General features: G+C 46.9%; 1 protein-coding gene across 3 annotated transcripts; it reads right to left on the bottom strand.

Annotated features, from left to right (window-relative positions):
• Nucleotides 1-10,343: 10,343 nt before the first annotated feature.
• LOC119455902 (proteoglycan 4-like) lies at nucleotides 10,344-46,120 on the bottom strand. 3 transcript variants are annotated; one of them, XM_049669407.1, is made up of 4 exons: nucleotides 46,099-46,120; nucleotides 19,554-19,747; nucleotides 14,068-14,126; nucleotides 10,344-12,882 (listed from the first exon to the last, which is right to left on the bottom strand). In XM_049669407.1, exons 2-4 carry the CDS (start codon nucleotides 19,738-19,740, stop codon nucleotides 12,226-12,228), a joined length of 903 nt encoding a protein of 300 aa, XP_049525364.1. In that variant the 5' UTR covers nucleotides 19,741-19,747; nucleotides 46,099-46,120; the 3' UTR covers nucleotides 10,344-12,225. The 3 variants fall into 3 exon arrangements, with proteins under 3 accessions (XP_049525364.1, XP_037573365.1, XP_049525363.1); XM_037717437.2 differs by lacking the exon at nucleotides 46,099-46,120 and adding an exon at nucleotides 38,419-38,841; XM_049669406.1 differs by lacking the exon at nucleotides 46,099-46,120 and adding an exon at nucleotides 30,327-30,554.
• Nucleotides 46,121-64,148: the final 18,028 nt, after the last annotated feature.

The following is a 64,148-nucleotide window of genomic DNA, read 5'->3' as shown; positions in this document are numbered from 1 at the left end:
CGCTAGTTCGTCACATACATCACTCTCCATGCTAATACAAGCGTTACTGCCTATTTACGCGATGAATAAATGAATTGCGCAAATCGGCTTTTGCAAGAAAAAAAGGTAAGCCTATAGCCCAGTAAAATGTCGGCGCAACCATAGTGCACTGAATTCTCTGGAATGCGCTAGTTCGTCACATACATCACTCTCCATGCTAATACAAGTGTTACTGCCTATTTACGCGATGAATAAATGAATTGCGCAAATCGGCTTTTGCAAGAAAAAAAGGTAAGCCTATAGCCCAGTAAAATGTCGGCGCAACCATAGTGCACTGAATTCTCTGGAATGCGCTAGTTCGTCACATACATCACTCTCCATGCTAATACAAGCGTTACTGCCTATTTACGCGATGAATAAATGAATTGCGCAAATCGGCTTTTGCAAGAAAAAAAGGTAAGCCTATAGCCCAGTAAAATGTCGGCGCAACCATAGTGCACTGAATTCTCCGGAATGCGCTAGTTCGTCACATACATCACTCTCCATGCTAATACAAGCGTTACTGCCTATTTACGCGATGAATAAATGAATTGCGCAAATCGGCTTTTGCAAGAAAAAAAGGTAAGCCTATAGCCCAGTAAAATGTCGGCGCAACCATAGTGCACTGAATTCTCTGGAATGCGCTAGTTCGTCACATACATCACTCTCCATGCTAATACAAGCGTTGCTGCCTATTTACGCGATGAATAAATGGATTGCGCAAATCGGCTTTTGCAAGAAAAAAAGGTAAGCCTATAGCCCAGTAAAATGTCGGCGCAACCATAGTGCACTGAATTCTCTGGAATGCGCTAGTTCGTCAGATACATCACTCTCCATGCTAATACAAGCGTTGCTGCCTATTTACGCGATGAATAAATGGATTGCGCAAATCGGCTTTTGCAAGAAAAAAAGGTAAGCCTATAGCCCAGTAAAATGTCGGCGCAACCATAGTGCACTGAATTCTCTGGAATGCGCTAGTTCGTCAGATACATCACTCTCCATGCTAATACAAGCGTTGCTGCCTATTTACGCGATGAATAAATGAATTGCGCAAATCGGCTTTTGCAAGAAAAAAAGGTAAGCCTATAGCCCAGTAAAATGTCGGCGCAACCATAGTGCACTGAATTCTCTGGAATGCGCTAGTTCGTCACATACATCACTCTCCATGCTAATACAAGCGTTGCTGCCTATTTACGCGATGAATAAATGAATTGCGCAAATCGGCTTTTGCAAGAAAAAAAGGTAAGCCTATAGCCCAGTCAAATGTCGGCGCAACCATAGTGCACTGAATTCTCTGGAATGCGCTAGTTCGTCACATACATCACTCTCCATGCTAATACAAGCGTTGCTGCCTATTTACGCGATGAATAAATGGATTGCGCAAATCGGCTTTTGCAAGAAAAAAGGTAAGCCTATAGCCCAGTAAAATGTCGGCGCAACCATAGTGCACTGAATTCTCTGGAATGCGCTAGTTCGTCAGATACATCACTCTCCATGCTAATACAAGCGTTGCTGCCTATTTACGCGATGAATAAATGGATTGCGCAAATCGGCTTTTGCAAGAAAAAATGGTAAGCCTATAGCCCAGTAAAATGTCGGCGCAACCATAGTGCACTGAATTCTCCGGAATGCGCTAGTTCGTCACATACATCACTCTCCATGCTAATACAAGCGTTGCTGCCTATTTACACGATGAAAAAAGTTGTCGCAGTTTCACCTGAAAGGCGGAGAATCAATTGCGATAGCAAATTTGTAGAGAGCTATACGGAGTAATGATATTAGCTTTATCAGCTGTATAAACTTGGACATGCAGCAGCACCGGCAACACGCAGAACTATTGTCGACGCCGTCGGCCTTTTGCCCGCGTTCGCTCAAAATGCGTGCGGCGTTGGCGACTCTTGCCGGAGCCTCTGATATAAATAGGCACTTGGTGCCGCAGCTGAACGTTGCCTCCCTTCCCCCCCTCCCCCCCCCTCCCCCACGGCCTCTCGCGCGTCGGAAGAAGGCGCGTTTGCTCTACATATATGGTGATTGTAAAGGAGGAAAGAGACGCTTACTTCTGCAGCCGTTAAACGAGCACGGCGCAGAACGCGCGTTTGTTCTCCGCCGTGCGTTCACTCCCCGTGAAAGCGCGCGCCCCTCGCGCCCTTTCACTCGCACATACAGCGTTCGGCGCGCGGCGACGATTTCATCTCCATTGACGTCATACGGAACCTCACGGCGACGGCGACGGCTACGGCGACGGCGACGCCGACGGCAGAAATCTGCTTTTGAGTGTCCATATAATTGCTATCGCAATAATAAACGAATTGCCCAAATCGGCTTTTGCAAGAAAAAAGGTAAGCCTATAGCCCAGTCAAATCTCAGCACAACCATAGTGCACTGAATTCTCTGGAATGAGCTAGTTCGTCAGATACATCACTCTCCATGCTAATACAAGCGTTGCTGCCTATTTACGCGATGAATAAATGGATTGCGCAAATCGGCTTTTGCAAGAAAAAAAGGTAAGCCTATAGCCCAGTAAAATGTCGGTGCAACCATAGTGCACTGAATTCTCTGGAATGCGCTAGTTCGTCAGATACATCACACTCCATGATAATACAAGCGTTGCTGCCTATTTACGCGATGAATAAATGAATTGCGCAAATCGGCTTTTGCAAGAAAAAAAGGTAAGCCTATAGCCCAGTAAAATGTCGGCGCAACCATTGTGCACTGAATTCACTGGAAAGCGCTAGTTCGTCACATACATCAATCTCCATGCTAATACAAGCGTTGCTGCCTATTTACGCGATGAATAAATGAATTGCGCAAATCGGCTTTTGCAAGAAAAAAAGGTAAGCCTATAGCCCAGTAAAATGTCGCCGCAACCATAGTGCACTGAATTCTCTGGAATGCGCTAGTTCGTCACATACATCACTCTCCATGCTAATACAAGCGTTGCTGCCTATTTACGCGATGAATAAATGGATTGCGCAAATCGGCTTTTGCAAGAAAAAAAATGTCACAGTTTCGCCCTAAGGGCGAAGCAATGAATGCGATAGCAACACAGCAATGTCATACGAAGTAAGGTGAGCGGCTTTGGTAGCAACAACATGCAGAACTGTTGTCGACGCCATCGGCGTTTTGCCCGCGTTAGCTCAAAATGCGTGCGGCGTTGGTGACTGTTGCTGGAGCCTCTGATATAAATAGGCACTTGGTGCCGCAGCTAAACGTCGCCTCCCTTCCCTCCCCCTCCCCCACGGCCTCTCACGCGTCTGAAGAAGGCGCGTTTGCTCTACATATATGGTGATTGTAAAGGAGAAAAGAGACGCCTACTTCTGCAGCCCTTAAGCGAGCACGGCGCAGAACGCGCGTTTGTTCTCCGCCGTGCGTTCACTCCTCGTGAAAGACGCGCCCCTCGCGCCCTTTCACTCGCACATACAGCGTTCGGCGCGCGGCGACGATTTCTTCTCCAAATGACGTCATACGGAACCTCACGGCGACGGCGACGGCGATGGCGACGGCAACGGCGACGGCGACGGCGACGGCGACGCCGACGGCAGAAATCTGCTTTTGAGTGTCCATATAATTGCTATCGCAATAAAAAGGTAAGCCTATAGCCCAGTAAAATGTCGGCGCAACCATAGTGCACTGAATTCTCTGGAATGCGCTAGTTCGTCAGATACATCACTCTCCATGCTAATACAAGCGTTGCTGCCTATTTACGCGATGAATAAATGGATTGCGCAAATCGGCTTTTGCAAGAAAAAATGGTAAGCCTATAGCCCAGTAAAATGTCGGCGCAACCATAGTGCACTGAATTCTCCGGAATGCGCTAGTTCGTCACATACATCACTCTCCATGCTAATACAAGCGTTACTGCCTATTTACACGATGAAAAAAGTTGTCGCAGTTTCACCTGAAAGGCGGAGAATCAATTGCGATAGCAAATTTGTAGAGAGCTATACGGAGTAATGATATTAGCTTTATCAGCTGTATAAACTTGGACATGCAGCAGCACCGGCAACACGCAGAACTATTGTCGACGCCGTCGGCCTTTTGCCCGCGTTCGCTCAAAATGCGTGCGGCGTTGGCGACTCTTGCCGGAGCCTCTGATATAAATAGGCACTTGGTGCCGCAGCTAAACGTTGCCTCCCTTCCCCCCCCCTCCCCCACGGCCTCTCGCGCGTTGGAAGAAGGCGCGTTTGCTCTACATATATGGTGATTGTAAAGGAGGAAAGAGACGCTTACTTCTGCAGCCCTTAAACGAGCACGGCGCAGAACGCGCGTTTGTTCTCCGCCGTGCGTTCACTCCCCGTGAAAGCGCGCGCCCCTCGCGCCCTTTCACTCGCACATACAGCGTTCGGCGCGCGGCGACGATTTCATCTCCATTGACGTCATACGGAACCTCACGGCGACGGCGACGGCTACGGCGACGGCGACGCCGACGGCAGAAATCTGCTTTTGAGTGTCCATATAATTGCTATCGCAATAATAAACGAATTGCCCAAATCGGCTTTTGCAAGAAAAAAGGTAAGCCTATAGCCCAGTCAAATCTCAGCAGCAACCATAGTGCACTGAATTCTCTGGAATGTGCTAGTTCGTCAGATACATCACTCTCCATGCTAATACAAGCGTTGCTGCCTATTTACGCGATGAATAAATGGATTGCGCAAATCGGCTTTTGCAAGAAAAAAGGTAAGCCTATAGCCCAGTAAAATGTCGGCGCAACCATAGTGCACTGAATTCTCTGGAATGCGCTAGTTCGTCACATACATCACTCTCCATGCTAATACAAGCGTTACTGCCTATTTACGCGATGAATAAATGAATTGCACAAATCGGCTTTTGCAAGAAAAAAAGGTAAGCCTATAGCCCAGTAAAATGTCGGCGCAACCATAGTGCACTGAATTCTCTGGAATGCGCTAGTTCGTCACATACATCACTCTCCATGCTAATACAAGTGTTACTGCCTATTTACGCGATGAATAAATGAATTGCGCAAATCGGCTTTTGCAAGAAAAAAAGGTAAGCCTATAGCCCAGTAAAATGTCGGCGCAACCATTGTGCACTGAATTCTCCGGAATGTGCTAGTTCGACACATACATCACTCTCCATGCTAATACAAGCGTTACTGCCTATTTACGCGATGAATAAATGAATTGCGCAAATCGGCTTTTGCAAGAAAAAAAGGTAAGCCTATAGCCCAGTAAAATGTCGGCGCAACCATTGTGCACTGAATTCTCTGGAATGCGCTAGTTCGTCACATACATCACTCTCCATGCTAATACAAGTGTTACTGCCTATTTACGCGATGAATAAATGAATTGCGCAAATCGGCTTTTGCAAGAAAAAAAGGTAAGCCTATAGCCCAGTAAAATGTCGGCGCAACCATTGTGCACTGAATTCTCCGGAATGTGCTAGTTCGACACATACATCACTCTCCATGCTAATACAAGCGTTACTGCCTATTTACGCGATGAATAAATGAATTGCGCAAATCGGCTTTTGCAAGAAAAAAAGGTAAGCCTATAGCCCAGTAAAATGTCGGCGCAACCATTGTGCACTGAATTCTCTGGAATGCGCTAGTTCGTCACATACATCACTCTCCATGCTAATACAAGTGTTACTGCCTATTTACGCGATGAATAAATGAATTGCGCAAATCGGCTTTTGCAAGAAAAAAAGGTAAGCCTATAGCCCAGTAAAATGTCGGCGCAACCATTGTGCACTGAATTCTTCGGAATGCGCTAGTTCGTCACATACATCACTCTCCATGCTAATACAAGCGTTGCTGCCTATTTACGCGATGAATAAATGAATTGCGCAAATCGGCTTTTGCAAGAAAAAAAGGTAAGCCTATAGCCCAGTAAAATGTCGGCGCAACCATAGTGCACTGAATTCTCTGGAATGCGCTAGTTTGTCACATACATCACTCTCCATGCTAATACAAGCGTTGCTGCCTATTTACGCGATGAATAAATGGATTGCGCAAAGCGGCTTTTGCAAGAAAAAAAGGTAAGTCAAATGTCTAAAGTCAAAAGGTAAGCGAGCCAACCATGGCTCGCTCAATTCTCTGGAATGCGGTTGTTTGTCTCATACATCGCTCTGTATGGTAATGCAAGTGTTGCGGCCTATTTACGCGTGATGGATTAACGGATTGCACAAATTGGCATTTGCGGGGATGGTAAGCATACAGCCTTGTAAAATATCGGCGCAACCATGGTGCACTGCATTCTCTGGAATGCGGTAGTTCGTCACATACATCACTGCATGGTAATGCAAGTGTTGCCTCTTATGGATTAACGGATTGCACAAATTGGCATTTGTGGTGAACAATGGTAAGCCCATAGCGCTATGAAGTGTCTGTGCAGCAGTTGAAATCATTTCTCGCGAAAGTGCTGCTTAAGGCAATAGGTCACTCACTCCCCATGCTAATACAAGTGCTGACGTCTATTTCTGCGATGGATAAATGTATATGCGTAGATTGACTTTCGCGAAAAAAAAAGGTAAGCCTATAGCTCATGAAATGTCGGCGCAACCATGGCGCACATCAGTTCTCTGGAAAGCGCTGGTTCGTCACATACATCACTCTCCATGCTAATGTAAGTGTTGTCGCCTGTGTACGCGATGATTAAACGGAATGAATAAATTCGCTTTTGCGGGAAGGAAGGGTCAGCCTGCACCCGATTGGAATGTCGGCGTGATGTCGGTCCAATCACTTCTCTCGAAATTGTTGGTTCAGCGAATACATCAATAACCCTTCTAATACCTGTGCTGACGCCTGTATATATATACGCGTTGAATAAACGGATAGGCCGAGACTGACTTTCCCTAAGAATGCAGGACATCCAGCGTGCCCTGTTGGAATCTTTATACAGCGAAGCTTTCCGTAAAACCATAAGTAGGGCTTAAACATGTGTGTTTTTAGTGTAAAGTGTAACTGAACGCTTTATTCATGTTGGCAAGGAATGTAATGCAGCTTTGAACGCAACCAGTGTTTAAGGCGTTTGAAAAGGTAACCTGGCTCTCTGCGCGATTTTTTGGGGGTAACCGACCTGACCTTGGAGGCGCAAATGCGACCGTCCACGTGGTTGTCAAGTGGCGCAACCCATGCGCAAAGTGAGGCCATATCCTCCGGTGCCCTCTCTCCCGTCTCATCGCGGTTCTTACCTTTTAACCCCGCTGCTGTTTTGATGTACATGGTAAGGATGGAAAAGGCGCTAGACAGAATAAATATCGGGTTTGATCTCTCATACAAACAGGCGGGCACGATAGTAGAGCAGCAGCTTCCAAGTTTGTTTTATGCGGACGACACTGTGTTGCTTGCTAAAAGGCAAAGTGATATGCAACGTCTGGCTAATATCTGGGGACAGGAAGTTAGAATTTAGGATTGAAATGTAGCGTTAAAAATAAGGGGTTTTTTTGTATTAAATTAAAACAGTGTACAGACAGTGTCAATACAGGGCGTGGAAGTACCTCCGGTAAAAGAATGCAAATATTTTGATGTATGGATAAACGAAGTCAATAGATATATGGACACACAGGGAAAAAAACAATAATAACAAAGGGGAAGAGAAATGCTGCTATAATGAAACACAGAGCGCTAAGCGGATAAAATAGGTACGAGGTGCGCCGGGGTATGTGGAAGCGTGTAATGTTTCCTGGCCTTACATTTGTAAATTCGTTTGTCTGCTTGAGGTCAGGGTATTATCAGGACTCGGTGACAAACCAAAGGTCAGTGGGACGCTTCGCATTGGGCAATCATGGGAAGACTACAAATGAAGCTGTATTGGCTGGGCAAGTTTTGATTGAGGGAAACTCAGTAGAATTGATTTCGATGAATGACTGGGGAATATTAAAGTGAAAAGATGCGTTGCGAGAGTATTCAAGTATTTGTACAGGAAGAATATTGACTCACAGTATAGTCAAAGAACTAGAAAGCCTAAGAGCAAATATATGGCCGGTATAGTAAGTAACATGGCAGCAAAAAACATCAAACGCAAAGTCAAAGAGGCTGAGAGAATCCCCTGGGTGGCGGCAACGGAAAGGAAGCCTTCTATGAGTAAGTACCTATATAGAAATAAAAACGAAATCAGGAAAGAAACAATTTATGATAGCCCAAAGGGAAGCTTTTTTTCTAAGCGAGCTGAGGATGCCTTAGATCGTGCAGTTATAAAGCAATGTACACCAAGGGAGAAGAAGGATGTGCTTGCTGCTGTAAAGCTGAAGAAACGATGGACCATGTTTTGTTAGAATTTGAAGATTTCTACTCAGCTGTTGGTTTAGGCACTGCTGGCCTCCTTGAAGCAGGTGGGTTCAGGGATAGCAGGGGGGAAGTAAACATGTCCGCACTCGAGATTAGTAAAAGGCGTTTGGAGGTTTCGTGGCAGAAAAATAGGGATACCACAAAGAACGGAGGCGTAGAAAAACGAAGTTCACAACAATGGTTCAAACATTTTGAGGCTGGGAAGTCTTTGTGTGTTATTTTTTTAACAAAGGTAGGACATTAAGCAAAATATTACAAGAGCTTGCTGGCGCAACCCACCGCCCCTTTTCAAAGGGGACGCTCACAGTATCCATTCATTCGAGTGTGGGCTATTCGGCGAGAACGGACAAGCAGCAGCAGCAGCAGCAGCAGGCGGCCATGGTTAGCAAGTGAGGCGCAGGGGTGTTTGCTAAGAAAGTATCGCTTTAAAAATGTTATACCCCATTAAAATGGCGGTGCAGGTAGGTCAAATCATCTCCATCAAAAGCGCCGGTTCAGCGAGAATATCACTCTTCATGCTGTCGCCGATTTACGTGATGAATAAACGGATATGCTCAGATGGACTTTCCCGAAAAATAAAGCTACGCCTACAGCCAATTAAAATGTCAGCCCAAAACCGGGCCAAGTTCGTAATTATTTCAAGAATTTAGAATTTCTTCGGCATACTGGTAACAAGCGCCCGATGGCGGACGAGCCGGAATAAAACCAGATCATTTTAGCAAGCCTAAACCCTGTGTAAATCACGAACAACGTGTCATGGCAGTTTCACCGGAAGCTGAGGGAAATGGCTTATGATTCAAAATCGATGTACAGAGCGTAAAAGGAACGATGGAAGACTACACCAGCGCAAACTCATAACTGAACTGCTCTGGGGGTCCCTAGTGAACATAGCTGACTATAAATGACAGTGATAGCTTTTGTTTAAGCAGGGTAATCTTCTAATGGGCATATTATATTACATGATTTCCCGAATAATGTTTCAGTTGTGAGTGAGTCCTCCTCTATCCTTCTATCTTGCCCGCATCCATGTTTTCCACTATGTAGATTTATTATGTGCATCATGGCATGTTCGCTGCAGTATTCGATTTTCGATTCCCCCCGTTTTTGTGTCACAGCTAATTAAGTCGAGCGATCAGAGTGTCGATTGATAGAAGGGTTCTCGATTCTCCGTGATCTCGATCACATGTTGGGCTACCACTGCTGGCTACTCGGAGTGTTCGCTTGCAAAGGGTGGCTGCGTGACGTAGTGCTCCATCCTATATTTTTCCTTCCTCCATGGAGTCAACCCTTGCTTTTCAGGCGGCTTGACTGAACTCGGCTCGGCCCAACCTGCTAGCGTTTACAGGAACCCCACAACCGGTTTTCATCCCAAGAAGCCGCCCGACGCCAACTTTGTCTGTATGGTTAATGTGAACTTAGTGATGCGCAACTTACCTTTATTGGGGCACACTTAAGTCATCATATCGACGTGTGAGTCGATACCCCTTTTCTCGATACATATAGGCAAAAATGAACGAGACCATAGATTTCCATATTGCACAAGTGCTGCCGGAATTTATTTAGATGTTTCTAAGTTCATGAAATCGGTCACTGGGGCCCGTTTTCACAGAAAGATTGCTCATTGTTCGAAAAGGCGCTGCCTTACCCTCTTTATCTATCTCCCCAATTTCCCTTTTCCTCCACAACGCAAGCAGAAATACCTGTGTATCGCGTTGCCCGTGCACTTATATACATATGTAATATAAGCCCTCGAGCGTAAATTGAAATGAAAAAAACGCAGGGCTGGATCGAAAGACGCGTTGCACGTACGGAGCTCTGTGCGGGATCTCCCGTACGTGTCACTTTCACAGCCTCAGATAGTCCCTGTTGGAGGGGATCTGAGGGGTATTGCTTTCACCGGTTCACAAGAGTGAGCATACCGGAATCGGGCAATGTTTAGAAAAGCAGCGCCTGTCGCACGTTGGTATAGTACAAGCCTCTAGGGTACATCCCATGTGACGCATATGACCTGACACCTCACCTTGTAATCATGAAACAAAGCGTACACCGCGCAGTGATCGCGTTTCATTTTTGTCCGTACCACGTCAGGTTGTGACACAAGAAAGGCACACGATTTTCTTGAACAAGCGAACAGCGCATACGATAAAGCGCTACGACAATAAAATACCAAAAGGCTAATGGCAATGGCTGTTTTTGTGGAGTTGGAAGGAACGTGAACATTTTATTTTTCAAGCATCCCCGACGGGTTTTCTTGTCGAAATGTCGGTGTAGACAGGGACTCGGCAAACAAATAAAATAACGCTCAGCTGAGCCACTTTTGCAGGCGCTACTTACCTGGACACTATCGCCAAAGGGCCAACGATACTGTTCCTACAGCGACAGTCGCTCCATAGATAAATTTCTATAGTCAATGACAGGTCAATAATGCCGAGGAGAGAGCATTTCAGGGAATTGGTATAGGCACCAGTCAATCCTTGTCGGTCACTTGGTCTCGCCTACTTGTGCCTGTGTGCGCCAGTGTTTCCATTTCAAATGCAAGCCAACCATCGTCACTCATTGGACATCCCGTCTGCTCACGTGCGCCTGCTATTCCTATAATCTTACATCGCGCTTTGGCGCAGGTACCCGCAGCGTGCTTCTATTATAGGCCAAGGCCGCGCCATTTCAAAACTCGCAGATGGGTGGCCACCTCATGTCTCGACGTTTGTTTGCGTGTGTACGCGTGTAGCCTGCTCAATGCCCATGCATCTCTTAGGCGGCTTTCCTCGAGCTGTGACGGGGCGTGCGTTTGTTAACCATCATCTGCGCCGCCTGTTCCTGCCCTTCCTGGCCATCCACGGGACGCAAAATTCCCGTACCGACAGCAACGCCTGGTCACACAGCCTAGCGAGCGGTGGAATCACACCCTGTATACGTAGGGGTTGCGCATTCACGATCACCGCTAGCTAGTGTTTATCTCGATGCAATTGTATCCACGTTCTACATAGATAGTATAGTACAACTGTGCCTACGCACTCCGATCCATGTCGTCATGCTACCTGGCCCACTGCCATAGAATCTAGTGGAGTTGATTCCGCGTAAGCAACAGTGATTTTGACGTCACCGCTTTCGTCACGCCAGCATTGGCCATGGAAATTTCGGACCAGGATAGCATGACGTCATAGATCGGAGTGCGTAGGCCTGGGCATCATGGTTAATCTCAAGCGCGCGTCTAGCGTCTGAGCAAGCACACGCTCCAGACCGGCCGTGGCCGTATGCGTGTGCGTTCTGTTGCTGACGTGAATCGGGCAATGATTTGCTTATCAGGTTTGAGCAAGCATAGAGTTAAAGCAAGACATTAAACAGGTGTGCGTATCTTGCAGTTCAGAAGATCGTCTCCTTTCCAGCGTAGCCCAAGTGGCCCAAGCGGCTAGCGTCGGCAGATCTTGTATAGGAAGGTGACAGCCGCAACGCCATCGGGCCAGTGGGCTATGCCTAACCGGGCCGGGTTTATCATACAATGCTGATGCAAGGAGGCCCGTTGTGTCCAGTATCCGCGCGAGACGTAAGGGAGCTCAATTTCCAACGCAAAATTACGGGCGCAACAGACCTAGAACACCTTTTTGGCTACTCCTGCATTCTTGAATTGTCACTGGCTGTAGACATATGTGCGGATAGAAACATACCAAGGTACAAATACATGCTGCCACAAGCGGGAACTGTGGGTAAACGTCAATCAAAAGCACTTTTTTTGCCTTGGAGCCTGCCAACGCAAACTGACGTGTCCAACAAAGGAGGCGCAGTTCATCCATGTAATGTCGTATGCGGCCGCACACGATGTGGCCTTCTCGGACGGAAAGCCCGTTCAGCGGTGCTGCACTGCAGAGCGAACGATCGTGGCTTGTCAAAACACTTTTGGCATGGCGACGCGGGGGTGCTGGATAAGACCGTGGACCGCGCAGTCATGACAAGTGTTACGATTAGCGTCCATCGGAGATTACGAAGCCCGGTTCATTTCCCCTTCGTCGCGACGGCGGAGGTTCCTTGGACGATGGCTCAGCGTCGATGTCATTCTCGAAGGGGTCTTCTTCCGGCGGCAGCGTCGGGCTGCTTGTCGAGTCGATGGACGGTGCCGGCGCCTTGTCCGTGGCCGTGGGCGCAGCGAAGTCCCGAGTCGCCGACACGCTCACCGTCTCGCTCGTCGTTGTCTCTGACGTTGTTTGCGGAGCGTCCGTGCTCTCTTGCGCCGCCTCGGTTATCCGAGGCGCCCCCAAATCTCCTCCGGCAATACGTGGCCCGACGGTTTCTGCAGCAGCCGGGGCTTCGGTTGTCTCTAAGCTGGGGGCTCGCGTAGAAGTCACCACCGAAGCGGGCGGAGCTGCTGACGATGACGGCTCGTTCACTCTGGTCTCGGCTTCCTCGTCAGCTACATCGGTCGCTGTGCTAGCAGGTCCCGTCGACTTTGAGAGCGTGCCGCTTTCCGTGCTGCTCTGCGTGGTCGGCTCGGCGGTGGGGTGCGCCTTGGAGTCGGGGCACGGCTCGGCGTGGTGCGGGTGCTCGAAGCCGAACCCAGTCTCTGGTTCACCGTCGTACGGCTTTTCGGATGCTGGTGGAGCAGGAGGTCGGAAAACTTCATCCTGCATGAGAGAGAAAGAGAGAGGTGGGGGGGGGGGGGGGGGCATATTTAAACAACCGTTCTCATTTTAGGGACTGTTTTTTCGTTTTGACAAAATTAAAGGGTTTTTCCCTCGCTAAGTGTACAGGTTATTGTTGCAGTGACGCTCAAATGTCAAAGCGATAGTGATTTATAAATATAGGGAATAGTAATATAGTGAATAATAAGTGAAGTGATAGCGAATTCTAAAGTGATAGAGCACTGACGCAGGAATTGGTTGCGACATTCAGGCTCGCTTGCGGTGTTGCAGGACGGAACAGGCGCGAGTGTTCACAATAGTGACAAGCTTATACCGATGTATCCGATGTGGTCGCTGTCCTGTCATATCGAAGACAAGGTCTTCGTCTTCTTAGCCGTCTTCAGACGGATTTGGCGTATCAGGGACCTGGGTATCTTGCAGCCACTTTTGGAAAGAAACGTTCGGCTAGGTGAATTGTAGATGTCGTATGCGCAAGACAATGCTGTTAAATTATATATCGTCCTGCCGATAATACGTAACAATAGTAAACAATTATGGGTATAATAAAAAACGAGTGTAAGTAGCCGTAAACGGAGTAGGATGTAAGTCTGTGTCGCTGTCGCCGTCTGCCGTGCCGTCGCCAAGTGCCGTATAACTTAACTGCCCCGCCCTCCGCCAGATGGCGTGGAGTGGCCGAGTTCGATGGAAACAAAAAATATCATGGAGATTTACAACAAACGGCAAGTAAAGAAATCAGGAGGGGAAATCTGTATGATAACTCAAAGGGGAGTGTCTTCCTATTTGAGGACTGAGCTGGCTACTTGAGGACAAAAACATACCGGAGCAAATATGCACCACAGGATGAGGTACATGTGTGTGATGAAAAAAAAAATGATAATAAGGTTCCGTTAAATATGTTGGAGCCGGCTTATTAGTCTCGTCTACGAAGTTCTTTTGCTGTATCGCACAGCATTTTGATGCTATAGCGCTGCCAGGGCGCTGTAAAACGACCACCTTCAAGGTGCCATTAAACATTGGCGAGTGTCATGTGATGAGCCTCGCTAGCTGATTACGCTTGCTGTGTCGGATGAAACTTCGTAAACCGGTGGCTGTGTGCTTTTGTTTCAAACATGAACTAGCGTTACTCGAAACGTATGTACGAGACGTGAGGAGTCACGTGATACTCACGGGCGATGGCACTCCCCGCAGCCAGTTCATGAAATCCGTGAAGGCCGCCTTGATGCCGGCTGCGAACAGTATAGAACGAAACACGTTTGGACGGTCCCCTTCAGACAAGTTCGTTAGTACTCACGACAAACTATTTGCAGAACACCATAGCCTCACGAGAAAAGGAAAGAATTAAAGGCCGCACTATAGACGCACACAACAGCAGCTGTTTATTCTTGTATCAACGCTTTAGTTTACAAAACTGAAATGCTTATAGAGGCGTCATTGAAGAAACTGGCGGCAGCAAAGCAACGGATAGCGGGCGTTCCTGCAAATCAGCCTTCTGAAAATGTAATCTAATACCGCCCCCGAACATGCACACCTATATGAAGGATCCTTTTTCGCCCTTATCGGTAAACATTTAAAGAATAGAATCTGTGCCTTCAACACAACATTGGCTAATCCTGAACCATGATTTTATGCCATTCACTGTTGACATCGAGCGCGCGGCTTTATAGGAAACGATGTCCTGTTTGCAGTTAATCTGGTGCAGCGGACGCTTATATAGAGCGAGCACTCATCAAGCGCCCATTATGAGACCGGCGGTACACGTACAGATCTGACGATCTGTCTCCATGACCTGAAAGGTCCTGGACTGTGTATGTATTCCTTTAAAAGAGACGCGCTATGACACAATTTCCTTACACTTAGTGACGTAACTTATTTCGGGTATAGTTCATGCGATCCCCATCTTTCATGCTCCAATCTGTGCAAGCTTAATTTGGCCAGCACGTGTATCGGATGTCTTGAGTGCAGTCACGTTTACTTCCGATGCCATCTTCACCTCCGATGTCTACGCTGTTCCCTAGTGTTCACTGTATCGCTCATAGCAGAGAGTCCACTGGGGTAGTCCAGTGGCTATATGGCCTTCTGCTGACGGGGTCGCGCGTTCGATTCCCGGCCATGACAGCAGCATTCCGATTGTGGTGGAACGAAAAATCACATCTTTACTGAGGTTGGAGCTGCCCATTATAGCGTCCAATATAGTTCGGGTGAAAGCTTTGTAACGCTCGGCGTTATACCAATCAGTTCACTAATGTTTCAAGAAGATTTTATGTATGTGCAAAGCTGTCCGTACCCAAAGCGAAAACCCCATTAATCAGTAGCGCACCCAGGATCTCTGCCAGGGGGGGGGTTGACAGTTTGCCAATACCATCTAAACAGCACTAATTTAGATTTCTTCACGGGAACTTGTCCAAAAATTCGCTTTTTGCGAGTGTGCAGACGATTGCGCGTCTTACATCTTAGTTGCAGTACTCAAATGCGTAAGGAAAGAAAAGGGGTTAAACAAAAGGGGGATTACGTCGGCCTCAGAGGGGGGGGGGGGGGGGGTTACAACCCCCGAATCCCCCCCCCCCCGTCGGTGCGCCACTGCCATTAATATTAGGGCTCATAAAAACTATAGTTTCGATATTAGGGTAGGAGCTTCGGCGAGTTCGTCGTAGTTCATAACATATATGTGCTATGAATCGCTCTTTACTCTTCTCTGTCCTTATTTTTTTTCCTACATTCGCGCTCTTTACTCTTCTCTGTCCTCATTTTTTTCCCTACATTCCTACATCCGCCCGCGCCTTCTCCACTTCCACCCCCAGCAGTCGTTGCTGACGAGATTACTAACGCGGAGGTTCCTATGGATACCAAGACACTAGAGCCACTAAAAAGAGGGCACTTGACAAGCAGGCAAGGAGCGAGGAAGCTGATTTTTGCGCTCAGTTCAAGGACAGTCTAGCCGAAGTCAAAGACGTCCTCAAGCAATTAACTAAAGCGGTAGCGTCTCTTAACACTAGGATGGCCAAATTGAAGAAGGACGTGGTAAAGATCCAGACGGACAATGCAAAACCACAGATTAGGAGGTTAGTTAAGAGCAAGGCGACCTCCATGGCGACGCCTGGTAATAAATCGCAGGTTAAGGTAGTTGCCATTTCCGACGATGGCTGCGAAACGTAACGTTGAAAATTTCTCGATCTGGCAGTGGAACTGCTGGGGTTTCCTTCAGAAAAGGGTGGTCCTTCAGCAGTTTCTCAGATCACAGGTCGATAAGCCACAGGTTATTTTATTGCAAGAGACACTCACGGATAGAGTCACCCTTCCACGGTACACATCTCACGTTGTCAAGGGTGCGGAAGGCAGGGGGAAGTTTCGTGGGTTAATCTCGGCATTGATTTGGGCAGTGATCACTGCATACTCAGCACGACTATGCAATTACAAGACAAACCCCCCAGAACGTTCACTTTCACGGATCGGGATCTCTTTCGTAAAATCAGATCGGAGAGAGTTGGTGACGAAGGCCTGTCCGACTTTGACGGATGGCTATCCCAGACCACCTGCGACGTCGAAACGGCCACCAAGTCCATCCAAACGAACCTTGTGGTAGACAAAATGGATAGCAAGTTAGCTCATCTCATAGAGGCCAAAGAATCTCTACTTTCCAGGTGGAAAACCCAAAAACTTAATCGGAGGCTTAGCAAACGCATCGCGGAATTGAACCGAGAGATTGCCGAATACTGCCAAACGCTAGAGAAACAGCATTGGGACGAGGTTTGCAACATGGTGGACGGACAGATGAGAATTGGAGGGAAATGGAACCTCCTCAGGCATTTACTTCATGGGGACAAGTCCAAGTCAAATCACAGTCGTGCGGTGGACAAGATTCTCCACGCAGAAAGAAATAAAGGTTCCACGACGGAGATTGCGGACTCGTTGGCCAGGAGGTATTTGCCCTTGGCCGGAGAGCCCGCTACTCCTGCCAGAGATTATCCAAACTATGAGGGAATACCGGCAGCCGAGCTGGACAAACCCTTTCAAGAAGCAGAAGTACGAAATGCGTTGTTCAACCTGAACGGAAGGTCAACTCCAGGACCCGACGGAATAACGAACAAAATGCTTCGGAATCTCGATGATAATTCGATAAAGATTATCACTGAGGAGGTGAACCGCATTTGGGAGTCTGGGGTCTTCCCTGATAAATGGAAGATAGTCTCAGTAATTCTCATCCCGAAACCAGGCCGCAGTCCAGGGATAGAAAACTTACGACCCATATCCCTCACATCATGTCTAGGGAAGGTAGTTGAGCACGTGATCAATGACAGAATCTCTAAACACATCGAGGACGAGGGGTTGTTCCCCAGTGACATGTTCGGCTTTAGACCACACCTGTCTACGCAGGACGTCATGCTGCTCATTAGGCACACCGTAATAGAACGGATCGATACTAGAGACATCAGGGCCGTGTTGGGGCTTGACCTCGAAAAAACCTTTGACAACGTAACCCACCATCACATTCTGGACTCTATCTCACGCCTCAACCTCGGAGAGAAGTTTCACAGCTTTGTTAGCTCCTTCCTCAAAGATAGGAAGGCCACCATCAAACTCGGCGATCTCAAATCAGAGCTTTACGAGCTTGGCCCCGTTGGCACGCCACAGGGGTCGGTTGTTTCACCGCTTCTTTTCAATATTGCCATGTGCGAGCTCGCGACCGAGCTAGAACATCTAGGCGGTATCCGAAGCGCCATTTACGCTGACGACATCACCGTATGGTGCACTGGAGGTTCGGACGGACAAGTCGAATGATCTCTACAGGAGTCAGTCGACTGCGTTGTTAGTCACATACAGAAAATGGGACTCAAACTCTCGAGGTCCAAATCTGAACTTCTTCTGTATCGCCCAACTAAAAGGGGTTCAAAACCGAAAAATTGGAAGCCCTTAGACGAGATGAATATCAGACTACACACGGCAACTGGGCAAACGATCCCAAGAGTTGACTCTATCCGGGTTTCAGGCATGATTACCAAGGCCAACGGGCACAACGGTCGCACAATCAACATACTAACCTCGCACGCGGAGGGCGTAATTAGACTAATCTCCAGGGTGTCCAACAATAGAGGAGGGCTCAAAGAAGACAACCTTCTCAGGATTTACCATGCGTTCCTAATGAGTCATGTAAACTACGTTGCACCTATGCACAAATGGCAAGTTCAGAGAGAACCAAACTAAACACGTTAATTCGCAAGAGTATAAAGAGGGTCCTTGGCCTCCCGATGCGTACTAACACCGAGAGCCTCATGAGCCTAGGTATTCACAACACCCTAGAGGAAATCATTGAAGCGCAGCAGACGGCGCAGCTTGCTAGACTTTCGTCCACCATTGCGGGGCCAAAAATCCTTGAAGGCGTCAACATCAATCCCATTTTTGCGATGGAACGCAACACGCAGCTGCCAAGTCACACGAGATCCTACATTAAGGTTTCTCCGCTGCCGAGGAACGTACACCCACAACACAATACAGGCAGAAGGTTGGCTAGGGCCTCTGCACTCCTGACACACGCACACGCACACGCGTCGGACGCATGTTTCATCGATGCCGCTCAATACAAGCGTTCCGCTAGCAGCAGCTCCCGCTTTGCGGCCGTCTCCGTTGGCAGCAAGGGCCGGGTACTTTCGGCCGCATCAATCATTACCTCGTCGCCTGGTAAGGCAGAACAGCTAGCCCTAGCATTAGCCCTGTTAGATCCAAGCAAAACGGAAGTCTACACAGACTCGAGATCGGCAGCCAGAGCATTCGCATCTGGGGCCGTCTGTAAGGAAGTCGCCAAGATACTCGAAGGAAAAGTACTTGTTCATCACACCATCACCTGGTTCCCGGCCCATGTAGGGTCGAAAGTAGGGGGGCTTGTCAACGCCAACGAATTGGCCCATGCTCAGGCGTGAGGTCTCGCTTGCCGCGCCGGGCTATCTGGGGCCGGTGCACCGGGCGGGGCCCGCGACGGGTCTGGTCCGATCGTGGCGGAGACGGAACCCCCCCCCCCCCCCCCCCGCTTTAGGGACATACTCTCCACCTTTAACGAAGTCACAAAGCATTATCAACTTGCTCGCAGGGCATTTCCGTCGCCCCACCGAAATCTATCACGGCCTCAATCGGTTACGCTTAGGTTATTACAAACGCACTCGTATCCCAGCCTCTCGATCTATAGTCGTTTCGCGGAGGTCTCCCCTTCGTGTCCCGACTGCGGCGGATACAGCGATTTTAGCCATATTCTCTGGGAGTGCCCCTCTTTAGAGCACCACACGGATCAAGGGATCTCGCAAGACACATTTTATTTACTGATCAAGAGTCGATCATGACTGGTTCCATCAATTCAAGGCAGTCCAGAAGGCCCACGATGCGGCGGTGAGGCTTGGCCTTCCCGTCCCGACGTGGGAGCGGCCCGTGGTCCTCCCTCCATGAAAACGAGGGTTGACTACTTCAGGACGTCAATAAAGTTTGCTACCTATCTACCTACCTACATTCGCGGGCTACGCAATACCACCGTTATGAACTATAGTTTGGAATGGAACCTGCAGGACAACTTTCTTTTCATATACCTGCTCCGCGGGCGCCATATCGATGTTTGTTTCTTCACATTCAACATGCCATCGAATTAGATAATTCCAAATCTCGGAGATACTCACACCATGAGCGTTCGAAGAGATCGGAGGCCCCGTCACGAAGGCTCCTGGCCCCGCTGGCGATGCTCTCTAGAATGCCCCTCTTCTTCACGCTGTGTCTCGCTGGCTCGCCGCCATCTTGAGCTGCGCACGACGCCAGCATCGCTGCGGACGCCAGGAACGCCAGGAGAAGCAAGGTGCGAGCGGCCATGTTGTCCCTGTGCGGGGAACAGAAGTGGATTTTAATTACAACACTAAATCAAATTAGACGGCAAAGTTCTCGAAATTTTATTTTAAATAACTCGGCGAGAAACCGTTGGTTACAAGCGGAGAAAATGAAAGCCGAGCTTTCTGTCTTGAATTGCGCTCCTAAGCCTTCTCGCTGGTGTGTGACGTGCGTCGCGTGTTTCGAAGTATGTTCGCGTGTTTTCACCGTTATGCCTACATTGAGTAGTTAGTACGTTTATGATGGGATTAATGAAATCATTTCTGTTACATACAAACGACTTATTAGCCCCCCCCCCCCACCCTCCTCTATATAACGCTATCAAAATCCATGACCTCATGGCAGGAACCTCAAAGCACCATCGCCACCTGTCTTGGCTTTCATTTCTGTGGTTTTTCTGGCTTGCCAAGCATCCTTTGATAGTAAGTGTAACCATTTTGCTAAGGCAATAGCGTAATGTTCTAATACTGCTTACGTCAATATTGCTCGACAGCTCGAAATTGGTCAAGTTGATTTGTGACTACCATGGTCAACAGCGCAGACGACAGTACAATTAACAAAGACGGAACACAATGCAGTGACGACATGACGAGTAAGAAAGACGGAACATGGGCCCTTTTTCACGTCTGGTTTACAAAGCAGCGCGTGTGTTTGATATTTGATTCGATTCGCTTCAGGTACTATTCGATTCGTGTTCTATTCGGTCTAAAAAAGTACTATTCACATATTCCTAATAAAACGCACAAATGGAGCATTGGAAGCAAATAAGCAGTTTATTTGCACACTCAGTGCTCGTTGGCGAGTGCGCATGATGGCGGTTGAGCCGGAAAAAACTGGCTCCCTGACCGTAGCTTGCAACACTATACGTAACTTCTCGTGTTTTATGTTTGCGATGGCCACCGGAAGCAAATGAATTGCAAATTTCCCCAATGTTCTGCTTGATCGCGCCCAGTTAGTTTTGGAATAATTCAAATCGCTATTAGAGAAATATTAGCATTTCGATTCGAACTGTTCGATTCAAAGACAAAGTCGAATACGGGAATATCTGATTCGTAACTAGAAATTTTGCATTCTTCGCACACGCCTAGTACTCAATGTTGCTCTTTGTGTTAAGGTCGGGCAGGGTTAACTGGGGTTCAGACAGAGCGTTTGGAAGTATCGTGCTTCCGGCGGCTCTATTTCACCTGTGCAAGAAAAAGAAGTATGTGCTATCGCCAGCAAAAGTCATGATACCGCGGCGGTCGCGAAAAATTTAGGGCGTACTGCATGGAACTGCGATATTTGTGTGTATCGACTGCGAAGTTTCAATTTACAGCTTCCGTATATAGTCTCACGAGTGCACAAAATGTATCAATGTCAAAACAACAACCACGACAATCAATCAATCAATCAATCGTTTATTTATCTGCCCAGGAACAACCATGCGGTCTGATTGCTGGCGCACGCATACTTAAAATAACGGGAGCGGAATATTAGTAAAAGAACACAATGAATAAGAGTAACAATCATTAAAAAAAACGCTTAACCTTGCACTCGGCCTCGCAATGCTTCGAACAGCGAAGCTGGACAATCGTAGCCCAGTATTTTCCTCAAGTGCGCGCGAACTTTTCATCTTATTACTCATGACGATTATAATTTATTTTCGCATGTCTCGGACTTATGGCCCTCACTGCACGTTGCATAGCGCAGCTTGCAACACCGACACCGCGTTCCAATGCCGACACCGCGTTCCAGGAGACCCGCTCCGTGAATGCTTCTCTCTCTCTCTCTCTCTCGCTCTCATAGCGCGCAAAACCTCTTGACCTCGCAGAGCACGAGCATACGAACGCGCCAGCTGTGGAGGAAGACGACGACACCCGAACGCAATCATATGGTTCGCATAAATGCATGTTCTGCAAGCGTGGCAGCCCTTGATGGGCTGGTATGATTGTACACCGTATTTCTGCGTGAATTGAATAAAGGCAATAAAGAAAGAAAAAGGCTGTATAGCCTAGTGGTTACGACGCTCGCCTTGGGAGCCCCGGTACGCGGGTTCGAATCCCGCCTCGGCAAGAACGTTCATATTATTTTCTTTCTTGGTAGTTTCTTGATACGCACCACAAATTACGGCTGGCAAAAAGAATAGTGTACATAGAGGTTGTGAAGAGGAAGAGGCGCTATCTTCTGCAGCCCTTCAGGGAGCACGACTCAGCTACATGCAACAAGGCGCAAGATGAGCACCTAAGAGAAAGGAGGAGAAGGGCAGTTGAACAATATCTGAAACTATGACAGACCAACGCAAAGCTCGCTTTTAAAAGAACAAAGACAGTGAAAAAATTGGAGGACAAAGGCATCTTACAGACAAAGCTTACAAGGAGCCCTTAAAGTGGGCTTCACTTTTAAACAGAAATGCATTGCTGGAAAGACGTTTATCCAGGGGCGATATAGGTGGTCTTATATTAATATCTGAAGGCCCTAGCACCTTTTTTTAATATTTTATTAATTGTTTGCTATTGCTCCGACGCGCGCAGGTCTGATAGAAATGCTGGAAAAGGGGTTTGTGTTTGAGTTTCCTCGTAGCAGAATTAGGTTTTCTCGTATATTCAAATTACAATCCGACGGCGAATCCGACGCCGAATCCGACGCCGAATGGTAAAGTCGTACTTTACCATTTTTCTGACGAATTTCACTGCGAGAAATTAAATTTTTGTTCACCAAAACCTTGCACCACGTTGAGGGCCTGCGCGGTCGATGTGGTTGGATGATTTTCTCCGCCACCCGCGATCACACGCCGGTTGCCGACGCCGGATTTTCTGCGACAAAACATCCAGGTCATGAAAGTGGGCGTTACGAAGACTCTGTGGACGGTTGAGAGTTGGTGATGACAGGTAGGAATGTGGGAAGAATAATAACATTAATACAGCTAGGTTAACACGTGCGAGCACTGATTCATATCTATAAATGAATAACAAAGTGTAGTTGTGTGCGCGTTCGTGTGAGGAGGGAGGGGAGTTGAAGAAGGAATTAAACAAAGAAGCAACAACGTGAGTCGCTGCACGTATCGTCCGGCTGGGTGGGTACTTAGAACACACGCCCATAGTGATAAAGGGGCATTTCACACCGATGAATGCTCTCCTTTCAAAGCCTTCCATAGGTCATGGTTGGCCTATAGTCGGTGCCCACTTGAGGACACGGCGAAGAGCACGAAACGACGTGTACAAAGAACCAGCCCACACAACGCAGGCGCCATGCACAATGAGCACGCTCTAACGACAATTTGAGTAGCCCGAGACGCCATTCAACTTTGTGTCTCTTAGGCTCGGCATTCGTTAGCCTCCCTCCTTTTCATTTACATTTCCCTCTCTCTCTCTCTCTCACGTAGCCGACAGACCATGAAACCAAGGAAGGCATAGCTAGGGGAAGTTAATGGTACATTCGACTGGCTCCTACAGCGCCCCAACTCGGTTTGCAGCGATGCGATGCCAATTCGACTTCAGAGCCACATAAAGGCTGCTTCATAACGTGCTAGCTGCTCCCACAGCAATCGGAGCAGCCACGCGATCGAGCTTCTGTCGGATCAGAGTCGTGCTCCCATGCAGTTGAAAGCGGAAGCGGCTGGAGCATTCCGAGCATGAACCACGCGAATGTGTTCCGAGCGCTCGATCTCGACCGGCTTAATGTGAAGCGCGCCGCGAGAGCGCTCGATAAAGCGCTCGACAGCAGCCAGTCGAATGCAAAAATAGTAAGGAAAACAGAAACGGACTAGCCGACGAAAAGGCAATTTGCACACAGTGGGAGCCGAACACATGTGCACATCTACCGCGTTACATGAGCGATGCTCTATACCAGTTCAGTAACAGCGACGGCAGTACCCCTGTCCACTTTCTTGAGTATTTGTGTGCACTAGAGCTAGCCCATGGCATGAAAATGTTATCTAGCGCAACTCATGGTCATGGCGGCGAATGTGGAACGGCGTCACGTGAACTTAGGAGCAGGCAACTGGCATATGCTACCCTTTGGCATCAAGCGACGAAGGGACTACTTAGGTTTTTAAAGGAAACGGGTTTGGACAAGCGGCTGTGACAGTGATGTCACGTACTACGCAACAGTGACGGACTGTGACTGACGATGAGTGTGCTGTGTTATGTGCTCTTTCTCTCTCTCCTCCCCATCTTTCATTCCCCCTCATCCCGCTCCCATGTGTAAGGTAGCAAACCGGTTGTGCTGAACTGGTTAACCTTCCTTCCTTTCCGCACGGCAGTGGGAGATGGTGCTGACCAGCTCGGCACTGGAGGATCAGCGAAAGCTTATCGCCAGAGCCGAAAGTGCTGCCACCGCCGCTGGGGCCCTGGACTGAAGGCTCCACCCACCACGGAGATCGACGCTTCTCCGTGCCTCATCAAAATAAAGTTTTGTCTCTCTCTCTCTCTCTCTTCCTTCCTTTCCTTCTCCACTCTTTCCTTCCTTCCTTGGCATCAAGGCTGCCATAGTCGCGAGCCCCGCGATGATAATGATGATGATGGTATATGGATTTTATTGGCGCAAGGGCCAGGGATTGCCAAAGAAAAATAATATGAAGCAGTCTATGAAGTGGTAAATGGCAGATGGCGCGAGCCCCGCGATGCACTGAACGAGAAAAATGTGGGCAACTAATAAGAAGCCAACTTCATTGAAACGTATAGAAACATGAAAAGGAGAACGTAAGTGGGCGAAAAGGCAACTTGCCGTAACTCGTAACTACCCACCACATATTTTTAGAACTGTAGCCACATCACTTTTTTATTTCCTTCGGGACCTGAGAGAAACAGGAATTTCGCGACATCAAAAGGGCGCCTCGGAAACTTTTCCTCCTGAAGAATTGCTGCGCCCTCAAAATTGAAATTGATTTATTTGCCCCGGCAATTCAGTCAGCAAAACACATTTCTCTCACCAAAGTTAAAGACGATCACGGGTATATTTTACTCCAAATTCACCTTCCTCTTCTGCATTTCTCCTGCTAGTTATAAGGTTATATGCGTCTATGCGCACAAAACGTTAGACGCCTAAATAACAGGCATCGGTGTATTAACGCGACAGCGTTTAGGGCCCCGCGTCGCAGAAACTCCGGCGTCGGCAACCGGCATGTGATCGCGGGTGCCGGAGAAAATCATCCAACCACATCGATCGCGCAGGCTCTCCACGTGGTGCAAGGTTTTAGTGAACAAAAATTGAATTTCTCACAGTGAAATTCGTCAGAAAAATGGTAAAGTATGACTTACCATTCGGCGTCGGATTCGCCGTCGGATTGTTTACCAATCGGCGTCGGATTGTAATTTTAATGTACGAGAAAACCTAATTCTGCTACGAGGAAACTCAAACATTTCTACCAGACCTGCACGCGTCGGGGCAATAGCAAACAATTAATAAAATAAAAAAAAGGTGCTAGGACCTTCACATTTTAATATAAGACCACTTACATTGCCCCTGGAAAAACATCTTTCCAGCAACGCATTTCAGTTCAAAAGTGAAGCCGACTTTAAAGGGATCGGTGTAAGCTTGGTCTTTGTAAGCTGGCTTTGCCACGTTCAGTGTTGCAGTGTATGAAGCCTACTTGCCGTATGCGAACTATGCGATGCGAACGGGTCCCGATAACGCTATCGCGTTCTACTCTTAAAGGCGAAGCTTAAGCGTCCTCCATTTTTTTTTTTTTTTGCACCTGATGCGCAAGTACCATCTTTGTCAAACTTTTCACACGCGCTCCGCCAGCTCCGCCATCTATAGTGCAGCGGCCCGAGGAAACGATCGTTCAAGCGCGCAGTGTCTTTGGAACTTTTGGCAAACACCTGTCTACTGCACAGCGTCGATCATCATGATACGAAGACAGAGATTTAGCCGCGCCGTCCAGTTTTGTACCGGCCGTATACCGCATACAGCAATACGGTAATCCTCTTCCGAGTGCCTGCACCGCTTTACCGTACAGTATAACGCGGCTTGGCTAAGATTCTGCGTGTGACCACTGCGGCGACGAGGAAACTATCGAGCACGTACTTTGTCATTGTCCCCGATACAGCGCACACATGCAGTCACTCGCGACCGCGCTGGCGCATCTTGACGACCGGCCGCTTTCGGAGCAGAAAGTCGTGGAACGCCGGCCTATACAGTCGTCACTCAGCAATTCAGTCAAGGCACTCTTGTGACTATCTGACCGACTTTAGTTCTCACGGACGTTTCCAACCTCCTCTATTTCTTTTTTTTTTCTCCTTTTTTTTTTTTTGGCGACTGCCTTTTGTCTCCCCTATTCTTTCCGCCTTTCATTTCCCCTTCTCTTTCCCCCAGTGCAGGGTAGCAAACTATAATATTTTCGGGTTAACCTCCCTGCCTTTCCCACCCCGTTTCTCTCTGTCTCTCTCTATACGTCCATTGAATATAATGCTTTGTCCGCGAGCGAATACGCATAATCGCTTATACATTGCACTTTGCGCGTGAGGATCAATTCACGGTCGACACACTAAGCGCCGTGAACGATGAGCAGGCATGCATGGTCGAGCGATCTCCCATCGATCGCGTGGGAAGGCTACACATACAGCGCAGGTATACAGTGTACGTATACACAGCTCCCGCATACATCAGCGACTGCGCCAGCTTCTCCGCTCACACAAGGTAAACACATTATGAGCGCGCCGCGAAGACCCGAAGGAAACACACACACACGAAGAAAAGTGGTAACGTGTAGAAGCTGTAGGGGCAAAACAGGAAGGAGACAAATGCAGAAAGCGGCCCGCCTCGGAAGCAAGGCTAGCGCAGCCACGCGTTAATAGTACGCGCCTTTTTAGCTTCGCTGTATAGTCGTGCCGAACAGTTCTATACGGCTGTCCTTAGGAGCTCGCCGACAACTCTTGGCGCTTTAGGCGATCGTATAAGGTTAGCGGACACGCTCCCTGCGAACAAGGACGCGCTGGGGCGAACGGAAACAAGACTGCGCGCGGAGCGCACGGAGAAGTAAGAACAATCACAAAGTAGCAAGAACAATGCATCTATACGGGCGCCAACCGGTTTGTCTCTAACACGGGCGCCGTGCCGTGCCGGCCGCTCGTTCCCAATAGACGCGAAACGAAGCGGACGCGCGTCCGTGACTGCGATGAGCTAGTAGGGGTCCTGATTTCATCCCGCGGTTGCCCCTTTTCTCACGCATCTCGAAACGAAGTTGCGTGTTGTGTGTGTTCGTGGGGGGCAGGAGGATGTGTTCTTGCAACAAATGAGATCTGCGCTGGCAATCGCAACACGCGATGACGTGATAGCGTACACTTAGGCAATCGATAACCGATAGGCAACCCGCGCCATTGAACTTGGCGTCCCGAGTGGGACATGCAGCTATCGTGAGACCTATGCGCGCGGGCGAAGTGCTTGCCGCGACATGCAGTCGGCTCAACGAAGCGAGAGAAGCTTAGGTATACAGTCTCCCGCATTTTTAACTATATCGCGCGAGAACACAATAATATGGTCGTACGTCGTCCTGAAGGGGAACGTCGCATTCGACGACTTTTGCACAGGAGAGTGCTTAGTGCCTTGAGAGTATACTTCTGCCGGTGTCGCTGATTATCGCCGCCTAAAGGCGCTAAAATGGCGCGTGATGGACGCTCGCGCGATAAAGTTAAAAAATTTTAAGGAGAAGGTTGGTTAAGGAGAAGAAATTGAGTTGGACTGGCCATGCAATGCGTAGAGCAGATAATCACTGATTAATGAGAAATACAGAATGGATGCCAAGGGAAGGAAATGCAGTCGAGGACGACAGGGGTTAGGGGGTGTGGCGAAACTGGGTAATTTACGGGCATAAGATGAGGTCAGCTGGTACAAAAAGGGGGTAATTGAAGACAGCTGGTAGAGACCTTCGTCCTGCAGTGGGAAGAAATTGGGATGATGGTGATGCTCATAAATCATTCTATACTTCTACGATGATCGCAGCCATACTCCTTTTTTTAGATAGGAGCAATAAAAATAAATATTAAAGACCGTCATTGTATGCATATGCCCTCGGTGGAAAGAGAAGTGTTTGTGAATATGAAGTTGTTAACTGGTGCAAAAATAATGATCTAACTGCAAACCCTCCTAAAACTGAATTCATGATTTTCAGATCCTTTCAAGAGCCGATGTCTACTCCGTTAGTTCTGGCGCTAGGTCCTAATATTATGTCTGCTTGTGTCTCGTTTTCATTTCTTGGAGTGCGTTTCCACGTAACTCGACGTCAAGAAAAAAGTAAACTGCATTTGGTATTCGTGCATTAATTAAAGTTAGGCAATTTTTTTTTTGTACCAATGCATTGTTATCTCTGTAGTTTTTATTCATCCAGTCATTTAAGCTACGGTATAGCTACCTGGGGGAACACATATCAATGCTACATTACATCGACGCAACACACCCAGAACGAGGGAATCCATATTATTATCTTCAGTCCTCGCCTTTCTAATACACTTGAATTTCTTAGGCAATGCAACGTTTCATCTATCTCTTAGGAACTTTTTTTTTTTCAATTTAATTGCACCTACTTGCTTTTTAAAACAATACATGATCAACTACATTTTCGAACTTATTAACAACGACTTATTTAAAAAATCACTAACTGTACACGCGTTTCGCGTCGGAAGGAAGTTTATTATTACCACGAGTTCGCACTAATTATGGAATAAAAACCTTGTCATTTACAGCCGCCTCATTCTGTAACCTATGTGCCACCCAACCTAAATCAGTTGTCTAACCTTTAAGCATTTAGAAAAGCTCAGAATTTTTTCTTCTTTTTCATTTATTTCTTTCATTTATTCAATACCTGCATCGCCAATATGGCATTACAGCAGGGGCGATTTCGTTTGAAATACAAAAGTTTATAGAAGGGTATTTATACACTTAAAGCGTGGAAAAAAGCATCAGCAGATGTAATTAGTACAACATCAGGCGGAAGAAGATTCCAGGAGCCCTTATTAACTTGTATTATTATGTGGATTTTTTGTTTTGTGTATTCATCGCCGTGTTCTTCTTTACAGATGCGTTTGTTGTATTTTGTTGCAGCTACTACTTCATAAGCGTTATATATACTTATGTTTTCTTGTCACTCACCCATGTATTCCTAATCCTTGTATTTTTTCATCATGGGGTCCCCTACAGTCTTCGAACGATGAGACCCTAGCCTGTATTTTTTTTTTTTTTTTTTTTTTACATGGGACGGCGGAAACAACGAGGTGGCACACAACGCAGCTCGAGGGTTAACCGATCAAGTTGCGATTAACATTGGTGCCATCAACTCGGGGGCCGCCGAAGAAGGTGAGGACGGATATTGGGAGTGGGGAGACAGATTAACCAAATACAAATATATAAGAACACATTATAAAAATGCGGAGGTGTATTTATCCACCACCTCATCAAGAACTAAATAAATCGCAGTCTGTGCAGTGGTGACACTTACAAACGAGGGCCTACTGTAGTTCAGTAATGTGGAATATACTACATCCAGATATGTACAAGACAAACGAATGTAAGTTAGGCGGCTCAAGAGCAACTCTTGAGCATGTGCTGTGGGAATGCCAAGGGCTGACGAGTAGCAACGGGGAGACAGCCTCCCTCTAGCGATAGCCTCCGCGCGCGTTGGTGTGCTGTGCTGCTCAGCTCAGCCCAAGAAGATCAATTGCGGGCAGTCCAGCGGGCCGACGACGCCGCCAGAGCCCAAGGGCTCGTGGCAGACGCCTAGGCAGGGTGAAGCTCATCCTATTAACTTGCTGGATAAAAATAACGTTTTTACCTACCTACCCGCTACTCACTTACCAAGAAATCACCTCACACTATCGAAAAGGCAGAATCAAATACCCGCTCCCGCGCGCCATACTCGAACGCGCGCAGGCGGCCGCGTTTCGAATGCTACAAACGGACTCGTATCCGTCACGAGGCCTAGTAAGTCACTACAACTCGGACATCCCGGCAAATTGCCCAGACTGCCCAGAACTTTATTGCTCACTCTCGCACATGCTATGGCAATGTACTACGCTACCGAAGGGACCTCTCTCCAGTGAGCCCGAATGGGAAGAAGCCCTCAAAAGACCGGACCTCAAACTCCAACTCAAGGCCGTCCAGAGGGCCCAATAACTGTCGGAGCGTCACCACGTTCCCGTACCGACTTGGGCGTCACCTACGGTTTCGGCTGGAGGAGCTCCCCGCGTGGGATCTCCAACGGCTTAAAACTCCTCAGGACCTCAATAAAGTTATTGACTGACTGACCTACCTACCATGGTCTGTACCATTACTCTACCGCTAATAAATTCTGAATTTCTGAAAAAAAAAACACTGATGTTATCAATTAATCTAACACTCTCATAGCTGGCGCTTACAGCCAAGAATCTGAAAGGGCACTTCACAAAGGTCAGAGGGCCGGCGTGTGCAGACAGGAACACTACAATTTTAGCCGGGACGCGTATAGGCGTTCTTTCTTTGATATTATTGTTATTGCTTTATTGCAGCCAGTGATTCGCCAACTTACTTTGTTTTTTGATGTTGTTTTTTTTCTCTTCGGGGGTCAAGCTACCCACTCGTGCGAGAGGACATAATTAAATGGCAAAGATTATGCACGTTACCTCTATGCTTTCGACGACGGTCTGAGCAACAACGCAGAGTCGAAGGTGCCGTTGCCGCTTCGAAAATCTTCTTCAGCCTCGAGGTGATTTCGCTCACAGTTTGTGCCACCGCGTTATTTTTTTCTGCTTATTGAATTTAACGAGCGCGATATCGGCACACCCCGTTACGAGCGACGACGCGCACTGCCGGTCGCGCCGTTAGGCCATTCATGCGATTGATTGAGATTGCCCGCGGGTCTGGCTCCTCGCGGCGGAGTGCAAAACTGCCTCCGAGGGCGCGAGCACTGCAGAACCACGGCGATCACCAGGGCAACACGATCGCTGACCCGACAACACACACCGGCTCGCTTCCTAGGCATGCACTCAGCGGGGTGGGCGGCCACAGATGGCCGCCGTGCCCCCGCCGCGCCTCATAAACGATCGGGCGCTGCTTGCAGGTTGCGCGCGCCGCCTTCGCACCGTGACGGAAGATTCAGCGTAGAAATGACGCAAACACTAGCAGAGTGTAGGACACGGGACGAACACTTCTACCAACTTGAGAATCTTTGTGGGGAAGAACAGGTTCAAAAGAGCAAATACGAGGAAGTAGAAGAGCAGTAACTCTGCGTGCTTGTGTTTGCCTCCTTTTTGCGCTGCAGTCAATGTGAGTCAACCTCGATGCATGGTGCGAGCCAAGTTTTCTTCGTAAGCAGAAGATAGTTAACGCGCACCCGTTTTCTTACGTGTTGTTCCTGTTTCTATCCTCATTTCCCATTGCAGGATCGCCAACCGGACGTCTGTGTGGTTGACCTCATTGGATTTCCACTTCTCTCTCTCTCGCTCACCAATGAATAAGACGCCACGAAGTTGCTTGCAGAGCCAGCGTTGATTGCCGTGTTTAAGTTGAAGGCAAGCAGCTGCGAATGTATTGGGTGAAATAAAGTTTATATATGGATGTATATAGCTATTCGGTCGCTCGGTTGGTTAGTTAGCTAGTTAGTCTGTCCTAATTTTGATGGGCAGAAAATGCAAAAACGCTCGTGTGCTTTGATCTTATTTCACCTTGAAGAAACGTAAGTGGCCAAAATCATTCCCGATCCCGGTACTATAGCATCTAACAGCCAAGCTGTTCTATAAAGACGTAAAGCTTCCTCAATGAATCCCGATATATTAACTCAAATGCCATTAGTGTCGAAGCAGATATACCATTTGATGCTTGAGAACAATATCAAGCGTGACAGCACTGCGATCACAAGATATTCGAAGCATAAGTAAAAACCACGGTGGTAAGAACATCTCAGAACAACCTGTTGTTTTCCGAGCTGTAGTCTCCTGTTTTCAACATACCGTGTGCTCACTCAGGCAGCCCTGCGCAAATGGATGTACAGGCGACCGCAAAAATGTACGAAGTGCACCTTCACACCTTTTTTTTTTCTCCTTTCTTTCTTTATTTTTGTGCCAAGGTGCAACGCCATAGCTGCGACGAAATTTTCCTGCTTTTTCTCTTACATTCTTCTTTTTTTAAATTTAATTCGTACTTTTTTTTCCAGTACCAGTGCTCCGAAAACGTTTCCGTTCAGGGGTATGGGGATTTTGTGGACAGGTATGCTACAAAGCGAAGCTAAAGGCTCTACTATTGTATTGTGTCGCGACCTTCACGGATGGACATTTCCGTCTGATGTGCCTCTGTTCCATCTAGCATAGAAAGTAGAAACGTCGTCAAGAGGAACCCCTAGATCGCATCTGGCTGGCTGACACACTTGATAACAGAGCTGTAGCCGTGCAGCGTAAAGGCACTACGTGGTCATCCGCGTGACAGAGCGCAAGGTCACTTGGTCTCTTCATATAGCAACAGGTTGCAACGCCCGACTGGTCAGCTGTAATTCTCGTCCTCTCAATTGTTGGGGCATCGCTGTATAGCGCCGTAGCTGTTATATACGTGGGTGGAGGGTGATAGCATATACATTAATCTAAATCAGTATACTCTACAAGTATAAAGTTACCCCCCCCCCCCCCGCACACACACACACTTCCCTTGCGCGTGCGAGAAGGCGCAGCCGCACGAAGCCACCATCCTTCTTCGCTCACCCTTGCCTGCTTTCCTTCGCGCCTGCAGCATACGGCGCACGGTCGCGATCTTATCGCACTTGGACTTTATACGGAACATCACGGTGGTAACGACAGCGGAAACTCGCCTGAAGTGTCCATATAATTCATCATCATCATCATCAGCAGCAGCAGCAGCAGCAGCAGCAGCAGCAGCAGCAGCAGCAGCAGCAGCACCCTATATTTGTTTCCACTGCAGGACGAAGGCCTCTCTCTGCGATCTCTAATTGCCCTGTCTTGCGCTAGCTGATTCCAGCCTAAATGACATATAATTAACAATGCATATTATTGCGGTAAAGGGTCCCCCTAACAGTTTCGTAAGTCTGACCTCCCAATGTAATCGCCTTCATTAATCCATGTGTGACGCACACAAGACGCCAATAAAGCTTGAACAAGATGATCCACAAAGGGCGTAAAATTTATTTAGTGATTGCAGACCGGGTAGGATGCAGATGGTGCTCCAATGTATGGCTCCAAACCATATAGAGCAGCAACAGCTGACGATAAGCGGACGATAACAACAAGCGCTGAAAATAAACCCAAACGGGCGTATACGTAGCCAATTTCAGCGAAATGTATCTTCAGCTTCAATGTACACGATGTACAGCGATGTTTCCGGCCCTATTCACGAAACTCAGGTTTGCCCTCGAGTCCAGTTCGCGAGAATCGGCGCCCGCCGATCGCGTTTGCAAATGAGATGGTAGTCGATCATGACACCAGCCAGAGAGAAGCAGATGTTATATAACAAAAAGCTTTGCGAGTCCTTTTTTTAGGTGGGGGGCTTTTTCGAACACATTAAAAAAAATGTCACAGTTTCGCCCTAAGGGCAAAGCAATGAATGCGATAGCAACACAGCAATGTCATACGAAGTAAGGTGAGCGGCTTTGGTAGCAATATGAATTGTAGTAAACATGAGCCGATTAAGCAAGCAGGTGTGCTGCGGCGTAAGTAGACCGACATTAAGAGAGACTCGATGACCACGAGAAGGCGCGTGTGAAACGGTGGTGTTGATGAGAAGCAGCGCGTGCGAAGGGACACACCTGTAGCGCTGCACTACCGACCCGGGCAGCATTGCATGTGTAGCGTGCGTTGGAAAATGTGGCCCGACTATTACTAACTGATTGAACAAGCGTGGTGTGAGCGCGCACAAACATGAATAGATCACACTGAATGACTGCAGACAACGACTGTCAAAACGCTGGCAGCAAGCGCATACGCCGCAGCAACGGGCGAAGGTACGTGCGGTCTATCGCTTCAACGGAAACTGAGCGGCGAATGCATGGCGCATAAAGGTCAGAGCCGTGTGGAGATATGCGACGGTATGAGCGAGCGACGAGCGCGGTTGTTGGCAGAGTAGAAGTGCGCCGCCCCCCCCCCCCCCCCCCGCTCCCTCCGACGCTGGCTTCCCGCTTGCTTGCTTGCCCGTGGGTGATTGAGTGCGTTCGCTCTCCGTGATAGCGCGCGTCCCCGCACGCTTCCGCTCGGGCATACGGCGCGCGGCGAAGATTTTATCTATAGGGAACCTCACGGCGACGGCGACGACGACGGCGACGCCGACGGCAGAAATCCGGTTGAAGTGTCCATATAATTGCTATCGCAATAAAATAAAAATAATGTGGCCCGTAGCGAAACTCCACCTGTGGACCAGACTGGAAGTCGTGAACAGAGACGCCAGGAGGAGAGCGATCACAGCGCTCCCTCGCCCTCGAACCGACTCCCATTCTGCAAGAGCACGCTCACCTAAACACAATTTCAGAGCTGGTGACACGACGTGAACCAGGCAGGGTAATAGTTAACTCCAATTTCTCTGGACGGCCTCCGCAGACTACGGTGAAAGATGCACCTTACCCCGTGGTGTATCTACCACTATACAGGGTGTTCATCTTTAGGTTTTACGAAATTTTTAGAAATCATCTACAGTAGGTAGCATAATTCTTATCATTGAGCTGGTTTATTCGATAAGGCGGACATTAGTATAGCACGAGACATCGAAACACGTATTCAAGTAATTAAAAAAATTCCCCAATTAACTTCTTAGTTAATTATTTTACGACACATGTTGCAATTTACGAATTATAGCCGGTGAGCTTGTCAGGCGTACCCACTTGGAATGAATTTCCAGAATGACACCAGTTTGGAGATATGCACCATCAAACTCGCCATAAAAATGCACTGTTGTTCCACTTACTTTTTTTACCAAAATGCTGTTTTATACATTGAAGCACAAAAGTAACTGGAACGACCATGTAATTCGTCCCACACTTTGGCAAATAATATCTCGAAACTGGTGTCATCCAGGAAATTAATTTTAGGTGGATGCGTCTTGCAAACTGACCGGCTACAATTCGGAAATTACAATATGTGTCGTAAAGTAATTAACTAAGTTAATTAGCGATTTTTCGTTAATTAGTTGAATATGTGTTTCGATTTCGCGTGCTATACTAATGTCAGCCTCTTCGAATAACCCAGCGTTGAGATAAGAATTACGCCCCGTGCCACAGGCGATTTTTAAAAAATTCCCTAAAGCTTAATTTTGAACGCTCGGTATATACAAAGAAAACGAAAATTCACTGACAAGGCCATCGATTCACTACTAATGAGACTGCCGCCGCTGAGGGTCAATGTGTCGTTAACACAGACGCAACGACGTTTTCGCGGGGAGGATGAGTCGCATTCGTTTGCCAATCACAGCCCAACACTCGATGTTTCTTCGCCTGCGAGGCAGAAACCCCCGGTCCGTTATTACTTGAAGTCTTGAAGCGGAAGTCACAATCATACGAAATGACAGACAGTGAAGCCAGCGAAAGCATAGAGAAAGTTAATTATTATGTTTAATTGAAATGTAGAAATAACATGGTGAAGAAAAATGAAAGTGAACGAAAAAGATAACTGGCCGCCGGTGGCGACTGGACCCGTGCACATATCCGCATTAACGCGTGCGGTAGAGCACCGCATTGTGTACTAGCGCAGCAAATTTTTCTGGGTTTCTGCTAGTTCTAAAGATTTGTGACAAATTGATACGGATTTCACTTGTAAGCGGCTTCAATTGTGCCGCTTGAATGCGTGTCCTAGAGTAAATGACTAGAAATGTTATCAGTGGAACATTGTGAATTAGTAGGGGTACGTGTTCGAATATTCCAAATTTCGACATTGATTCGAGAATTCACTATTAGAAATTGTCTAATATGTTCCTATCTGTTCGACCATAAGCGAAATCACAGTTATTCGAGTCTCGGGCAGATAGACGGGTGCAAATGGGAATCGTTAAATTACTCTGCTGCAGGAGCACCGGCATTTGTTGCTCGGAAGCACTCCAAACTCACAAAGTGTTTCGTTCGCAAGTGTTTGGCTGATCGCCTTGGCTAATAATATATGTCTAGCATCAGGGTTGACTGGGATTTCCTCCTATGTACACGGGCAATTGTGGCGTAAGAGCGCTTTGTGAAATCCCGAGCGAATGCGCGGGGGAAATATTTCCTGCTAAATAACTTCCACATTCCAATGAGATCCAATAGGAAGGACTTGCTTTACGCAGCCTAGAAATCGGGGGGGGGGGGGGGGGGGGGGGGGGGGGCAACTCCCAACGCGTTACGGTCGTAAATGCTGTTTTGCTACAGGCATGGCCGCCTTCGCTGATAATATGTCCAGCATAAGGACTGGCTGAAATTTTCTCTTGTGAACAATTATAGCTGAGGAGCGTTTTTGTGAATACGGACCCTATTGTTTCGATTTAGGCGAAGCGATTTCGTATTGCGGCAATCTGTCCATCTCGGCATCCTATTAACGCAATGTTCGGCGCTGTATATATAGTATGCCAGTTATCTCCTTTATCGAATGCAGGAATACATGCAGGTCCGGTGACGCGATGTTACCTTGTTGGCTGTCATTTTCGTGACGTGCCAGATTAGCGACAGCATTTACAAGCGCCTTACTTGACCGCACTTCCAGTAGGGTGAATGGCATTGCGAGCATGGAACAAATAATGCGAATAATTTCCTTTCTTTTTTTTTTATGAGCCGTAAGAACTCCCCGCCATCTTTATACAATCCCTTTGTTTAGAAACGTGAAAGTATCCGGCGTTCGGTTCCAAATTTGCAGCTCATTTTTCTCGGGCATTCTTATTCGATTAGGAAATTTCACTATTCGAACACCTGCATTAATTAGCTAACTTAAAATTGTTGATTATCTTGAGGCTAACGTCAGCATCAAGAGGTTAATTACCTGAAGAAGTGAAATTGCACTATAGTTATCGAAGGTGCTTTCTTTTTTTTAACTAAAGTTTACTGAATTAGAAACAATAGCAAAACGGGCGGAATATTGTATTTTAGAGTGATTACAGTGATTTCATCCCAGGTGGAACAACGAACTGGAAACTGAAGCTCGCCGGAGAGGGTACAAATTTGTTTGTGCTGATGTCGAAAAATAAAAAAAAGGAAAGAAAGAAAATCTGCACACCAATTTTAGGTAACAGCATAAACAATGAAAGGTCTGGCCGTCTCTGCCACATACAAAAAAGTTTCCTTGCCAATTTCAATTTCGCCGTAAAACTAATGAGCATAACTAAATAATCTAAAATCCTTGAAAAGTAGCGATCGCGAGCCTTTGCGTTCAGTTTATGGAGCGAGGCTACCAACGGCTTCTTTGAATATCACCATTCACGTGGTGTCGTTGCACGTCGCAAACCGGTCAACATAGTTCGTAAAATTAAATACTCCATATAAGTTATTTTCAAACCTATAGTGTGATCCAATGATTACTTTCGCGTAATTCGCACGTTATCCTTTAACACGAAACATTTTTTTTTGTCTGTTAATTAGATTTTATGTGCACGGGTTCCGAGTTCCGCGGTATCTATTCAAGCAAATTCTACCCACTTTCTTTTAACTTGTGGATATAGTGAGTAAATTTCGTCAGCTTGTTGTAGCGTGCAAAATGGACAGCTGATCTCACATTTGACGATAATTTACCTCTACCGACGAATTCTCATTTTCCTTCTTAGGCCGTAGAGAAGAATAGAGCAATTTAAGCGGAAAGAGTGGTAGATCAAATTGTCTTTAATATTAGGTATTACGGAACTTGATTGATTGTTGATTCTACATCTTCATTCGTGGTTCACGAGTACATACGCAAACCCGATCCAAATTCTGACGAGTCTCCATTCTCCGATTAGCATAAATGTTCATTATCGAGAATAATTATCCTTAACCGACTTGCCAACCAAAGGTCTGTCGAAGATTCAGAAACGTCGTAAGCAAGATAGAGCTCATCCGATGCCTCTCACGAGGAAGTTAACAAATATCTATAAACGTTGTATGATCTAACGCCGCGACTTCGTCTGCAGCAGGAACGAATGCGCTTACTAAACACCAACTAAACACGAAGGCTTACTAAACGTTGGCACGCACGGCCCCACAAGGTTGCTGTACTTAAGTCCACACAGGAAAATTACGTATACATTCGTAAAACATTCGTATACATCACCTCGATGGCTCGTCGGGATGGTTACACGGAATCTAGAACGATGCACAGGAGTCTTACTTACCTGCTGCGCGCGCAGCAGTCACTATGTGCTTGGTTCTTCGAACGCGGAAACGTTATAAGTAATAACAGTTCGGCATCTTAGTCAAACGCTCTCTGTCGTTTATTGGCTAGCAAACAAAGACAAGCCTGATTAGCGGCGTCATCTTCGCGCAGAACACGAATGGGGCGACCCGCATAGTAATTTCGGCTTGCATAACAGCTTCCGTACAACCCTGATAACATCGATGCTTCATGGTCCATACCGTTCGGCACAACAATGCCACGCTGGAATGTCACCCGCAGATCAGAATAAGAAAGAGAGAAGGAGGATAATAATTTTAAAAAAGAGACGGCGTACGTTTAATTAAACGTTTTATCTACGCGAACTTTCGAAATGAAATCCGTGACCGGCGCGAAACGCGGAGAAAGGTGGCGTGACCGGCGAATCTCTGAAAAGCAAATATAATAAAATGGCGAACCCACTTACGTCGGCCGAATCAGTCACGGTCGGACGAGACTGTCCCCGTTTCCTGTTCCCTCCTCGGTCGTCTGCCGCTGCTACCGCCGCCGCCGTGCTCGTGACGGGTTTCTCAGGAGAGTCGAAACGCGCTGTACGGACGACGACACCGACGCAAGACGCCAAACAAGAGCGGCAAGCAGTCAGGCAGGCAGTCAGGCAAGCTGGGCGCTACGCCGAGAGAGACCGGGCGACTCCCACACTTGGCGCGTAAGCGTTTTCTTCCGTTGCCGGCCGTCAGTGCGTGCAACCTAGCCAGCGGCGGTGGGCGATCGCCTTCTGCTGCCTCTTCGCGTGCTCGTCCGACGAGGATTGTTTCGACGCACGTAAGGGCACCCACAATCGGTTGTATGTGTGTGCGTGTCCGTTGCGTGTGTGTGTGCGTTTGGGGGCCCTTTGTTCTGCGCCACCACTGAGGCGAGCAGCTGAATCAACCACCGCAGCGCTTCCTCTTTCCACACCCCTTCCCCGCTCCACAGGCGAGCCTCTCTGTCAAGGACTTTTCCTTCGTGGCCGGCCGGCCAACACCTCCCCCTTCTCCCCCCACCCCTTTTTGGCATTCCGTACAACGTGCTGCAATGCACAACAACCTGGCTTCACTTTCCCGTTCCCCTCCAGTCTTTCCCTCTAGCTCTTACTTTCCACACCGGAGAGTCCGCGACTAAGCGACGCTGCTTATTGGGCAGGGCAAGAACAACCTGTCCCGGCCGGCAGTCCTTGTCTCGCGTGGTTCTTTGTGCTTTACGTTTTGCGTCACAGCGGCCGCCTAGCGACCGTGATTTTACCTTCGGAGAGCGTACGGCACTCTTTCACTGATTATGACGTCATCGCACTGGCTCATTTTCGCCTGCACCGACCGGAATTAAGGAAAGGACACGTCCAGTCCTTTAATACAGAAGGGAAAACAAAAGAGAGAGAAAAAAAGAACCGTTTCTCGGAAGACATTTGAAGCAAGTCCTCAGCTTTGTGCATGCAGGAGTGTGAGGTTACGTTCTTTGAATGGCTGGAGCACATGCGCACGAGGCAATCATTTTTTGCAGTTTCCGCTTTCATTTTCTTTGCTGTTGCGTACGCACGTATACGAAGACGGGAGAATGGAATGCAAGTAAATCAGGAAATTCGATCGGCATGACGAAGAGAACAAGAGTCTTCCGCAGTGATTTCACCAACCTGCGAAGCAGGGTAAACAGATCGAGTTACAGTAACCAAACTCAGCAAACAAAAATGCATGGCTTGTGGAATCTCGTACATGTCAGCGCTCCCCTGGCGAACTTAAACAGAAATGCATGACTAGAAGAATCTTGTACCTGTCAGCGCTCCCCTGGCCGGAGATTACTCTTGTAGAAGAGGACAAGGAAATACTTTCTCATTTTAACTCGACAGCGTTAAGGGCCTCGTGTCGCAGAAAATCCGGTGTCGGCGTCGGTTGCCGTTGACCGTTAAATCATCCAGTATATATTTAGGTAAAAAAATTAATTATGGGGTTTTGCAAGCCAAAGCCACGATTTGATTATGAGGCACGCCGTAGGGGGGGGGGGGGGAGGACCCCGGAATATTTGGACCACCTGGGGTTCTTTAACGTGCACCCAAATCTAAGTACACAGGTGTCTTCGCATTTCGCCCCCATCGCAATGCGGCCGCCGTGGCCGGGATTCGAGGTCTCGGGATCGAATCCCGGCCACGTACGGCGACCGCATTCAAGGTCCCGGGAACGAATCTATATGCATATGCCACGGCTTGCTATATGACATGCTACATGACATATTGCCACACTATTCTACCCCTAAAGTTGCTCATACCTTGTCTTACATTCTTGACAAAGTTATTCTTCGTAATTTTGAGAATGACAGCCCACAAACAAATGCCATGAAACAAAACACAGACAGCCGCAAGCCTTTTATATTAAATCTCCTCAGACTGAAATATTAAAAGTGCGCAACGATAACATAAACCTGAAAATGGTGTAACTTTGCGACGCGGCTGGGCAAAAACATCCGGGATCGGCCCACGCAAGAGGCCGCGTTTCTACCAGAAAGCTCGGCTTCGTGCATAGCGATCGCCGCCAGCGTTTTCCGGTAAACATTACGGTTACATAAGCTGCAGTCGCCGGGAAGCGTGAGAAGCAGTCAGAGTTCTTCGAATGCTAACACGTTCCACTCTTAATGGCTAAGCTTAAGCGTTATCTAAGTTTTTTTATAGTCTTGCGAATTTTTCCCTAATTTGCTGTTCTCTTATTTTTATTCACTCTTGAATTATCCGTGGCACCACTGGTTATATTTCGGTGACACTAGCCGAGATATCTATTCAAATAGTGACAAAACAAATAACGCATTCATCACCACAGCGTTTGCTCCCACGTTTCGTTGCTGAATTTGTTACCCGGCCACACATAATATATCCGTGCATTGTAGAAATCGAAGAAGAACGTTTTAGTTAGAATTAATGGCTTTAACCACACCGAAATTTCCATTCACCCTTTCCAACGTGCGAGCTGCGCTTCGACTCCTCATGTACCCCTGAAATGGACAATGGCGCTCGCGTATGTCTCGGTGTGATTGCATGTCCCCACCTTGCAATAACACTAGCGTCAACTAAAGAAGCAGTAAGCCTTCATTTCCATCCAAAGGAGCTCTCCGTAGCCTTCGAGGACGTAATCTGCCTTGATTACGTGGTTATCAGTCGCCTCAGCCTGAAGAGCTGTGCTCTTTGCTTACGAGACAGTTGACATGGCTAAAAAACTAGACATTCGTTTGTTAATTGTGAGCCGTAGCTTTGCTGGTTAAGCATTCATCTTTTACCAAGCGTAGTTCTACCTGACAAACATGACTGAAGAACGATATTCTACTGAACAAGCAGAATGAACTCCAGTGGACACATGCGTAACGCCAAGCACTACGTAGATGTCCCTATACGTGTTTGCTGTTGCTGTGGACTCACCCAAGTTGGCGTCAAAGAGGTTCCATGAAGAGCGGCACATATTCAGTACACACCCAGTGGCCCCAGTTTAGACTGCACTATCTTCGGGATCGGCCCGCGAGAACGGCGGGACACACGCCCAAAGTGGCTTCACTCGGAGAAGAATGCTTCGCATTATTGTCAAGGCTGATTTAAGACTGTCTGCCAGTCACGCATTCGCACTTGTGACGCGCCACGAGCACGTTTTCGTGCACTCCCCCCGCCCTCCCTCTATTTTGCTTAGTGTTCATGCGCAAAACACGCACTCTAACTCTGATGTGCGACTAGTGGGCACACCTATATAACTATAGATACTGGATTATAGGCAAACATCTGTTCCGCGCCTGTCAGGGCCGTAACCTTTTGGTTACTGAGCACTAATTATTGGTTAGGAAGTGGTTTAGCACCGACTTTATCATTGGGCAGTTCTACGGACGTGCTCCAGGTGCACTTGCTTCGTTGGCGTCGACGTTGGCGTGCTGTCCTGATATCTACCGGGCAAACGCGGCCCGTGTGTGCAGCGTTGGAAAGCTTCCCGAGAGGCTCAGTGCGTTTGGCTGCAAAAACGACGAAGCCAAGTGGATGCGCCATCACGCTCCCCTCAATTGGCCCTGTCGGAGCCAGGGCAGCATTCCACGGCTGTGGCGTGACCATTGTGCGCACGCACATTAGCGTTCACGCTATGCAGCTGCGTATACTTACCACACCGTTGCGTATACACTTGTCTGAGCAGACTGGGCAGTAAACGTCAAGCTAAATTTATGTTACCCTTTGTTTGGACGCTGACAAACGCCGATGGTTTTATTCGGCCCACGGTGTGATTCGGTCTCACCTCATCATTCATCAAGGTGCGATGGCTGCAACGCCGCTGGTACGCTCCTCATTACGCAAGCGCTCCGAGACGCATTCAGCGCAACGCTATGCCTTGCTGTCACTTTCAATGCTTCGCCTTCGGGCGATAAAACAAAACCTTTCTGCCTGCATGAATGCATATTTCAGTCATTTGCGCCTATGTATGCCTACTTTAGCAATAATGGGGACGAATTTCAACAAATGATTGCGGACCTTAACAGATAAATTGTAAAAGTGAGGTTGAAGATTGATATGCAGAAGACAAGGATAATTTATGTTCGATAGCTTGGCAAGGGAACAAGAATTCAGGATCGCCAGTCAGCCTCTACAGTCTGTAAAGGAGTACGTTTATGGAGGTCAAGTACTCACAGGGGACCCTGATCGTGAGAAGGAAATTTACAGAAGAATAGAATAGGGGGGGGGGGGGGGGGGGGGGTAGCATACGGCAGGCATTCCCAAAACCTGACTGGGCGCTTACCACTGTCGTTAAAAGAAAAAGTATACAATCATTGCATTCTACCGGTGCTAACACACGGGGCATAAACTTGGAGGTTAACGAAGAAGCTCGAGAACAATAGGGATCGCAGGAACGATGGAACGAAAAATGTTAGGCCTAACGTTAAGAGACGAGAAGAGAGCGGCGTGGATCAGAGTGCAGACGGAGATAGCCGATATTCTAGTTGACATTAAGAGCAAGAAATGGAGCTGGGCAGGCCATGTTATGCGTAGGATGGATAACCGGTGTACCATTGAAGTTGCAGAATGGGTACCAAGAGAAGGAAAGCTCAGTCGAGGACGGCAGAAAACTAGGTGGGGTGATGAAGTTAGGAAATTTGCAGGCGGAAGTTGGAATCAGCTAACGCAAGATAGGGGTAATTGGAGATCGTGGGGAGAGGCCTTCGTTCTGCAGTGGACATAAAAATGGGCTGATGATGATGCCTACTTTTGCTTTTAGCACCTGAAAATGCATTCTTGGGGTGCTCTTGTTTCGAAAGCACATTCTGTTAACTTCTTTCCACAATACCTGGAAGCACTTGCGCACGCTCCGTCTAATGGCAACCCCCCATGGCAGTGTGACTATACAGCAAATAAGCGCATGCTCTGTTAGCTTTAGTTGAGATTTTGAGGGCCTCTCGCCATGTGCCTGACACTCGTTGGTTATGCCAGAGCAAAAGATCACGAAAAGTCACATTCTTCGGCAGTGGACATGCCACTGCATCTTAAGAGGCGGGGATTTGAGAAAGAAAGGCGCAAAATTTTGAGTAAGGTCTACTGGTGAGACCATAGATTGTCAAGACTGTTTACTGTATGTTGTACTGCGCGTATACTATAGGTAGAAACGTGCGTTGAGGAAACTAGTTCCAACTTATGCGCTCGGCCCTCTTTTTCGGTGTCTCCGCTCCTTTTGTGGTTGTGCAGACACACCAGCCGACGCCGGTTCAGATAAACTCTGCAATATGTCAGCAATGAACCCTGCCCTCCCCAATAATTAAACTCTGCCCCTTATTCCGGCCAGCCCCACTTTTTGTTTTATATTTAAATAAGTGTATGCAAGAATATACGTGTTTTTGTTCTCCAACATCTGATAAACCGAGAATCACTTTGCGAAGAATAAAGTCATAGCGATATACAAAAAGCACGTAAGGAAAAGTTCTTGTGTGCATGATAGTTCGGTAGCTGTGTGCATGACTAGTTCCCGAGTCATGCAAGTAGCTATTTCCCATAACGCGAGTTTAATGCACGCCATGACAAAAATGTCCCATGCTTCAGTAGACACTTGGGCCGCCCGTCAAATAAAAAGAAGCGTACGTTGTTCATGCATCTAATTCCGAGACCCGCTGGGTGGGACTAGCCGGGTGACACGGGGTCTCCCCTGCGTCTTCTCTGGACCTAAATAAAGTTATTTCACTCACTCACTCACCCGCTGGCCGGCCTACCAAGCCAGGACAAAGATGAACTCAGAAGCAATAAGATCAACAAACTATTCTTTCTTCAATAAAACCCCAAAATTCCACCCTTTTTATTTAAATGTAACCCAAAACAATTCCGTAACATGGTACGAGGAAAATATAATTACGAACTTATTTACGCCGGAAGGCCACACAGTACGCAAATATCAGTGTGCATATCTTTGGAGAACACCTTCGGTAAAGCATTCTCGGAGCCATCACTTCAAGACGAAACAATTACATATCGCTAGCCAATATTCTTTAAACATGAACACTATCGTCATTGCTCCCGAGGGAATCATATCAATTATTCAGAACCTAAAGCTTTTTCACCATCATGCGGTGTCGACAGCATAACAAGTACATTATAAAAAAAAGAAACGAATAACAGAATAATGTTGGACAAGGTTGAGTTGGCTAAGTTGAGTGAGAAGAGTAGCTACACCTCCACTATACGTGATTGACTGTCTTTGCGAGTGATCACGTGATTAAGGGGTGACATCTTGTGAACCCTGACGTCATTCGAAAGCTGTGTTTCCGTTAGTGTCATGAAGTCTAGTTTCAGCCACAAAAGAGAGGATAACATTTTATTGAACGAAAAGGAAGGGGGTGTTGGGAGCAGGAGGGTGGGTCCCTATTCCGAGACTCCACTGGCCAGGGCTACTCGCCGGGCCTGGTCGAATAGACCCCTCTAATTCTCCAGGTGCGCGCCGGCGAGGATGGTTTCCCACTGCTCCCTTTTTGTGATTTTGGGTCCCAATAGGAGGAATTGAATTTTGGGGGCCTGCTCGTGCATTCCCACGTTACGTGGGTGAGACTTCCCCCGCACAACGGGCAGTGGCCGGGATTCAGGCACAAACGCTCAAGCGCTTCTATTTTGTTAATAATGCTACGAGCGTTCATGTTGATGAAGCTTATTTTTGCCGACTGGGACGCAGCTTCGACGGTGTGCTTTGCTGGTTTTCCTGAGGTCTGGATTGGGAGTGATTCATTCTTGATGTTGTCCCAGTGGTAAAGTTCCTCGTTGTTATTTGTCAACTGCTGAAGACAGCTTCTCTCCAGCTTCATTATGTTGTTTATCAAAGCCCAATGCTTTCATCTATCTGCACGTACGCGTGCTGAAGAATTTTCACTCATTGCATAATTGACTCATCTATCTGCACGTACGCGTGCTGAAGAATTTTCACTCATTGCATAATTGACTCCCTTTAGCTTAACATAGTTCTTTGACACCGCTGTTTTGTGGCGAGAATGGAGCAGTTCTAGAATGACTGGCTTCGTATTTATTATTATTATTATTATTATTATTATTATTATTATTATTATTATTATTATTATTATTATTATTATTATTATTATTATTATTATTATTATTAAGACGCCGTTCTAAGCTGTAGTTTCTTTCTATTCAAACATCTTCGAACTTGGGGATGTTCGTTAACTCATCAAGAAGTGCATCGAGAGAACTACTATTTTCGTCCGCTTTTCTTGCACTCCGTACACTATTAGGTTACTTCTCCTATAAGATGGCTTTCCATGTCCTCCACCTTCAGTTCTGGAGCACACCGGGACAAGGGCAGGAAACGACGAGGACAATTAAGCTTGCACAATTTTCTGCAAATTTGACGCTTCATTCGAGCAACGCACTAGTGTATTTTCAAGCATTGTTAGTTGTACATTAACCGTTCTTCTTTTATTTCCTCTAAGTCACCAGTAACCAACTGGAGCTGTTTGAAGAACTGAGCCATATCAGGTCCCGGATTAGTATCAATGTTACCGGCGAGCATCACTAATTTCTTAACATGACATACAAGATCGCGCAAAACATCGAGCACAGCAGCACAACTAAGCCGACCTCGATAGAGTGCAAACGTTTCCCAAAACATTTCCTCACCTGCACGAGAAAAGTCACAGGATTAAGCGTCCGCATGCCTTGAGTGCTGCCGTGGCCTTTGGTCCACTGTTGAGAACAACAAGAAAAATGCACACATCTCTCCATCTATAAGCAATGACAGGTATATGTAATAGAGTTTTATCCGTTTGCGTATTTTTCACAGTTTTGTCATTACGGAACTCAGGAAAACCATCATCACTATAGCCTCAAACTTCAGCTTTAAAATCAGCCTGACCTCCAACGAAGCTCGTCTTTTTTTCGTTCTCTTCTTCGTACACAGAGTAGATAAATGCTGATTGCCGCCACTCGGAAAAGAACTGCTTGCTTGCGTCGCTAACCACGTCACCGGTTTTGTCGCTTGCTACACAGATGGAAACGAGTTGTGGTGATAATACCGCACCAATGCGGGTCGTGTTTGCATAGCTGCACCGCGCAACCAAGCGACCATGTTCTTTACTTGCGAACTTTCCCGGCTCTGGCATGGAGATCCGGTAGCTTTGTGTTGCTGGACCACCGTGGCCCCTTGACAAAGTATAGCCCGACAGGAAGTAACGACGATTACCAAAGCATGAGCAAATTACCAGCAAGGAAGAAACGAAAGCGGTTATTGAGTTTCCTGCGCATCGTGTGTCTAATTTGTACAGACTGCTAGCTGTGGTACCATTCTATTTTTTTTTTTTACAGTTCGAACATATTTTTTAAAATCTCCTGTAGCATCGTTGTTCCGTCCTTTCGTATTCATTTTTGGGAGAGGAGGAAATTACCTGCATGAAAAGTCGCATTGTCCACATAGCTAAGTAAAATGTTCACTAATTACCTTTTCACTTATTTACATTGGGACAGATGCTGCAATTCAGAAATATCCGCCGAGGTTTTTGAGGTATATCTGTCCGCGAAATTCCCTTTGAAAAAAAATATGCAGATTCAACGCACATGTTAGCATCTATGCGAAGCGAAGCTTAAGTAATGTGGTTAATTAAATGCTTTACAACTAACGGTGATGCGCACAATTTTGTTTGTTAGGTACGATGATTAACAAGCAAAGTCTAAGGATTCTGTACCTCTTGTGTCACATGCATGTCCATTATGGAGCATTGTTTAAGAACAAGCACACGCCCATTGGTCCATACCAAAATGGCAACATCAAAGAAACTAAAGTACATCAAAGAATCCGTTAAATATCGCCACGTCTGCTCAATGCAGACGACAAGGACAACGAAGGGAGCTTTAGCGTACTCCGTCTTGTAGTGTGGCACATACGAAGACGAAGAAGACTGCTCTGTACGCTTGGTCTCGGAAACAGGCTGTTTTTATAACTGCGTGACCTCGTGTCCTGTTGCCGGTTTACCGAGATAATAGATATCACCATTACATTAACATGTCGGCATGCTTTAGAGATGTCTGAGTCGACCATACTCGGGGTGGTCATTTTAGGTTATCCGGAATTTTTAAAAAATGATCTGTTGCAGATAGCACAATCCTTGTCCTTGAGCTGAATTATTCGAAGAGGCGGACATTGCTAGCACGAGAAATGGAATCACAGATTCAACTAATTAACAAACGTTCACTAATTAACTTGTTAATTAATCACTTTTAACGAATTGCAGCCGGTGAGCTTGCAAGACCTGTCCACATGCAATCACTTTCCAGGATGGCACCAGTTTCGAGATATTTCTCAAAGTACGGAACGAAATACACGGGCGTTCTAGTTACTTTTGTGCTTCAATGCATAAAAGAGCAGTTTGTTAAAAAAGTAAGTGGAAAAGCGCATTTTTAGGGCAAGTTTGATCTCCAAACTGGCGTCATTCCGGAAGAAAAAATGTATATATAAATATTTGTGTGCGGCCCTTACTCGAGTGTACACGGTAATGTGGCGAACTTGGCTGTGTATATAGCAGGCAATATACTCTTCGCGAACGCGTGGTCATTCAGTGCGCGGCCTTCCTTAATTCCCTGCCGCTCGTTGTGCTGATGGCTGTTGAGATGCGAAGTGGTTCCTCCCTCCGCTAAAAGCAACAGCGTCGGTGCAATTGATGCCGGAAGCTTGAGGTCTAAGTGCTGGCGTTGCTCGTCTGTCCTTCTCAAATCCAAGAGAAATTAGAAGGTGTCGTTACACTGTCATCACGGTGGGCAGAGGCGATTTACGGATCATTTTGCCTTGAATACGATAAGCAACTTTCGTCTTTGTTTCTTTTTTTTTTTTTCACTCTCAGTCTCTGTAGGATACGTTTTATCCTGCTTTGTGTGCTACCCTTTGTGTCGAACCATGATCATTACGTCGTAACGAGCACAAGAAGCGTTAGCTGTCCATATGACTCATCAGCATCAAAAAGTGACGAACACCTTTTTTTTTTTTTTTTCAGCGCTTTGTGCATGGTATCCTCCGCATTCAAGTCTAATTATGAAAGTCAGCGTCATAGCTTAATGAAATAAGCGCCTCATTTTGTTCCTTCTTCTTGTGCTTAAATGGCACCTTAATTACTAAGTTTGCAAGCAGACAAGCGTGGTGCGTCTATCACATGGTGACGATCATATCTTCAAAGTCTATCACACCAATGTGCACCGCGCCAACAGCTAAAATTTTTAAAAAGGAAGAAAAATTGGGTAAGCTAAATCAGGAACGCAGCCGCCATGAGATACGTGAAATGTCTTGTGCGTGCTGCAGACGGTGTATGGGCACTATAGGGTATTAAAATGACGTAACTAAACAAATACGTAAGTTGCATTTATTACGGCGGAAGCGTTACACGGCACATGGGTCGAAACATCCGACGACCGTCCTGCGTAATGGAACCAACATTCAAGTGACGTCTCAGGTGACGTCTCAGACGCGTTAAAGAAACTGTTGTCATGAGTAGTCATAACCACATAAAGCCATCGGGCTAAAAAGGATGTTCCACATCCGCCCACCATGGTTCTGAGTGGCGCTGGCTAACACTCCTAGGGCTAGATCTAGTAAACATAAATACCCAAGTTAGTGGACGAATTGATGGCCGTCGCCGTAGCACAATTGGTAGCGCAACGCACGCGTAATGCGGAGGTTGCGGGTTTGGCTCCGGCGACAAGTTATCTTTTCGTCCACTTTCATTTCCCATTTCTTCATTATTTTCTACATTCCAATTTCAACTACACTTAATTTCCCCGATGCTTTCCTTGGCTTCGTTGTCTGTTGGCTTTATGTGGTTATGACTAATCAAATCGAGCCCCTCGGTTCCCATTCTTCTTTCGTGTTGTCATGAGTAGAAATTTCGAAATGGCTATGGAACCTACGAACAGCATTTGATGACGCATGGGCCAGGAAGCCATCAATTTCTTTATCAATAAAAGAGCTCTATTACCTCTGTTTGCCGTTGAACGGACACCCTTATAAATAATCAGTGTAGCCACAAAAGTGTTTGCGTGCAGTTTTTTCCTAGTTCTGTTCATATTTTCTGAGCGATGTACACCTGCCTTGTGACGTTTTGGGGAGTATAAGCGCGCGTGCGAGAACTGGAAATAAATGTGTTGTTGAAAGTTAGCGCTGTGTGTGTCTTATGTGTAGGGAGCCTACTAATGTGCCTTTCCCGTCCCTCTCATTCTGCATGTGCTACAAGAAAGTAGACGAACGAAAAATAAAGAGAACGCCACGACCCTTGTAACGTGCCATTACCACGCAGAACCAGTGGCGATGTCTAAGCGACCAAGAAAGAGAACAAATAAAGAGAAAACAAGCAATAGGAAGTGACAGCGCATTCGTATGAGAATGTCAAATGTAACGAATTTCTCGTGCGCACGCAGGCTTTCGCCTTCATCCTATTTAGCGTATACGCTAGAGTGACTGCCAACTTTTCAAACATTTCTAGGCTTACATGCCTGACTTATGTTACAGATAGTAGGCGTCTTACGGTCTAATTTTGCAATCATGCTATCTCCCTATTCGCAGTATAGGCACGCTTGTTTTGCATATGGTGTTTGGGCAATACGGTAAAGAAAAGAGTGCGAATCACGCGCAGGTTGTTCTGCTTTTATGCTTTAAACTACACAAACCAGCTTTTGATCAGAAATTCTGTCTGTTATATTTACGGAACACTTGTAGGGAAAGTTCTTCACAAAAGCCAGGTCAAGAACAGACTTGGTTGTATCAGTAACACTAACCCGTCTTGTTTTAAATCAGGAAAAGAAAACGCAATATCGAAAAGAAAGCGTGCGCTTTCAGCCCTATGCGAAGATTATATATCGAATGTGTTCCTGTTTATGCACAACAAGTTGAAGTCCGCCCTGCCAAGAATAATGTGTTTTTTTTTTTCTTTACTTAACTATGCGCTGTTAGTGTTCAAATATTGATTGCATGTAGAACAGCGGGCTCCTGGCGATCTTGTGCCCTACACCAATCACACTTGAAAAATTGCGGTAGATAATTTGAAACCCAAGGCGCTCGTGTTCAGGAATGTTGTCAAGCAGAACACAATCAATGCAGCGTTTCATAATCAATGTGGCGCACCAGCCCATCTTGGTCTTAGAATTTTGTGGAATGGTGGAACGATTTCCACGTCACTAATCTCGGGTGATCACCAGGTCTCAGTGGCAGTCAAGGCAAAAGGTTCACATAAAAATATAAAATCTTCGCATTGATATTGTTGACTGTTCCTCGTGTCAACACAATTTAAAAGCAGAACCTGCTTGGCTTAGCTGCACTGCCCTGGTATTAGCTTCATCCCACACGTAGACGTCCTTATCTGTATACGTGCAAGCAATCGTAGCCCAGAGTTAGTTTTGCGGCCTTGTGCTTTGAATTGTTTTCCGTGACGCCATAAATTTAACCGCTTATTTACACAATAAGTAGTGACTAATTGAAATGGTGGAACTTTTTTTATCGAAACAATATTGTAGCACACCGAATTTCTCATTGTAGTCGTATAAGTTAACAAAATGTATTCCGGCTTGATGATGTCTTTTACCATGAAGTATTAGCGAAACCATCATTGTTTTCTTTAACTCCCTCAGCAATTTGGCCATTATGGACGCCTTTATTACTGTTTTAGTTTTTACTAGTTATTACAGTTAGCACGAGTTTAGTCGTAGGCTCGGTTTTAGCGGTGAATTAAATTTTATGCGTAAGTGTCAAATGACCCATTGAGCGAAATGCAGTTCCACTAACGTGAAACCTGGGGAGGTGCGAAGCATGCAGTGATGCACCGCTAATGGGCTCATACTTCTTAACAATGGCTCATAACCCCGTAAACGCGGCCTCCCCATTACGACGACAGAAGAGAAGTGAAATTCTACGCTGGAATGATGAGCGGCAACGCAGCCAGCTGTGGAAGACGACGACGACGAACGCGGGAGCGCTCGGCACGCGCTCGGCACGAGCCGCTTCCTTAACCGTGACGACGACAGGAGACGCCGACCGCCCGAGCGCATAAGGTGCTTCGCACTTAAATACTGGCCTCGGCTTGTGAACACGCTTTCTACGTATCCTGTGCATCTGTTCAACAGTCCTATAGCAGTTACTCCCAACTAAGTCCGAAAAATATCGCCAAATATCGTCTTTTCGGCGATTAGCATTTTCGTCAGTTTCCTGAGGCAAGCCAAAAATAAGAAGGCTCCAAAGTCTACTTCTGTCTCCAATGTCATTCAGTGCCTTTTGCTGGTCATATATTACGTTTCTGAGGCAAGAAACTTTCGCTCTAAGTTGTGCAATTTCTTCGAAGTGTTAGGATTAAAATGGTTAATGTGTGATTTAACTCGCTAAACTGCGCATTCATTATTTCTTCTTTTTTTTTCTACGTTCAGCCTGCGAGTAACTCACTTAACTTATTCAATAAGCTTGGAGTGTAGCCTGAATACTTGTTAACGACGTCTTGATTTCGTCATGCGATGGGACCAGGATTGCGTTCGACAGCCCCGCCAATAATATCACAGGATTCATCTAACAACGAAAGACACTTTGCCGGGCACGGTAGGACAATTAAAAACCTATTATGCACTGGTGATACATAGGTTACACGAACCTTTGCAAAAAGAAGGAGCGAGTTCATTGTGGCGTCCGTGGTGGTCCCGGCGTGCCCTCTGAAGCTGGCGAAGTTGCGATGTTGTGGCTGCTTATATCCTTGAAGATCGGTGGCGATGATGCTGGCTCCTGTATAGCGATGTCAGTCTGCATGACATGTCTCGTGTAGAATATCACGTGCTCTAGTAGGGGCGCATGCGCCGTGATGATGCACGAGGCATAATCTGCTGCCTCGCAACCGTCTATAATCCGCAGAGTCACCTGTCCAAAAAAAAAAAAAAGTCGCAGTCTCGCCCAAAGGCGAATCAAAGATTGTGATAATAAATTATTAGACAGCTACACCAAGTAATAATAGTAGTTTTATCGGCCGTATAAACTTGTAAACATTCGCTTACAAACTAAATTAACTAGCATAGTGTCACGCGCGCACAAGCAAGCAAGAACACATCTCACTCGGTGGCCGCGGAAACTCGCTGTCAAAACGCTTGAGTGACAGTCAATATCCTATTGAGAGGAGCGCAGCCGTGCGCCCACTTGGCTTCGTCGCTTTTGTAGCCAACCAAACACACGACGCGTCTCTGCAGCCCTTCTAACCCTTCACGTGCAGGCCGAGCATGCTTCGTCGATAGCAGCAGACAGCAGCTGCGCCAACGGCGATGGCGCAAATGCGCCTCAAGTGTCCGTAGGATCGGTTATTGCACGCGAAAGTTAGCTCAAACGATACCTGGGATAAGAAAAGCCGTATAGTTGTAAACTCTATATTCATTCTGACTACTTGGTGCGCTCAGAAATAGGGAGTTTTGGAAATACGTACCGCACCCAAGCATGTTTGTGTACACAAAACCCCTCGTATTGCTTGCATTAGTGTGCTTGTGCTTGCGCGTGTGTGTGTCCAAACATCTCGAAAAATGATGAGAGAGAGAAAAAAAAAACAGCTTTATTAAAATAAATATCATGCTTGGTTACTGTGGGCGAAGCCCCTCTTCCAGGGGCCCACTGGCTATTGCGGCGCGCCGGGCCTGGTCGAGGGTCGCCAATTGGCTTCCCAAGTCCAGTTCGGAGAGTCGCGCCTCCCACGACCAATTGTGTGTCGCTAAGTGCTAAGTGCTAAGTGTGCCGTGTCGTGCTAAGTGTGTCGTTAAGTAGCGGTGAGACGGCGTATGCCGGACGCTGCGTGCATCGGTAAGTGATGTGTTCTTGTGTTGGGGTGGAGTCGCACCATGGACATCTGTCGCTGTGTTTGTTAGGAAATATTTTGTGCAGTCTATGTAAATGTGGGTAGGTGTTTGTCTGTATTCGGCGCCAGTCCCTCGCCTGTCGCCTGTTTAGCTTGGGGTGAGGTGGAGCTTTGGTTCGTCTTCCTAGTCGTTGTGCCTCAAGTATGTCTCTCGGTGTGCTGCCGGTTGTCGGAGAGGCGTCCGTTCGAGCGGTATGTATGGCGGCTCGGCCCGTTATACCTCGAGCCAGACAATCCGCCCGATCGTTGCCTTCCACTCCGGTGTGCGCGGGACACCAGGTTATCCCGTGGTCCATTTGTAGGCTTGGTCCTAGTATGCGAAGGACCCCGGCCGGTAGAACTCCCCGAAGGAAGAGCCGGCAGGCGTCTTGCGAGTCTGTGAGTATATAAGCCGACTGGCTCTTGGCCTCATCGTCTCGGATGGCTATCTCTTGGCCTGAGCATCTCGGATGGGCGCGGATTCCGCCGTGGCGCTTGAAGTCGTGCGTACAGACGCTGCTACGATCGGTCTTCCCCGGTTTGTCGCGACAGCCACATAAGTAGAAGTCGCTGTCTCACCGCGGGGGTATAAGCCCGCATCAGTAAAGTATGTGTCTGCGTCCTCCTGCCTTTTGCGCAGGATGGCTGCTCGGTCTTGTCGCCGTTTCACGTGGAAGTGAGGGTTCGTATGACGTGGGATGGGGTTCACATGGATTCGTGCTCGTAGATCAGGTGGCATAAGTGTGGTCTCGTCTCCGCAGAGCTGTGGCGTAGGGGGTATCGTAGTCGTGTTAGCACGGAGCGCCCCTGGGGTGTTGCATTTAGTCTTTCGTGCAGGGCCATGGGTGTGACCGCGGCGAGTTCTTCGTATGTGTTCGTCATGCCCAGCTCGCTGAGACGGTCAGTGCTCGTGTTTTCGGGCAGGCCGAGTGCCGCCTTGCAGACAATCCGGAGCAGTCTATTTGCTTGGTCGATGTCAGTTTGTCGGGCGGCTTGGAAAGGAAGAGCGTAAGTGATTCTGCTTATGACAAAGGCCTGTACTAATTTCATAGTGTCTGTCTCCGTCATTCCCTCTCTGCTACGTGCGGTTCTGTTTATGAAGCTAGTAACACTGCGAACCCTTCACTTGAGTTCGGACAGGGTGATGCCGACACTGCCCGTTTCCTGTATATGCATTCCGAGCACTCGTAGCTGCTGGACTTTTCGGATGGGTTCTCCGTCTAGAAGTAGTTGTAACGACGGAGCTCTGTTAGCCTGGATTCTTGGTGTTCGAATATGTATGTATTCTGATTTGCTCGGTGCGCATTTCATGCCGGCATGTTTTGTGTATGATTCGACCATGTCTAGGGCTTGCTGAAGTGTGTTTTGTCTGTCCCCGTATGAGCGTTTGCTCACCCAGAGCGTAATGTCGCCGGCGTAGATTGCCACACCGAGGTCTTCGTGTTCCTGTAACTGTAGGGCGAGGTTGCGCATTCCAATATTGAATAGGAGCGGAGACAATATTGCACCCTGAGGCGTGCCGCGGCCCGCCAGTTTATATGGGAGTGACCGTGATGCTCCGAGCGCAATTGTTGTAGTGCGGTCACGGAGAAAGTCCTGAATATAATGGAATGTCCTTTCTCCGCATCCGACGTCCTCAAGGCCCTCTAGTATGGCGGAGTGAGATATGGCGTCGAAGGCATTTTGAACGTCAAGGGCGGGCAGGATCCTGTCTAGGCTACCCGGGGGAGGGCCGAGGACCTCGTCTTTCAGCATGAGGAAGACGTCCTGTGCATAAACTCCCTTGCGAAATCCGAACATCGAGTCCGGAAGAAGGCTGTTACGCTCGAGGGGATTCTCCAGCCGGGTGTGCACGATTCTTTCAAAGAGCTTGCCCATGCACGATGTTGATGAGATGGGCCGCAGCTGTCCGATCTCTCGCGGCTTACTAGGTTTTGGGATCATGATGATGTTGGCCGATTTCCATGGCGCTGGTACCCGACCTCCCTTCTTCCAGCCCTGATCCCCACTGAACACACATTGGTCTAGAAGCCGTCTTCAAGACGTCTTGACAAGATAAGTAAGACGTCTTGAAAACCCTTTTAAACGTTTACAAGACGTCTTGAAGACGTTTTGGCAAGATTTTAAATACTTCTTCAAGACATCTTACCAAGATTTTGTCGGACGTCTTAAAACGTCTTGTAGCCGTCTCTAAGACCGTCTATTGCACCGCCAAATTTGGGATATCAGACGTCTTACAAGACGTCTTGTAGACGTCTCAAAGACGGCTAGAAGACATCTTGCAAGACCTCTTGGGAACGTTTTGAAAACGGCTACAAAACGTTCTGCTGGACGTTTTGAGGATGTCTTAAAAACGTTTTTAAATGCTTTAAACATCTACTGGTCGACTAAGGCATGGCATTTTCTAGTCGCTCGTATTTAGTTACTTAAGCCCTAAATATTGTTTTACAGTATTTATAGTATTTACAAAAGATAGTGACAGTGGAAATATACTTAGATCTAAAGTGGAGAGGATGTGAAATTTGAACACGACGTAGGTTATTTCAACACAATGTATTCCATAAAGTTACGCAATCTTCACTTTGAGGAAAAAAGTGAAGAAACAAATAAGCAATAACCATGCTATGAATGTATATATAATATATGAAGTACAACGGACTTGACCTCTCTAAACTTTAGTTCAACACCTGACCTATTGTCACCTAGGGGAAGCACTAGCACAAATGACATTTTAAGTAGTTTCCAGAAGCTGAAATTAGGTCATATATTAGGTCAACTATCCAACGAAATGTTGCCTAGCTTCAGTGATCTGGCTAGAAACAGCATACACTGCGCATTACGTCCAGGAAGACCCAATATCATTTTACTTACCTTGTCAACACTGATCTAGATTTGCAGATGGAATAATATAAAAGCCTCCTGCAACACTATTACAGAATTTTTCCTTGCATGGATGTTTGGCACGCACAAAAATTTAGATACACAAAACACCCTTCCATTATAGCATTAATTATAAAGGAATTGAGTGTCTCCCTGTTATCTGCTACATAGAGAAATCAATGAGGATGTTCGTATTCCTCGCAATATTGAAAAAAGGTTGGCTTTACCGATAGCACCAATCCCTATGGCCCATTTCTTACAACCCACCATAGCAACACTGAAATATTGGCAAAGCCACAAAAGTGATGAACACGTGTCAAAGCCACGTATGCTTAACATAAAGCATGATTGTTCACACAAATGAAGCGCTAAAGTGGTCAAAGGTTTCAAAGAATTTTTACTAAATCAATAACACGCCACTACATAAGCAAAATGTTTCTAATGCACCTCCTAGAGTTTTGCATTGTGGCTGGCTGTTATAACAAATTGGACACTTCACGATTCAGGGAACTAGCTTAGACATTTCCACAGGCTGATGCACCCGCAGAAAATTCAGCGTGTTCCAATGATGCTTGACCTCAGATTTCGCACCTGCAATTAGAAGGTAAGACAAAAGATGTTAGATATGTTACAGTGAAACTTCGTTATAACGAAACGGGGTATAAGAAATTATTGTATACAACAAAATGACATTCCCGCTGAAATCTCCGAAGATATCCATGTTTTTATAACCTCGTTTCAACTTATCCTGCCAATAGATACACCAAACTTCAGTTTTTTCCGAAAAAAGAAATGCCCGACCCTTGCAGGCTCGCTTCTGCTCTCCGCAGGGTAGAACACACATTCGTTGCCGATGTTTAAAACGTTTACGTATTTGCGTTGAATCCACCGTCGAACACTGGTACTTTTCACCACTACGCGTAGTTGCGCGTAAGCAGACTCTAGATCGCCATCGCAATTCCTCTTACTGCGGCACCACGCAGGCTATATAGTTAGTGCAGCTATAGGCGTGGCCTCGGAGATTGCGCCGGTGCAATTTCAGAGGCCACGCCTCCCTGTGTCTACCACGTGCTGCTCGCACACGACGAACATAGTTGGTGTCGCAGCGTGCAACCTATTCAACCGCGTCGCCGTTTCGCCGGTTTCCCGATGCTAGAGACGACCTAACTAAAAGCGGTAACGAAAGATCATGACATTGAAACAGAAAGCAGCTATCGTAAAGGCAATCGTGTCAGATGCTAAGAAGTGGTGTGTTAAGGACGCCAAAGTTTCTTTTGCTGTTTTATTAGAAGTTCAGCGAGCACGTGGCCATGTAGTGGTTCTGCTGCTCGAAAAACCGTCTGCTTCTATACAAGTTGAAATTTGTGCGCGACATTGCGCATATATTGCAGTGAACGGCAGTAATGAACATAATATGACGTAATTTTGGCTCCCCCTTCAACTTCGCTATAAAAAGATTTTATTGCATATGACTGAAGAGTTCCCACTCATTTATACCGCAGCCTTGTTTGCAAACAGTAACTGTTAGAAATCCGACCTAGGTATCTTCCGTATGCAGATGCAATAATGCCATCATTGCGATTCGGCCTTATCTGTAGCCTTGGTAGCAAGCCCTCGAGATATTACCGTGAAATCCGAATTCTTGGCAATAACGACAGCCTTGTCCAAGAAGGCCAGTGCCATTGTTGGAGGCTGCCATGTCCTCCGCAACTACGTCGCAAGCGACATTTTTCGTTTTCAAATCATACACATGCTGCAAGCCCTTTTTCGAAATTGCATCTTTTGTTGATTTAAACGTAGTAGCAGTTTGCGCCGAAAAATAATTCTACACCATGTCCGCACCAGTTCATGATGCAACGTGCAGGCAGGAACATATATGCGGCGCGCGTCATAGGTTTTCGGAACACGTGACAAGGCCTCCTTTTGGGGACATATTGAATGGCAGCGTCGACTCCAGGACGCGCGGCCAAGCGAGGTCACTGGTCAACTTGAACGATGTTCTACGCAACGAATGAAACACTTCCGGGGTAACCGCACTCAGAATGTTCGCGACGTAATTTGAGCCAGGCGCGTAGCCAGGATATTTCTTTCGGGGGTGGGGGTGGGGGAGCTAAAGCACCGCGATCGTCCTGACTGCGGTGCTTCGTTCTTTTAAGTTCCCAGGCGTCGGAGATGCGTTGAGACGCGAATGCCCATAACAGCCGCACGTTCGAAGGATACGCGCCTTTGTTAATAGGCGACGTGCCAGGCACAAAACGGAGCAGGGCGCAGGCCGTAAAAAAAAAAAAAAAAAAAAGAAAAAAAAAAAGAGACGAGATTTGGAGAGAGAGAGGGGGGGGGGGCGGAAGCCCGGTCACCCACCCCCACCTGATACGCCACTGCCATGAGCGTCCTGATTTAGAGCAAATTTGCCGGGATCGCTGTAAAATTTTTGCTTTAATCCTGGCGACCAGATTTCTGACAATGACTTGCACAGATTACGTCCGAGTGAGCATAACCGGAAATGTTCATTCGTTCGACGAAAAATCGTTGAGGCCTGCCACATTGCCGGTCACACGCGCCCTCGAGCTCGCACGACCCTCGCCTATGTCCCTTGAGTGAGCAAGGCCATCGCAATTGTTCTGAAACCCTATGAAGTCAATGTCCCACGTTTAGGCCCACTAGTTGCAGCATGAACAGGGAGATGTGAAGATGCAGAAGGTATGTTCCAAGCATTGTATACAGAACAGCCGGCGCGAATCGCGACTATCTTTACATCAGCGAAAGCAGTCATTCTGAAAGCGCTTGAAGCATGAAACCTATGTCAAAGATATCAATTAGAAATGAATCAGAAGTGAAGAAACAATGTTGCTTTCCATTGCACTTGCGGAGCACGTGGCAGGCTGAATATGCCACCGACGAGACAAGGCTTCTATCATTGCTAAGGAAACTGGATTTGAAGGGAGTTTCTGGAATCCCTTGCTATCCAGACTACAAAAAACTACAGAAAAAACGCTGTATCGCAACGATGGCAATATCCCGCCTGCATGCGCAGAATGCCGTCGTTTCGAGCAGTTCGTGTTGTGAACAAGGCTTGCGTGCGTCCAATTCTTATTACCACTTTTTGATCGGCGTCCTGTTTTTTTTTTTCTTCTTGTAACATGAACCAAGAGAAAGCATAAGCCAGATGCAGCACTGAATTTGAATTTATTATTCTAGCTGTTGCAAAGTATGGAAGTCAATGTGAGCAGAAACACTGAAGACGGCAAAATTCTACGTATTAATCATTCTTGTGGTTTAAATTAGGACAGATAGATTTGTCAGTGAAGCAGCATAAAAAAATTAGGTCCAAACTATCAGTTAATGAGGACACAAAAATACATATGCCGCACATACAGGTCACACAATTTATTTATTTAAAGGCGCAAACGATAGGACATTACATCCGTGTGTTATTCTGAAGGCCAACATCTTGTTCTATCATTACTGAGGCCGCAATGACGTATTCACCTTCTTCTGTCATCCTCGCCTCAGTGGTAAGCTCAACCTACTCAGCGGTTGGTTCAGCTTACCGGTAACATCATACTCAATTAAAATGACAATTACATGACAAGCGCCATGGGCTAGTCATATCACTACTTCAAACCATTACGTTATTAAGCACCTGGAATAGCATGTCAGGCGAATAGCCAGGCTAAGATCTCCAGCATCTCATTAAAGAATGCTACTTTCTCTCTATGTAACACAGAAAGCAGCTTAATAACGTAATGGTTTGAAGCATGTGATATGACTGGACCATTGCGCTTGCCCAAGTGCTATCTGCCACATGCAATGTTTTTTTTTTTAAATTTGGTTCAGTCAAAAAAAAAATCTTGTAGAATGAGAACATACGGTATGTTCTCATTCTACATGGTCCTTTTTATTTTAGCTGAACTAAATTGTAAGAACATGTGGCAGACAGCACAATTGTGCTGTCCAAATTGTTCTAAATTAGTCGATGAGGTGGCCTATTGCTTCTACGAAAAATCTAAACGTTTAATTGAACAATTGACACTTACACTAATTAACTTTTTATTAATTACCTCACTGCAAATATTTTAATTGTAGCTAGTGATTATGCCAGGCATATCGACTTGGAACAAATTCTGAGGATGGCAGCGGTTTCGAGATATGCGGTATCAAACTTGCAGTAAAAATGCACAGTTTTCTAACTTAATTTTTAAGAAAACACTGTTTCATACATTGAAGCACACACTAACTGGAACGCCAATGCATTTCGGTGGACACATTCAAAATTATTATATCGAAACTAGCGTAGTCCTCAAATCTCGGTCCAAGTCGATATGCATTGCATACCCACTAGCTACAATTCGTAGATTAAAAATATGTGCTGCAAAGTAGTTCGTTTATTAGCGCAATTAAGTAAATTATTCGGAAAGCATATTGGTTTCTCGTAACGTAATGGCCGCCTTATCGAGTAATTTTGATCAAGGTTTGTAATTGTGCTATCTGCCACAGGCAATTTTTAAAAAATTGGTGCAGCTAAAAAAAGACACCACGTATATGGTCACATAATCCGCTCTGGAACAACAATGCAGGCCTGACTTGTAGACTATATTTTCGCATGTCTATGGCACAAGAGGAATAAGAAATGACCTTTTCAGCGTTTCAAATAATTAGTCTTGCGATAACAAAGGCCTATCGTTAAGTGGATCACAGGAAACCACTCTCTCATGCATCGTCCTGTTTACCAGCGCTTCAGCTTGTTGATAGAACGCTGCAAGTGTCTGATTTTGCTCAACGCTTGACGCTACGCGCGAGTAGGTACACATACCTCAATTTATTTAATTATTCAGGTACCTCACGGGTTCCCACTGGAACATTAAATGAACAAGCATTTACCATATGCCGCTCTACTATTGCCGCTACCGTATCCAGCAGCTACCGGTTGGTTTGCTTGCATTGCCTAAAAAGCACGCCACGCGTACAACTGGCGCAGCTTAGCGAGCACGCGCCAACCAGACTTGTGCCTGAGAACGTCGCGGCAACGGTATAAAGCGATGTATAGCTGCTTTGCTAAACGTTCGTAACAACACTAAAATTTCAATTTCCCTTCCCTTTCAGAGAAGTGCGTTGGAGGACATCGCTACCAGCGATCCCATGAAGCTCTGATAAAATAACGGTTAAACAAGAAACAAAGCAACAATTCACAACAGCGTGACCCGCCGCGGTGGCTTAGTCGGCTAAGCCGTTTTGCGCTGCCGAGCGAGCACGAGATCATTTTGATGGAGGCGAAATGCAAAAACGCCCGTGTGCTTGCGTTGTATTGCACGTTAAAGAACCTGAGGTGGTCAAAATTAATCCGGAGCCCTCCACTACAGCGTGCCTCATAATCAGAAGTGGTTTTGGCTCGTAAAACCCCCGAAAGAACACAACAGCGTGGAAACGCGTAGATGGCCTGGCGATATTTCTTTAACCAGAGAAACAAACAAGGAAACAAAATATGGGGCGTGCTGAAGGTGCGCAAATCCCGCCTGCGGCGGCCGCATTAGAATGGGGGCGAAATGCAAAAATGTCCGTGTGCTGTGCATTGGTTGCACGCTAGAGAGCCACAGGTGGTAAAAACTCATCTGAAGTCCCCTACTAAGGCGTGCTTCATGATCATATCACGCTTCCGGCATGTAAAGCCCCAGATTTTCATGAATTTTAGTTACGAGTTCACCTAACGTTTCGTTTTCAGCCTGCGAGATTTAGCATATTCAGATTATGACTTGCGGTAGGAACGCCGATGCGACTTAATTTAAGCCATGCACAATTTATGGGTTAAATTGATAGCGCGAAAGAAAATTATGCGCAAAGCGGCGTGTTCCCGAGTCTGCATCCATGAGCAAGCACCCACAAAGATCGCAATATTTTAGAAATGCCTACCAGCAATCAATAGATTCGAAGCGTGGGTGAGAGTAGCTCGACCAAATGCGCAGTACACAGTTACATCACCGTCACTAAACGCAAATGAAAAGACTAAAACAAGTGAGTCACACGCAACCAGTACAATACGAGTTAAAACATAACACGTTACAAGCAAGCGCAGTAACACGCAACAGCAAGCGCGCGATTTTACGCGAGAACAGTGGGGATCAAGATTCGAGGCAAGGAATATTTTTTAATGGCGCTACCGCGCCAGCCAGGAATTGAATAACAATAAACATGCCAAACAAATTATGTCGGCTACGCAAGTTTGCCTCATCGCGTTCGTGATCGCCAACAATATTAATGCAGGAATGGTGGTCCACTGGAAGAGCAAGCAGCGTAGTTCTGTATCGCCAAACGAGCGACACTAGTTGAAGCCCTAAAGTTTCGGCATGCGTACAGCAGCAGCTGTGATAAGCCTGCCATGAGTAATTGACTCTCCTTAACGTTAAAAAATTATGAGGTTTATACGCGCCAGAACCACGATCTACATTATGAGGCACGCCAAAGTGAGGGATTCCGGAATAATTTGGACCACCTGGGATTCCTTAGCGTGTACCTAAATCTAAGTACACGGGTGTTTTAGCACTTCACCCCCACAGGGACACTAACTGTCCCGAACGCATTCCACGGACCATGGATGACTGCAATATAATTAGGAATTAAATTTGTCAGTGCAGCGCTATATCTCGCACGTTGTCAGGATCATCGAGAAAAAACACGAAAACGCGTCATGAAATAGTTATTCACAATGTGGAAAAAGCAAGCATTATTTTATCTGTGACAAACATGTATCAACGTTTAAGACGGCGGCAAGCTCACAGTATACTTTTCGAGCGCGTGGCGCGAACGTGACATGCCCATACAAAGCGCATTTGGGGGTAACAATTCTCAGAAATAAGGCACTTTCGTGCGGTACTCACTTTTTTTTTTTTTTTTGTCCGTATCGACGAGGCAGAATCCGCTTTCCGAGTCAAAGAAGCGACGCCGCGTACTCCGAGGGTCAGCAAGGGTCCTTGGTTAACGCATCGAAGACACAAAATGGAGAGCACGCTCGGCCAGTTTTCGAAGTCGGAAACAAACGCGCGAACCGACTTGCCCGAACAACCGGCGCCGCTTCCCGCCGTGAAAGATGTGAAACGGAAAAGATTGAAAGGGCACGTCGCGAGAGAGAACGGCAAAGGGAGGTTGAGCTCCCGCGACCAAACCAACGCCCTCGCTCATGGCTTTTGTCACGTGATAGTTGGAGGCGTCTAGAGCCGTGGTCTAGAGAGAGTGGTTGTGAAGAGGAAGAGGCGCTATGCAGCCAGGGCCGCCGAGCATGGGGGGAGGCAGAAAATTCCAATCTCATCCTCCTTCCATGTCTGCCAGTCGCGGCGCCGTTAGCCTTTCGTTTGCACGGAGAAAGGAAACTCCGGACGCGCCCGCACTGAAATGCGCAATGCTTGCAGCGTTAGCTCCGGATACTTAGGAATGGTGAAATCGACATTCTCGGCAATCGCTACACCGATTTCGATGACGTTTCTTGCATTTAAAATACAATGTAAAATCAAGTATGGGCTGGAAGCAGATGTTGATTTAATGTCGGCGCTGTCTTTCGAAAGAGTCTCGAAAATTGGAAATTATCATGTTTACAACTCTGCGACATAGCAATACTAAACGATATCGCAATTTTGTAATGTGCACCTAATAACACGTCCAAAGCAGACAAAATAGATGCAGTATACGCGGCTCTGAAAGATACCGCCAATTATCGAATGTGCTTTTTTTTTTTTGCAACGCCCTTGTAAACGTTGATATAAGCACACGTGGACTGCAAACTTATTTCTAAAGCAAATTTGCCCGCTATACGCGCTCCGATCTTGGTAGACGCTTGCATAATACCCCCGATATGCATCGGCTGTATATGGCTGCACTGATCATGAGCTGCGGACCAACCGTGCTCGGTCCTGGTAACTGCAATATCGGCCTTGGTGTAGTTACCAATTGGTTAACTTAGCGCTTCTATGTATGTGA

This window comes from Dermacentor silvarum, chromosome 6 (genome assembly GCF_013339745.2).
Source record: "Dermacentor silvarum isolate Dsil-2018 chromosome 6, BIME_Dsil_1.4, whole genome shotgun sequence".
In the NCBI taxonomy this organism is placed as follows: Eukaryota; Metazoa; Arthropoda; class Arachnida; order Ixodida; family Ixodidae; genus Dermacentor; species Dermacentor silvarum.
The sequence above is the reverse complement of the archived record's forward strand: the minus strand, read 5'-3'. Positions and strand labels throughout refer to the sequence as shown.

Bases quoted from the DNA above. Each gene is read 5' to 3' on its own strand.
- LOC119455902 (XM_049669407.1), bottom strand. From the start codon at position 19,740: ATGGCCGCTCGCACCTTGCTTCTCCTGGCGTTCCTGGCGTCCGCAGCG. The intron at 14,127-19,553 runs GTGAGTATCTCC...TACTGTTCGCAG, and splicing joins TCTCTTCGAACGCTCATGGT to CCGGCATCAAGGCGGCCTTC. The intron at 12,883-14,067 runs GTGAGTATCACG...TCTCTCATGCAG, and splicing joins TGCGGGGAGTGCCATCGCCC to GATGAAGTTTTCCGACCTCC.